The sequence below is a fragment of the Phaseolus vulgaris genome, chromosome 8 (assembly GCF_000499845.2).
Source record: "Phaseolus vulgaris cultivar G19833 chromosome 8, P. vulgaris v2.0, whole genome shotgun sequence".
Taxonomy (NCBI): Eukaryota; Viridiplantae; Streptophyta; class Magnoliopsida; order Fabales; family Fabaceae; genus Phaseolus; species Phaseolus vulgaris.
The window spans coordinates 43458392-43530480 of NC_023752.2; the positions used below are offsets into that span (position 1 = coordinate 43458392).

Genomic DNA, 72089 nt, shown 5'->3' on the forward strand with positions numbered 1-72089 from the left:
ACTTTTCCCATTTGGATCTCTATATTCCTGATTGTTGCCATGCTATTTTCTTCCATTATGACAAGCTTTGTTAGGGCTTCTTCAACTTTACTCATTCTTTCAAGCATGAATGGATCCTCAACTTCAGGTGAATTGTTCAGATAAGAACAGTGTCCATTAGGATGATCACCTCCACAAAAATCACACATGATTGAGTGACTCTGGCTTTGAGATGAATGCACAACATATAACTGTTGGGACAATTTAGCCATTTGTGCGGTTAGTTGCTCAATCTGTTGTGTCAGAATTTTATTTTGAGCCAAGAGTGCATCTTCTAACGAACCTTCCTTCTGAGTATTTTGTTTATCATGTTGGGATTGATAATCAGTTGACGCCAATGCAGCAATAATCCTTGTCGCTTGTTCTACATCAAGAGTCATCGTTGTGCCTCCAGCTGCAGCATCTAGGAGCATCTTTGTGTCAGATCTGAGACCGGAGAGAAATATGCTCAGTTGAGCAATATCTTCAAACCCATGATTTGGGCATTTTCTAAGTAACATTTTAAATCTTTCCCATGTCTCACAGAATGATTCATCTACTCCTTGTCTGAACACAGAAATTTCAGACTTTGCTTTGATGTAGCGAGAAATTGGAAAAAATCTTTGCAGGAATTTTTCCTCTACCTCCTTCCAACTAGTGAGACTCTGATTTGGAAGTGATCTGAGCCAATCCTTAGCCTTTCCTGCCAATGACAAAGAAAACAAACGCATATAAGCATTTTCAAGATCACTTGATTGAAAGCCCATTGTTCCCACCAATTCATAAAATGTAGACAAATGTGAACATGGATCCTCATGATCCATTGCTTTGAATTGATGAGTAATGATGATAGTGAGAAAATTAGGATTTATTTTCAAGGCCTTAGCGGTAGCAGGTATTGCGATACTAGAATAATGCCTTGGTCCTAGGTACATGACATAATCTCCAAGTGTCCTCTTAGGAGGTGGTGCTTGCTCTTCTGCCATGTTGCTTTCTTCCTAAAACATATTAGTGAGAAAAAAAAAAACAGAGTATTTTTTTTTAAAAAAAATAAAATAAAATAAAATAAAAACAAATCTGCAAAATAAAATAAAAATAAAAATAAAACACTAAAATGACGTTAAGAGAAAAATAACAAAAATATTAAAAACAATATATACAGATAAAACCAAAACTAAAAACAGAATAAAAGAAAACATAAAAACAAAAAATAACGTACATAAAAATAAAAAATAAATACTAGGAATAAATAATAAATAAAATAAAGCTAAACCAGAATAAAACTAAAAAATATAATTGTAAACAACTAACAAAATTTCTAACTAACTTACGTAAAAATAAAACTTAAGACTAGTAAAAATAATAATTAAAACAAATAAATAACAGTTACGTAAATCTAAATAAAACTACGTAAACTAATCCTAAAAAAAACTAAAATAAAATATAATAAAACAAAATCAAAAACAAAATAAAATAAAAATAAACTAAATTAAATAACGTAAAGAAAAGAAAAGAAAATAATATAAAATCAACAACTTTCTTTTTTTTAAAACAGCAAATCTATAATAAAATAAAATCAAATCTAATTTTAATAAAATAAACAAAATCAAAACAAACAAAAAAATAAAAATAAAAATAAAATATTTACAATATTTAGGAAATTATACTCAACAAATCAAATCTGTTCCCCGGCAACGGCGCCAAAAACTTGATGACTTTTTACGGCAAGTGCACCGCGTTTGTCAGAAGTAATAATTGTCCCTAAGGACGGATATCGATCCCACAAGGAACAGTGAATTATCAAGTACAATAATCGCTAAATATAGAACAAAACAATTAAAAGTGTATTGAGAGTGGTTGTGTTGGCGATGATCAATAAGAAAACAGACAAAGAATTAATTGTTTCAATTGGAAAAATAGGGATTAGGTTTCATCTCTCTCACTCTCATGTATTTTGATTAACATGTCAATATTAAGTTTTTTAATTGAAATTGATGCCCGTATAAAAATCATTTATATCGATTCCTCGCATATAAAATCCTTAAGAATGTTCCCTAACTATCGATCCCTCGCATAATTATAAGAACAACTTAGAACGAAGCTCGGACGTTTAATAGCAATTAACATTTCAAGTCTATTCCTAGCACTCAAATATGTTAAGTATTGTTGTTTAGGTCCGAACCCTAAAAATACCTCCCGGTCAGATTTAAGATTCTCAATTTGTCACGGAAAATTAAAAGTAAAACAACAATACCAATAATCAATCAAGAACTGAATATTAATATATAAAATATCACCTCAATACATAAGAGTTTGAGCACATTACTCCCAATCCCAAAGGGTAGAATTAGCCACGCATACTTCTATCACCTTCCATTCTCCCAATTGGGTTACAATTCACTCTATGGTGTTTTCCTCTCAATCTGCCACCCTAAGGTTGAGCCTCTAGCCCTCTATTTATCCTAGTTTTCTAGGGTTAGGTTGTTTCCTATGTCGCGCTAATGGGCTAAATGATAAAACATAAAAAAGGCCCAATCTTTCTTTGCATCTTTTCCATTCTGGGACCTTTTATCTTTATCTTTTTAGCTCAAATCATTCATCTTTAATCCAAATCTCCAATCTTCCTTAGAAATCTGCAATTAACACCAAATTTGGGAATAAAATACTCTTATTCAAATAAAGATCATAAAAAATGTAAAAAGGTATAAATTCATAAATTAGGGATTATTTTATATGTAAATTAGCAATAAATCCTCATAAGTGCCTATATTTTAATATGAAATATTACTGAAATTAGACACTTATCAGTTACGCAATAAATTTTGATTGAAGTATATTCTCAAATATTTTGTACAATGCAGTTACGAACTGTTCACTTGGGTTAGAAGTCTCGAGAGCGGGAAAGGTAGGTTTGCAGAGAACACCTCCCCCTCGAGTGAGAACGCCAAGGCTGAACAATATGGTTCGCCAGTAAAATCCTCTTTCGCCTTTGCGCAATGATGAGGTCAGTAACGAGTTGTTCGCTTGGGTTAGAAGTCTCGAGAGCGGGAAAGGTAGGTTCGCATAGAACACCTCCCCCTCGAGTGAAAACACCAAGGCTGAACAGTGTAGTTTCCCAGTAAAACCTTCCCTTGACTTTATATAGCAAGGACGAGGTCAGTTTAGAACCTTCCCTATGGGTTAGAGATCTCAAGGGTGGGCAGGATGGTTCGTAGAAAACGCCTCCCACTTTGAGTGAGAACACCAGGGGTAAGAAGTAAGGTTCACCAGTAAAATCCTTATCTGCCCCGGTGGGGTAAGGACGAGGTCAGTTATGAACCTTTCCGCCTGGGTTAGAAGTCTCAAGGGAAGGCAGGACGGTTCGTAGAAAACGCCTCCCCCTTTGAGTGAAAACACAAGGGCTGGGAAGCATGGTTCACCAGTTAAACCCTCCCTTGACTTCACATAGCAAGGACAAGGTCAGTTGCAAGTTTCTCCTTGGGCTAGAAGTCTTGAGACTGGGCACGATGGTTCGCAGAGAACGCCTCCTTCTCTTGAGTGAGAGCGTCATGATGGAGACAGTATGGTCTAACGGGTTAGAAGACTCGAAGCGGGATAGCGCAGAGTGCGCCTCCCTCTTGAGTGAGAACACCGAGATGAAGACAACACGGTTCACCAGCGGCATCAGCAAGGCATATCCTTACTCAGCAAAGTAGGAGTGAAGTTAGTTAGGGGGTCTCTCTCTCTCGACTTATAAGGCAGGTTTGGAGGGCTCCTATAAAGATTTCTCTTATCTTTGCGTGACGAAGGTGAGGCCAGTTAGGGGTTCGTGTGCACACCACCGCTACCTTAAGCCACAAAGAAGAAGGTAAGGTAGAGCGGGTGGTGGACAAGCGCGCTACCTAGAGTATGGGTGATCGTCAGACGCATTGTTAGCAAAGGTTAGCGCGAGGCATAGTAGTTAACCACCAAGACGTAGAAAGCAGCTTAAAGCAGATAAATTCATAAACGAAGTATATACACAACAAAGTGCTCACCAGACTGCAAGCATCTACAGAATGTTCTTAAAACGATAAAGTTATTACAAGTTAAGAGGAAGGGGCCTTGGGCACGAGCTACCCATCAACGACCCGTTTTAACACGGCGGAGGGGGAGATGTCCAACTCAGGGTGCACATAGGCAACCTGAGCAAGAGCATCTTCAAACCCTGCTTCGTAGGCATCAACGACGTCCTCCATGAGCTTTGCTTCAGTCTTGTTGAATTGCTCAACCTTTTCAGTAAGCTTGCCCTCTACGCGACCAAACTGGACTTCTTGCTGGGTGGCCCTTTCTTCCATCTTGGCTTTGGTCCCCTCAACTTCCTCTTCCAGCTCGATGACCCTGTTGCGCAGGGGCAGGATTTTCGCCTCCAGTTGAAGGTTCTCTTGACCCTTGTCGAAGAGCCGCTTATTGATATCCTTCTCTGATTGATGAAGGCAGCTCAACTCTTAGGTCAAGGCAGTTTCGCGATTGGCAAAGGTTTGGGCTTGGAGAGCGAGTTATTCCCTCATCCTCGCCTCTAGTTCTTCCCTCATCCTCACCTCTGCTTGGCTCACAAAGGTAAGGGAGTTGACGAGGAATTCCCCAAGGCCTTGGCCCATGCGCTCCTTCAGCTGGTCTCCTCCCAAGGCCTCCACTGCCTCCTTCTCTTGGAAGCTCTTGAGGGCATGCTGGAGAACAGGGGGTAGCTCAGGAGCGGGCGACACTTGGTCATCCCTAGGAGTGCTCTCCCCACCACGTTTGAGCACGAGGAGTGTGCGAGGAGAGGAGGCGCTGGGGGATTATCCCTAAACAATGGAGGGTGACCATCAGTGGCAGAGAGCGAGATCGCCACGACACCCACTCTAAGCCTCTTGAAGACGAGACCCTCCCCGGTGTCCTCGTCGCCGTCAGAATCAATCGCCACCACCCCCTTGTTCTTCTCAGTGAGGGCTGGAATGGGCGAGGCTTGGACAACAGCAAGAGGAACAGCGGGGGCTGAGCCACCTGCACCTTCAAGTGCCACTTGGCGGCGGGCGATCACATCCACCAACCTTCTCCTTTTTTCCTCATTGAGCACCATACCTGCATCAAGAAAAATATGAGAAGATAGTCATACGCAATACACAACCATCAACCAGAAAACACAAGAGCCACAATACAAAACGTGTAATGCGTAAGTTAAGCAAGCAATATGTAAAACGAGTTGGGGAAAGAGTAGAAACAAACCAATATAGCCCTTGAGGTATGAGGGACTATACTCGTGCTTGATCAGTTGGGCAGTGTTGAACACTGCTCCCAAACTTGCAAGGACTTGGCATAGTTCACGATCAGGGGGAGCCAACTCCTCGAGGCCCGTAGGCTTCCTGAATTTCAGCTTCCCCACCCAGTAAAGGGGAAATCCGTCCAGCAGGGTTCTCTTTGAAGCCTCATAAGATTGCTGAAACAGGGTAAGGAGGACTCTCCCTGCCACCCCGTTGAAGCTTACCCAAAGCTTCTTCCCGGGACTCTTAGCCTCGAAGAAGTGGAGGAAGACATCCACGGAGGGAGGGTGCCTAAAATGGTTGCACAAGATGCAAAAGGCCCTTACGAAGGCCCAGTTGGGCAGGGGCCACGTTGATCTCCGTCAGGAGTGCCCGCTCGAAACCCGAAAGCGGCAAACGGAGTTTGATTCGCTTGAAGATGGTGGCATAGAGAAAGAAGAAGGGTTCTCCGTCATTGGTGCGGTCATCAGCGCACACGGGCTCACCCTTCGCGTAGGGCCTAATGGATACATATGAATCACATTCTCTCCCAAACACGCGGCTCATACAGGCAACCTCGTCCTCCCTATGCTTTATCACATCCTCACTGGAAGTAAGCGTGGAGGTCTCAGCGAGAAGTTCGTCAAAGGCCCAAGGATATAGGGCTTTGTAGTCAATGCTGGGAGGAGCGTTGGGAGGAGCGTTAGGAGGAGGAGTGGATGTAGTTTTTGTTCGGGCCATCTCAAGGAGAAAGCTAAAAAGAGAAAAAAGAAGGAAGAAACGAGGGTTTAGAGGAAGACGATGGTGCGACTCGAGAAACCCAGAAAAAACAGAGACTTAGAAGAAAAACAGAGAAAACCTAAATGCAGAAACTTTAAACAATCCCAGGCAGTTATTGAGCAATGGAATCGCAAGATAAGAGCAATCAATGCATAAAGATCATACATTTTGATCGAAGTGGGTTGGAAGTTCTGAGTTTTGAAGAAGGAAAAGCAGGAGCGTTCAAAGAGAAGAGAGAACGATCGAAAAGAGTTTCAGAGAAGTAATGGAACAGTTACGAAGCGCGCGTTTTTGAAAAGGTTAATGTAAATGAAGGAGCGCAAGCGGCGATAAGTCTTGGTCGTTGATCTAGCCACTTGTGCGAAGATTAAAACAGGTATGGAGAAGTGTCACTTCGGTGCACTGTTCACGTCCCTTCACTCAGTGCAACGTAGGTCGCCAAGGGCAATGACTTAGTCTCTTCGTTGAACAAGTTAACAGCTCGAGACTGGGGGGCTTGGGTACCGACCAGTCCTCGGACATCGCTGACTACTAGTAATGGTGGGCCATGTAAGATGGGACCCACAAGTGGCATGGACCATTGTCTCACAAGTGCCATGCGCCAAGGTGCCGATGAGTGGTCAAACGTCGATCACCAGGATGTGCTGATGTGTCCTCGGCATCAGAGTGAAGGCGATGTGACATCGGGCATCAGTGACTCAAAAAGCAGAGCTGGACCACGAGAGGTGGATCCCAGACAACACACTAGTTATCAGTAGGGGGAAGCCTAGATCACGAGGGGTCCATGCGTGTGGTGTGAATAGCGCATTCAAGCATGGCACAAGTAAAGAACCACTGGAAGCGTTAAGGCCCATTAGGGTTGCGTTCCAGGGGTAGGCTACATGCATGGCACGTGAACAACTAGGGCACCCCTAGGACGGATGGCCCCAGAGATTAGGTGCACAAGTTGGTACCCAGGTGACCATTCCGTCAGAGGTTGCACTCCAGTAAGGGAGCCTTACACGCTAGATTGCCCTAAGATTTGGTGATAGTGGCGCTAAGGCATATCCTCAAAAACCCTAAATGCGGATAACGGAAACAACAGAAACCCTAGACTATATAAAGGGTAGTAAGAAACCTCATAAGGTACGCAAGTTTTAGGCAGTCTTTTACACAGTTCTTGAGACGGACTGAGAGATACACATTTCTGTTTCTTTTGCCCAGTATTTACTTGAGCGTCGAAGTGCAAACGGCCTCTAGGGCGCCCCTTTGTCTTTGCAGGTTCATGGTGTTTGATCGAAAGAATGCACGAACGAAGGCAGAAAGAACTGGGCGTGTGATCGTCGTTAGAAGTACGAGGGCAATCGAGTTAACCGACAGGAACAACCACTCTACTAAATTGACTATTGACCCTAAATGTAAGGACGAATAAGGTAATTATACCATTTGTTTTTAATACATTTTAATCTAAAAATAATCAATAGTTTATTTATTTTATTTTTATGTCATAATAGACTTATAAAATAAAATAAGTTAAATGATTTTTCGAAGTTTTGAAAGTATCTTTAAATTACGAGTAAGAGTGTTAAAGTAAAAAGTTGATAGTAAAACTTGTCTTTCACTTCGTGTGGATGACAATAACTAATAATTTTCATCATTTATTAATACATTGCATTAAGGACACGTGTGTTAAAGTATAATTATTGAACACAAGTCTATATAGTTAACAATAAATTTCTCTCAATTTTGAAAATAACAAATAATTTCAAGTTTTAGTATATATAACAAGTTTCTCAAGTTAATATAAAATTGTTTATAATATAAATAGGTGTAGCACTAAAAAAAAGATGTTTTTAGTGGAGGTTTTTTAACCGGGTTATTATAACCTCCGTAACTGAGTTTAATTACCGAGGTTATTTTAACCTCTCTTAAATTCCAGATATTTATTTTAAATCTCTCTAAAATAATCTATATTTATTTTAAATTTTATTTTTTCCTTTCTTTATCACTTTCCTCTTGTCTTTCGTGTAAACCCTAATTTTCTCTTTTCTCTCTTCACTTCCCTATCCCTCAAATCCTTCCACGTCTTTGCTCCTCCAACCTTAACGCCATCCTCCGCCTCCCGCTTCAGACGCCACCCTCCGCCTCCCGCTCCAACGTCACTACACTCTTTCGCTGCGCCGCTCCATTCCACAATGCTAACAAGTACGCCTCCAATTGGACCTCCATTCTCGAGAACACCAGTGTGTGCGATTCTTCCAAAGTTGTTCTAACACTCTGAAATTGGGAAATCAAATCTGCTCTTGCAAAAGATGTATTCCGGTAATACGAGTGGAATTTGCTTACCGAAACATCAAGGTTGGAGAAAAACTCATCAAAGCTCAAATATGGGACACTTCAGGCCAAGAGAGGTAAGGCTTTTCTGTTTCTTTTTCTTTTCTCCCTTCCAATGGATGACTCTCTGTTTTCTCTTCAATTGGTCATTGCTTTCAACTTTTTAGTTCTTTTAGGCTCTGTAAACTATAATAAAATTACAGTTTTGTTGTACAGAGTATGTTATTACAGATTTTTTTCTCTCTGTTGCAATAGCAGTACCTTTTTCTATCAATCACATAATTTAGTTATTCAATTAAATTTTGTGTTGAAAATATTTGCAGTTAAATAAATGTTGTTGAGTGTAGTGTAAAATCTGTATAACAAATATAAATTATTCTCATGTGGAGCTGAAGTTCTTATCTCCTGAAATTTGGTGTGATTTGAACGTTATAAAACTTGCGAAATCATAATTATGAAGACATGGTACTGGTATATAGGATAATAGAAATTTGTGTGTGATTTCATAGTTTACTTGGTTAACTTAAGGCTCTTGAGATGAATTGAATGCATTGGTTAACTTTAAGTGTTATTATCAGGACATTGCTTTAAGAAGTTAATAAATATAATTGTTTTCTTAAATTGTTAATTATGTTTGAAACTACAAGAGAGTGTATCTAACGTATTGAATGTTTTTATTCCTTTTATTTTCTTGATTTACTTTTTTATTTCTCTTTCTACAAATTCTGCATCATAGAAGGCCCCGAAACGGTGCAGGATTTTGTCAAGATGGAGCTTCAAGAGAAATTCTTTTGGCTTAATTATATTGAAGTTTTTCATAAATTAACATTATCTTTTGGCTTAATATATATATTAATGAAGCTTGGTTTCTTTTTGTTCTCTCTAGTTCTCTACCTGATACTAGAACGTGGGATCTTCAAAGTAGAAGTTGATGACCATGATGATGAGTTTGTGAAAGTAGGACGGGTGCAGCTTGTGTTGAATGAGAGACCCTATATGCTAATGGTTATAATGCCTATTCGCTCATGTACATGGCCTCTGATCCATCTCAGAGAAACAAGGTCTCATCTGCGTTTCAAGCAGCTGCAAACCATGGACTTAGCATAGCAAGAACATGGGCTTTCAGTGATGGTGAAGATAGGCCCCTTCAATACTCTCCTGGATCATACAATGAGGACATGTTCCTGGTCAATTTTCATCTCCATTTTGCAGTCTCTAATCTTTGAATTTTTTTAGAGATTGTTATATTGAATTAGAGTAAAGATGTTAATTAGTTGTTTAATCTTTTAAAGCACTTAATGATCATGTTGTTATATATATATATATATATATATATATATATATATATATATATATATATATATATTCTATTTTACACTGGTATTCCATCACAGATAATCATTGAATTAATAGTCAACACAAATATTGTAATAAAAGTGAAAAAAGTTTATGCATATATATGATGGTTTGTGATTAGATCGATGAACTATAAGCTATTTTTTCTTAATTTTTATAATTTGATGATGGTTAACATTAGTTCTTCTGCCTAATGCATGCTTGCTATAATTGGTGTTCAGTTTTTTGCAGCAATAATAATTATATTTTGGCTGTGTAAATAATGAAGGGACTGGAGTTTATAATAGCAGAAGCCAGAAGGTATGGGACCAAGTTGGTGTTGAGTTTGGTGAATAACTATGATAATTCGTTTGGATATTTACATGGGTGGTTGGTTTTTCTTCCTTCTATGTTTCGGATTGGGTTGTATCTTTTTGTAACAAGATAGTTTTAACAATTCCCGTATTTTATTAAACTATTCAACAAATATATTTTATTTTGTTTTAAAATTTCATTTATATTTATTTTTATTGTTAAAAATAATATTGTATTGTTAAAAGGGTTTGTCAGGGAGTTTTTAGATGTCAAGTGATGAATATATATCCTAAATAAAGTGATAGCACACATTATTACAAGATAGAAGTGAAGAGGGTTTTTTTTTTGCTCTACCAGGCAATCTAGGTTGTCAGAAGTACAGAAAATGTGAAAATCTTTTTCATTCACATATAGATACATATACAAAATAAAAGTAAAGTGCAGAAGAACAGCACATGTATTCTGTTATTTTGCAGAACAGGCCCTCAAATGTTAAAAACTTCATCACATCACATACCAAACTAAAAGCTTCTAATCTAAAATACAATCTTTACATTTAAATAAATATATTTTTACATTTTTCTATAATGATTGGAAAAATTACCCAATTCATAAAAATACTAATATCTTGGATATTTTGTTAATAACTATTTTTAAAATTTGAAATATAGAAGTTTATTTATTATCTACCTCGATCCTGATTTGGCTCTTGAAAAATCATACTTATATAATATTGTGAAATCTTGGAAAGTAAATAAAAAAATTAAAGAGTAGTAGTGTATTAGTGTTAGGTGGTAGAAGAAGAACATAGAGTATGAGAAAATAATGGGGCTATTTTGGTTCAACATTTTTATTATTTGTCACTTATTTTTTTATATATGCACTTCCTAGAAGTACTGGGGGTTTTCAAACCGCCGGAAATAGCAGGGGTTTCCAAACTGCCGGGAATAGCGGGGGTTTTCAAAACCGCCGGGAATAGCGGGGGTTTTCAAACCGCCGGTAACGCCAATAATCAATTAGCGACGCTGGATCTTCCAGGGGAAAAGCAAACCGCGGGTAACGCACTTAACGGAGGTTAAAACCGTCGGTAACGCCAAATATAACCCCCGATAAAAATAATTTTTTTTTTGTAGTGTAGTCTCCAATTTGTTGGAAGTCTTCTGAAGAATCAAAAGATGACAATCAAAGACTAGACAATAAGCAAACAGAGACAAAAGAGAAGTTTCACGAGTTGCATCAAACAACCAAAGTTCAAACATCATATAAAGAAACATAAAATGACTCATCAAGAAACATCTAAATATTGAAGTGTTTGACAATCAAGATTTTGATAGACAACTCCAGTAACATATTAAACATTCAAGAAGATCGTTAATAAGTTTTAAAGGAATATACTATAAAAGATGCAGCAAAACTAAAAAAAACATGATAAAATGAAAAATTATAGCAATAATGAGCCAACAAAACATAAACAAACAATATAAATGCAATGTTAAGCTGCCTAGTTTCCCCTATCATATTGAAACTCAACAAGTTGATCTTGAATGCTCAAATTTTAGTTGTTCAAGTGTTGAAATTGGGTTGCACAAAACTCATGATGTGATATTTTATCAATAACAAATATGTTCATTCCTGCTCAAATTGAGATAAGGAAGACATTGGTCTACTGGTTGAAGATATTCAATAATGTCAGTTATCATCGTGTAATCTCTTTGAGTGTTACTCGGTTCCAACCTTATGTGTAGACTCAAACTCTTGAGCATTATGTGTAACAACTCTATAAACATTTTTTTCTTCATCCTTTATAGTCCATGAATCATTAACCTTACAAAAACCTATTTTTGTGAAAAAGTAAAATTAGTCATTTCATTTGTACTTTTAACGATGTTAGAAAGTTTACCATCCACATTGAACTTGAAGAGGTTGAGAATTTTGGAGACACGAATATCACAAGGAAATCTATAATTAGGTAGTCTTTTTGACTACATCATATGGTCTTTTGATAACATATATCCAATTGATTTTGATCTTATTATGGGTGTTGTGCACCATAATAAGATCACATTCATTTAACAAAACATGATTACTTTCCCTAGGTGTGTGTTGCCAAGCAATGATGATTACAAGGAGTCTCTCTTCAAACTTTAGGCCTCCTCTATTGAATCTTTTGATGGATGTAGGTGGTTTTTTTAGACAACTTATGAAAAATTGAACTTTGTTGAAATTTTCAAGAGCGTTACTATTGCCCTTATTGACTTTTGTATACTTCCATATGTTAGCCCAATGAGTTTCTTCCAAATGCATGGAGTGATTTCAATATAAACTCACTGGACTTTGAATTTGAGTACAACTCTTTCAAACTTCAAAATTGTACAAAATACTTTCACAAGATTAGGGTAGATCATAACTATGAGTTCCATAAAGGTTTGAAGATTTTGGTGTTGAAGTAGTTTTCTCGTATTTCAAAATTTATCTTCTTTTAACAAAGAGAATTTAAGCACCTTTGGCACATTAACTAGTTTCCTCCTTACCACTTGAAGGAATACCTCTATTATGTCTTGATCACCAAAGAACTAGGTATTAATGTTTCCAACCTAAGTGTAAGGAAATGATAGAGTGAGAGGCTACCAAAAAGATTCACCAATATGTGAAGTTTTTTACCTTTAAAACCAAAAGATTTTGTTATCCTTCTTGTTGGAGCGTTGAAGGAGGACATTGTGCTGAGAGAACTTGGAAATTACAGTGTGTGGTTTGGCTAGTGTGGTTAGACAAATGGATATAAGTTTAATTGTCCAGTGAACTAATATAATTTTTTCGGTTGGTCCCTCTCTCTCTCACTCTCTTCTCCTCCATTACTCTCATATTTATTTTATTAATTGTTGATAAATTTTTTTAAAATTGTATTCATATTATTTTCCTCATAAATTTCATATTCAAGGATTAAGAAAAAAAAATCATTCTAAAATTGTGAAAATTTGTAAATGTTCAATTCACCATCACTCTTATGCATAGTTCCTTGAGTTTAACCATTTCAACAAGCTAACTATATTAGGTTAGTTCATCTAAAAACTTAGAAAAACTATTTGACTAATAAATTAAGAGTCTTTATAAGTAACTAAGGTATGCTCCTAATAATTGATTAAAAAGTAAAAAGAAAAAATGTATAAAAATCATTTAGAAGTATTTTAAAAAATTAATTCATTTTTTAGTTATTAATTTTTAGATTTGTTGACTAAAAGAGTTAATATTGTTTTAATTTTTTTACAGCAAAACAATTTCTGAAAAATCTAATCACGGGTCAATTTTCATAAAATATCCTTACTGTTTTTTTAATTTCTACAAATACATTATTAGATATTTAGCTATAGTAATATCAAGACATGAAATTAAGTATAAATTTATTAACAATTGGAGTATTAATACTCCACCTAAATGGATGAATATAAATTACTCTAATAAAAATATTTGGTTTTTAAGACAGAAAGAGAAGCATGGAAAGTTTTTACTTTTAACTAATCATAGTCTTAATTACATATGTTTTCACTAGGCTATCATTGTTTCACAAATTTTCGTGTATTTTACCATAAAATTTTATTTATTTATTTATTTTGATAATGTATTAAATTTCTAATGAAGTGATAAGAAAATAAATAAAAATAAAATAAGGTTAATACAATATTATTTTACAGAATTAGGTAATAAAATAATGCCGTCTTTTTTTTTTTTTATAAATTTTTTGGGACAAGTTTTGTTTTGTCAGAAATTTAACAGATAGATAACATGTGAAAAAATTAATAATAAAATGTTAAAAGAATTTAGGTAACAAAATTCGTCTAAAAAAATAAAATAAAATCAGGGAGAGATGAAACGTAAATTTAACACTAAGTTCTTCGAACATTTTTGCAGTTAAGCGCTTCACATTTTTCTATTCTAACGCGATTTTGCGGTGTATCCACGTGTATTCGATTCGAACGCTGTATATCATAGCCCTCCCATGGTTTGAAATCCAGTTCCGTAAATACCAAACCCTTCCTTCTTCCGTCTTCTTGTATTCCACCATTTCCCTCTTCACACAATGAACAGGTATGTATGCTTTTCTATGTTCGGATATTTTCAATTACTTTTTTGAGTTCAAATAATTTTTCTTTCCTCTTCTTTCTTCGTATGCCAGCATCAGAATATGGTTCGTAGTGTTTATAGTGGTTTTCTATCTCTTCCTCCTATTTGTGTTGTTTTGGGCTCTGACTCTGTAACTGATGTAATAGATTGATGAAGAAGACTATTTCAAATGTCCGTGCCCTCAAAATTCCAAGAAAGTATTTTTGTACCGAGGGTGTGAAAGTTGCTGGTTCCACTACTGGAGAGGCGTCCAATGTAAGCATACATCATATCATTACCTATAATTATATTTTTCTAGTTGTTTATAGTGTGTGTTTGTACAAAATTGAATTCATTTACATAGTGTTAAAGCAATATCGGGATAGTTATTTTTGCTATAGATTTTGGAAACTGCAAGTTTTATATAATTTGATCAAACGGGCTTCATTCTTGTGTTTCTAAATTGACCATTTTGTGTGGATATGCTTGTAGATTGTAACCCTGTCTTGTTGATGCAGCTCTCCAAGTTTCTTCTTTAGCAGATTAAGGAGTTCTACCTTTTAATATTCATTGAAAGATGCAACCTATTTCCTTTAATACTTCTAGGGAACAATCGCATACTGTAGGCTAGACTTACCTGAGACTTTCTGTAGTGATGCGATACTATAATGGCTTTTGGAAAAGTTTCGAGCAATATATTTGGTATTTTAGCTTTTGTTACAACAGAAAATTGAATATTTCCAGGAGAACCACTTTTGATCTTACTGGAAATTGAGATTTGAATTATATTAAAACTGCTGAGAAACAGTGGGGATGTCAAGGAGCATGTCTGGGACAACAGAGAAGGGGGCCTGCAATATTTATGATGTTTTATCAGTAATCAACGTCCAAAAACTTAATATAGAAGACTACCTTAGACCAGAATATTTATTTATTAAGTAGTCAATGGTGTGCTATAGTTGCAGTAGCACTGTGGAGGAGTAGTGCAGTGTAGCCGTTTTCAATTTTGCTCATAGTGGCTGAAATAATGGCCTTGTTCATGCTATAGTAGCGCTACTTTGATATGGTTCTTAAAATCCCATTTTCACCACTATAGTAATATTTGTTTAAGGGTTCTGGGGTTGAATTGTGATTTCTCCCCTATTTTCTAATGAAATTTTTGCTTCAGAAACAAAATTAGGATTTGAAATCCTCTTCCTTGGCCATTCCACGAAAAGGTTCCTTTACACTTCATAAATAATTTTTTTTCCTGTGTTATGATCTATCTTATTTCTTTAAACTTCCCAGATCACATTCTGCTCATTTTTATTTAATTTGTGGTGCTCTTTTTCGTTTGTCATCTTTCATTCTTTTGATTAAATTACGTGTTCCTAGATTGGTGGCGGTGATTGTCTCAGTAAACTGTGACTTATTTGTGTAGTCTAAATTTTAGTTTGTATTAAAATGTTTAAATAGAGGTCATCTCACTTTCCTCTATCCCAGTGTTGCCTGCTGCTGCATTGTTAATTATTAATAGCATAAAGACTCAATACCTTTTGGTTTGGGTGATCAAATAGAAAGGCAGCATACAACATTCATTTACAATCCTCTCATTCATGCTGCAAGCCCTTGGTTCAAGTAGCAAATTTACGAACAGAAAGGAAAAGCACCAAGATATGAAAACTCTACCCATCTCAACAAGCAATCTCAGGCAACTAGTACTCCACTTGACTAAAAACCTTTCAATGCTGACCATAAAAATTTCAAGCACTTGAGACGGATTCAGATGTCTTTGGCCTTTCTCATCACTGGTCACCTCAGCTCTCAAGCTGGTCTCCAGTTCACATCACTGTAATACCCAGAAACCCAACCAAAGATCCTTTACTAGTACTCTAAGTCTTCAAATGACAAATTCATAGATTGAAAAGCAAGATCTCTCAACCAAACTTCTTGGCACTGACCCCTTACCAACTCACTGAATGTTTAGGTATTGATAGAACTGATTTTGAAAGAATTGACATGGAAAGAATTGATTTTGAGATTATTGATTAGGCTAAACAAATTGATTTGCATTTGGGAATGATATTTTAGAAGTATGTTGTGAAAATTTAATTTTTTTGAATGCTAAACTGTTATCACTATTGATATATATAAATATATAGATTATTAGATATTTTTTGTGTGGATCGCACACCTAGAATAAATTCTTGTCAACATATAAGCTAAAAGAATTTGTTTATCTCAGAAATTCTAACTCACTGTAGAATAGATTTCGAGAATTCCTAAAGTTCTTCAAAATCTAGGCTGTCCCATTTTGTCTGAGGAAACAGCCGTTTTTTATTTTTCCACACAGGTTGAATCTTGCTATATTCACGACTCTTTGGTTACAACCTATGATGTTAATCAAGTATCTTGTTCAACCACCGTGTTTGCTCCGACTCTTAGAAACACCAAAGTTGAGCAACTTACCATCGCTCCCCCATGTGAGGAGCTCTCTGCATTAACACCGATCACTTTAATTATTAAGTTGGGCAACTATCCTCAATCATGTGATCAATAAACTCTATGAATTAATTAACACAGACTGGAATCATTTTTGTGTTGGGCAACTTGCCCTCACTTCCTTGAACAACAACCTCTCTGGCTAAATCAAGCACAGCAAAGGAGAAAATGTGACATGCTTCTTTTCTTTTATTAAGTTGAGGTGGATTGTAGATGAGAAGCATCATATTTTTAATTTATATTTCTTACCTTAATTTTTACTTTTTGTAGTTTATTCTTGTTACATTGATTAAAGTAATGACTGTGATTACTGAGTTCTCTACTTCTTTGTAATCTTTGCCAATTATCATCACTTATCCTGGACTTGCACCTTTGTGCGTTTTCACATTATTATATTAGTTTGTATTGAAAGATAATGATTCATGCTATGGAATATCAAATGAAAATTGCCCTATTCTATTCTTGAAAATTGGCAGGAGCATGAGAAGAAGCAGGCTATTAACAAAATTATTCCACAGTATGATATTGCTATTGTAGGAGGAGGGATGGTTGGCATGGCTCTTGCTTGCTTCTTGGGTAGGTATAATGTACATGGAGATGGGTGTGTCTAAGTCATTTTTTCTAGATGCAATTTCTGTAGATAGATAAGCTTTAGCAAAATTCCTCAGCTAGTCATGTCTTTACTGAGTTTAATTTTTTTGTCAATCTGCACCTATTTTACCCCTTATCTCAGTTCAATTAACTGAATAAAAGTTTCATATATTTTTCCTATCTAAATTTGTGGTGACTATTGAACTTATTCTGATCCGGATCCATAAAATATTTGACAATCTGTTACATTAGTAATATATGCTTTAATTTGAATTCTACCTACTTGGATCTATCCTTGGTCATTTGTTATAGCTTTCTAAATAACCGGTTTGGTTGTTCCAAACCATGTCAATGGATTACTAATCACCACCACTTTATCAATAAAATTATACTTAGCAATCACCTGTAGTCATTCATTATGATTAATTATTAAAGTATTTTTTTTTTTGCACAGCACTTTTAATCATAATTAGATTTTATTCTTGTAAGGTTCGAGTAGAAATTAAAAATGAATGGTTAGGCTTTTAGGATAGTATTTCATTGCATCTTAGTAGCCTTAAAGGTTTGGTATTTGGTAACTTCAGTTTTATCAAAGAGAGCATCATAGCATGTATTTATCCGATAGTCCAATTATTTGTGATCATTTACAAAGAATATGGCTCAACGTTGTTGACTTGTCCTGGCTTCCTATTAAATTTGAAGCTTGCATTTATAGTTTGAATATATTTGTGACAAATTGTGTTTTTGTTCTCACACTTCAATAATGTATCCTACTATTCTTGTTTTCAACTGTTTTTGTCTCTAATTTCTATTATTTTATTTGTCATGAAGTGGGTAAGACTGATAATGGCGATGAAGGGAAGTATTAAAAAATGAGAGAGTGAGATAGGGGCAGAGTGAGAGGTGGAAATAATAAAGTATAAGGTGATGTCAGGAACACTTAGAATTTTGTTTTTCCTTTTTAAAAGCTCTCTTTAGAAGCTGTCTTGAAAAGTGATTATTTCCTTAAAATAAGATTTTATCCAAACACTCTTTAAGACAAGAACGAAAACACATAGTTTTGTAATTGATGATGATGATACTGACTAATGTATTATAACTTCAAATCTGGTGAATATTTTGTTCTTCCAGCAAGTATGCCAATGACAAAGCAGTTGAACGTTGCAATTATTGATAGTAATCCAGCTCTGGCCAGTGGCTTGCACATCAAGAAGGAAGACGCCCCTGATCCAAGAGTCAGTACAGTAACTCCTGCTTCTATATCTTTTCTCCAAGGTATTATGTTGTTAGTCAATAATCACCATCATTGTGGTTTCAAAATCTAATTATTTCTTTTTCTCTTGTTTTTTTGTTTAGAAAAGGAAAAACTTATATTAGAGAAAAAGGAGAAAAATACATGTGAAAGATGAGTTATTTTTTACATATTTAAAAGCTTACATATGTGTGTGTATACATACACACACACACACATATATATATATATAAACCAATAATATAACATGCCTACTAAATCCTTCTATACAGTAATGCATTTCTTCCAAATGTACATTTTTCTTACGGGAATTAGATACTACTGAAATGCTGTTTAACTCCAAAGAAGAAGGTAAGATGACTGTAGGCAAGAAAGAATTGAACCTAAGGCTTGCCCTTGAAACATTTGGAAGAAATGCTGCTTTAGATCCCGCCCAGATCAGATCAAGGGCGGTCTATTTTTTCTCTTTCTAAAAGATTGAAAGTTTACTACGGATGCTCTTTAGGCTGTGTTGGGTTGTGAACTTCACATCAAGGTGACAGGATTCGAACCTGTGGTCCTATACCAGTTTGGTGCATATTTATCAATATGCTCTAGCTTAGAGGGGGTGTTGAAAATTAAGATAAAATATCCTCTATTTATTTGCAATAAATGAAATAAGAGTATGTAAACCATCATCTATTGTCTAGTAAAACACATGGTTTTAGTCTAATTACTACGCTGTTCTTTTTCTTTTAACAATTACTTTTTGTCTATTTTCAGATGCTGGTGCTTGGAAATATGTTGAGCAAAACCGACATGCTTATTTTAATGTAATGCAGGTAACTTTTTTTCTCTCTCCTATTCATTGTTATTTATTATTTTCTCTTTGTGACTAGCACAATAGTGGAAATGGATTCTCAAAGTGCATAGTTATTAGGAGCATATTTAGGAAATTAACACAAATGTTGTGCAAATACCTATAAAGCACAACTCTGCTGTAGCAAGTCGGCTACACACATTCATATACCAACACTCATATGACACTGGTATGGTACATGTCCAATTCAAAGTATCAAATGCCTTAGAAATATTAGTTGTAATTGCTAAATTACTACCGAAACGTGTGAATCATATTTATAGCCTCCCAAGCAATGCCAATACAAGTTCTCAAATCTGTGGTGTAATAAATTTGACAATTTTCTTTAGATCATATTTGATAACGCCATGAATGGTTATTCATTACTTATCGGAAGTTAGTTGGAAAGTTAAATTACCATGCTGTAACAAGACCAGATATCTCCCTTGCTGTGAGCAGAGAAAGCCAATTTCACAACTCTCAACGTGAATGTCACTAGGATGCTACTGTCAATATACTTCAATCACTAGGGAGGACATGGGAGATGAAGGCTTACAATACGAAGATACAGGGCATATGGAGATTGGTGGTTAAACAACTGCTGATATTGCAAGCACTCTCCTGGATAGACACTCTACTTCATGATCTTTTGTGGAGAAAAGTGAATTTGTGGAAAAGCAAGAAGCAGACTTGGTTGATGCAATTGCTCACAGATAACAACATTTGTGAATAACAGTCAATGAACTGACAGTCAGGCGGCACTGCACATATCTTCAAATCCTATCTTTCATGAAAGGACTAAAATCATTGAGATTGATTGTCATTTTGTTTGGGAGAATGTTGTCTGCAAAGATAGCAACAAAATTCATAAAGGGTATGTTTGAACAAGCTTCTCCATAAGGACTTCTAACAGAGAAAAATAAGAAGAAAAAATTAATGGGTTTTTCCATAAGTTAAAATTAGTTTATTCACAAGTTAAAAATAAAAAGATTTAGAGAAGTTACATCAGAGATCTTCTACAAAGTAACTTACGCAGAAGTTAATTTCAAATTTTTTTCCTATTTTTCTTTCCTGAAAGTCCTTATGAAAAAGTTTGTCTAAATAGGCCTAAACTCTAATTTTCAACTTGTATACAATAAAGGATGGAGTCCATAATACTTCTGACAAGCTTGGTGTGTATATCATGGGCTCCAACTTAATGGGAAATGTTAGAATGTGTTTGGTATTTCTGGTAGGATTTGAAGTATATATAGTGTAATCAGCTAGGGACCAATTTAGGATTTGTATCTGAGATTGAATCCTTGCAATCAATTCCAACGCTAATATATACAGACCATGTGTAGACTGTTACAGACACAATGCCAGCCTATCAGTTTTATTCTCTAAATTCAAGTATCAGTTGAGAGAAGTAACTAACTTCACATAGTAGGATAAGGCTTTGGTGGTGGTGATTATTAAATATAAAATTTTATTCACTTTCTTTATTTAAGCACCTAACTTTGTTTATACCTTATTTTTTGTGCTTGCCTCAAGACCGGTGATTCTCCTTGTCTTGAGGATGCATTTTGCTTTGTCTACACTTTTACTCTACTATTCAACATTTCATGAATTGTTTTGTATCTCTTCGCAGGTCTGGGATTATACTGGTTTGGGATATGCTAGATATAATGCAAGAGATGTAAACAAAGACTTTCTAGGGTAAGTGTAGACATGTCGTCATTAAGTAAACCCCTTTTGCAAAAAACAGCTATTCCATTTCTAATTGGAAAACTTGATCACTTAGGTGTGTGGCCGAGAATAAAGTGCTCCACAATGCCTTACTGTCATGCGTAAAGGTATAAATTTGCATTTTGCGTGTGATATGCAGTATGTAATTACTTGGTTAGTAATTTTATGATAAGCAAGCATTTAGCCACTTGGACAATGTTCCAAATTGGGGAGTCTGTTCATTATTCATAACTAAAAACCGATAGGATTTCTCAGTCATGCTCCTGTTCTTAAATTCTCCTCTCTCCTGACACGTTATTATATTGTACAAAAATGACATTGTTTTGGCTAAATGATGTTAAGATGTCCTAGACTGGCTAGGAACATACCAAAAATACTCCTAACAAGACTTGGAAAATCCTATTGATCTAGATTTTGGGGGTTGAAGTAAGACCAGTTCATTTATGAATGCTAGGAACTTCATGAACTAGAAAGTCTGAACTTTTCATATTTTTCTTTCACTTGTCTTTCAATTCAGAGTGCAAGAATACTCTCTGAATAGTAAGCTTATTAATACTAGTGTTAAATGTGAATGGGATGAAATACTGTCATTCTTGGATGTTTTGCTGGTTTAGACATGTTTTAATGTTAGGACTATCATCAAGTCAGTAAATCTAGTTATGTTTTGGCTGATTCCACTTTTCCCCCATTAAGAACATTGTGTATTTCATTATGTATGAGTAAAATTTGTCATTTTGGGGCATACATACATTACATTGAGAACGACAACCTTCTTGACAGGATTCTGATTTCAAGACAACAATCTATCCTTTGAGGTTAAGTTCAATGACTTTGAATACAAGCTCTATGTCTATAGTGGAGGAGAATACAAATTCCGTAGAACCGTCATCTGCTCAAGGGCATGGTGCAAAGCTGCAACTTAGTGATGGAAGTAGCTTATATGCAAAGTTGGTGGTAATTTAAATGTGTTATGTTGCATTAAACAGTAACAAAATTTTGCTTAACTGCATTCTGGATGACAATTAGCGACCCCCTTATTGTTACATGTTAATGTATGTATATTAATAAAGATGCTTGTTGTGAAGGTTGGCGCTGATGGTGGAAAATCACATGTTAGGGAATTGGCAGGAATCAAAACGACTGGATGGAATTACTCTCAGAATGCAATAATCTGCACAGTAGAGCATACCTCTGAAAATGTATGTGCATGGCAACGTTTTCTACCCAGCGGTCCAATTGCTCTGTTACCCATAGGTGATAAGTTTAGCAATATTGTTTGGACCATGAGCCCAGCAGAGTCAAACAGTCGCAAATCAACTACTGAGGAAGAATTTTTAAAGGATGTGAATTATGCTTTAGATTATGGTTATGGACCTCGTCCTACGTCAGGCTTATTAGGAACTCGAGACATGTTCTCTTGGTTTAAAATGGATGCAGCAATATCAACTAATGAATTCTTTGAAATTCCTCCAAAAGTGACCAAGTTGGCATCTGAAAGGATGGTGTTCCCTTTGTCTTTAAGGCATGCCAATTCCTATTCCTCAAAACGTGTGGTTCTTATTGGAGATGCAGCCCACACTGTCCATCCTCTTGCTGGTCAAGGAGTTAATTTGGGTTTTGGAGATGCATTTTCTCTTTCAAGAATTATTGCAGAGGGGATTGCTTTGGGCTCTGATATTGGAGAGGTATGTTATGTCATATGTGTGCATTGGTTTGTTCCTGGGTGGTATAATCATTTGCTGGTTGGAATCCGGAAGGCTTCGTAGATTATCTCATTCATATATAGCTTTTGCAAAATACATTTTTTTTACCTACACATCTAACTTTATCAACTTAAATTTCTTTTATCACAAAATTTAAAACTAAATTGAGACTTTGGCATACCATTTTATTTTAAAGTATTAGTAAATTTCTACTGTCTAATTATACATCTATCAGTGTCTAAACTACTTAAAAGTTGGCATACAGCATTTTTTAAGACAATAATACACTATTCAACAATTATATTAATAAAATTTAATATCTGTAAAAAGCCATTAAATATGTAAGTTTACAAAAATTTGAGTAACTTTGGAACTGCTAATATGTTTGTACATATAAATTTGGTATGGTTATTTCTGTGTACGGTTCTGCAGGTAAATTTATTAAAGAAGTATGAAGCAGAGAGAAGATCAGGCAATATTATGATGATGGCTATCCTTGATGGCTTCCAAAAAGCCTATTCTGTTGACTTTGGACCTTTTAATATTCTGCGAGCTGCTGCTTTCCATGGGGCAAACTATATATCACCACTCAAAAAAAGTATCATTTCCTATGCTTCAGGAGACCATAAATTGCCCATTTTCTTGTGAATACAGAAATGTCAATAATTTTGGCATACTTAGGAAACTAAGTTTTAGCAAATGGAACTAATCAGCTTTACATTTCTAAAGTTGTTCTGATCTTGCTTCTTAATGCTGTGGTAAATATATATTGTCATTGAAGATTCTGGATTCTTCTTCGGCTACAGTGAGTATTTTAATCGCCCTCTTATTTTTTGTGGTCAAACATTTTAGGTGAGATGGCAATACCCATTTAGAAATTGGTGGTGGGGCTTACATGAAATTAGGTTTAAATCATTTCCTAAATTCAAGGCTTGAACTTAGTATATTTGCAAAGAATTTTTTCTAAGGGGGTAAACTTATTTTGAAAACTCAATTAAAAGGTCTACTGCAATACAGTTTTAGGTTCACAAATGTATATAACTGTAAACGATTACACCAAAGTTTGATTGCTTTTTCTTTTTTTTGTTTGGGTTTTAAAAGATTTATTAAGCAATACGAGTTAAACTTATTTATAATTTTCTTATTCAATAATAGTATTTATAAAAGTAAAAGATATATAAAATTAATTCAACTAAATTTATGCTGTTGATATCAAAATTACATAAAATTGTTAACATATATTCTTTGGTAACTTTTACTTGTAAAAATCTTAAAAACCATTTTAATTTATAGCAAACAGTTTTAAAGATATTTTAAATAATTCATTATAGATAACAATAATAATAATAATAATAATAGTAATTAAAGGAATTTAATATTAAATGCTAAAAAAATTCCTTATTATTTTTTAATACATTTTTACAAGGTAAAAATATTTGTTTTAACTCAACTTATTACTTTCAAAATTTATTACAAATTATTTCGTAAATTTCATTTTAAATTTTAAAACTCAACCACAAGCTAAACATATTAAAAAAAATCTGAAGTTAGAGAATAGAATTTAAAATATTTCAAAATGTCAAAATTTTATTTAATGATATTATTTTCAGATAATTGATTTCATGAAGTAAAAAAAGGGACTAAATGACAGAGAAAAACAAATAATACATCATATCATATATCGTACAGATTAAATATTGATAAAAATAAAGTAAATAGATTCTTTGTAAGAGAATAAAATTCTAACAAACCACTATGAGTTTGGAAACTTTTTTAGTTGAGAAAGAAAACACGTATTTCGGCCACATACAACTCTCATCCCTGACCCTATCCATCCACTATTCGCTGCACAATCTACGATGAGTTTTTATTTTAAAACACCAATTCACACTATAAAAAGTGCTTCGGAATATGATTTTGCTTTTAATTTCTTTAAATAAAAAAGTTGTACTTATTTTCCAATTTTATAATTATTGATTTTTTATAAATATTAAAGAAAATTCAAGTATGATTTAGCAGTTTTCTTATTAAATGTGTAAAGTTATAAATTAATGCATAATTAGATGTAACGCTAATAATAATTTGAGAATTGAGTCGGCCCTTACTCGGCTCATGCCGCACCTAAACGATAAAGAGGTGATCGCGTTGCACACGTGGTCGACCAATCCATAACGTTCAAGTCAAAGGTCGACTAGATTAGCAAGACAAATCCACGGTTAAGGGTGGCTTAACACAACCCTAAGCGCAAACCAACTCCCCTGACCCAACAATAAAGACCCATTAAGATAATATAAATAGCACGTATTTCAAGAAGAAAGGTACGTCATTATCTACCGTACTCTGACAACCGAGTGCCGATACCCCACTGACTTGAGCGTTGAAGTGCCATCTGCAGGCACCATCCCCGCTTGAGGAGCAGGGCGGCCGGGAAGAAGGAAGCATAACAGGTAGTGTGAACGTATCAAGGATTTTCAAGAGTGTTGGACCGCCCGGACATAGGAGCAGGAGCAATCGTTCTCTAGGTCCCCAAACCCATTCGAGAACAATTGGCGCCCACCGTGGGGCCGAGAGAGCAGCGTGAAGAAACAACAGATGGTATCAACCCGCAGTATGGCAAGGGAGAAAATGTTCGAAGTAGATCAAGGGCAACGATGTTGGCGCTCCAGAAGGAGCTGGAGGAGATGAAGAAAGCCCATGAGAAGGCTACCAGGAAGAACGATGAGGAAATCAGAAACCTCCGAGAGGAAAACATAGAGATGAGGAAGCTGATGGACGGAGGACCGTCCATCGTCCCAACCAATCAGATTGGCAGGTCTTCTGCCACAGCTATCGACCCCCAGCCCAAGAGGGAGCCGAAGAACAAGAATCTCACCCTGGAGATGGATGGCGAGTCTTATCCTAATAAGACAATTAACATCGCATGCACCACCACAGCCGACCGACGCCATCCTTTCACTGATTTAATCATGGAAGCTCCCTTGCCAGACAAGTGGCGGGGGTTCAATAGGGACCGGTATGATGGAACGACCGACCCTGACGAACACATGGATGCGTACACAACTCACATGAGTCTGTATATAACGAACGACGAGGTCCTGTGTCGAGTCTTCCCAACCCCGCTGAAGGGAGGAGCCCTAAGCTGGTTCACCAAGCTCTTCCCAAATTCAGTGGATTATTTCGAAACCCTGATGGCCAAGTTCGACATTCAGTTCACAACGAGCCGCCCCCACCATCTGACGTCCATAACATTAGTGGAAAAGGGGGAGTCTCTGAGAACGTTCATCGATCGGTTTGGGAAAACTGCTATGAGCATTCGAAACCTCAGCCCTGAGGTGGCAATGCACCACATGCTGACCGCCTTCTGACCAGGGCCCTTCGTTGACAGTTTATGCATGCAGCCTGCGACAAGTTTGGACGAGCTTAGGCGCCGATCAGCCAAGTTCATGCAATTAGAAGAGCTGTGTGAGTTCAGGAACCAGGCTCGAGCCGAAGAGAGCGGGGAAATGAAGGATGAGAAAGAACGATAAGGAAGGTCTAGATCTGGACGAGGCGACCCCAAACGGGATAACCGTGGGCCTCGGTTCTCACGGTACACATGCCTCAACGTTGACAGAGGAAAAATATTGCAAGAGGCCCTTAGTACAGAGCTGATCCCGCCACTGAGAAGGTCTTTGAGCCCCAAGAACGTCGACCGTAGGAAGAAGTGTTAGTACCACAAAAATACCGGTCATTCGATCGAGGAATGTCAAGCCTTGAAGGATAAGATAGAAGATCTTATCCAAGCAGGGCACCTACGCCACTTTGTGCGAAGCAGTCGCACGACCAGACGTTCCCCATGCAAGGAGGAAACGCCAAGGAGGAGAGACCACACACCCCTGGGACCCCGGGAAGACGACCATCGTTGAGAGCGGCACGAGAGGAGAGATGATCCCCCAGAGACGATACCAGAAGAGGTCGCGAGGTCATAAACACCATCGCCGACGGGTTTGCTAGAGGCAGAAGTTCCAACAGCGCAAGTGAACTTGGTGTCCATCCGACCGAGGATGCCACCCATAACATTTACAGACAAAGACTTCAAAGGGATAGACCCTTCCCAGGACGACCCAATGGTAATATCAGTCGACATTGACAATTTCACCATTAAGAAGGCCCTTGTGGACCAAGGGAGCTCGGTCGACATCCTCTACTGGAATACCTTTATAGCCATGCGGATCCCAATAGAGGAAATGATGGCTTCAACGACCATGTGGTCGGCTTTTCTGGGGAGCGGGTAGGCACAAAGGGGTACATTGAGTTATATACCATCTTCGGCCTAGATGAGGCAAGAAAAACCTTGAAGATCAGGTATTTAGTTATTGACGCAAATTCCTCCTACAACATCCTCTAAGGGCGGTCGTCTCTCAACAAGCTCGGGGCGATCGTTTCCACCCCTCAATAAAGCCTGTGAGTGGAGCCCACCCGGCAGAAGGTTGCCAACAGCCACTCGCCAAAACGCAATATCCCCGGCTGAGGGAGATCCCCATGAAGGTACGCACCACCGGCCGAACACGCGGTCGCCATGGTAGACCTCGACCCAAGAGAGGTTGACCAAGACTAGAAGCGATGAGCTACGCCACGCCACCCTCATCGATGAGGAGCGGTAGACAAGCATTGGCACGACCATGGCAGCCGCTGACGCCGAACTCATCCACCGAACTTTAAAGAAAAATGTGGATCCCTTTGCCTGGACGACCGCCGACATCAATCCTGAAATAATCTCTCACCGTCTCTCGGTGTACAAAGAAGTACGCCCGGTCGCGCAAAAGAAAAGAAACCACGGAGAAGACAAGAGGCTCGTGGCCAGAGCCGAGGCTGAAAAACTTCTCAAAGTCGGGTTCATCCGCGAAGCCTGATACTCAACCTGGTTGGCCAATGTAGTGATTGTCACGAAGTCGAACGAAAAATGACGGATGTTTGTCGACTATAAAGATCTGAACAAAGCGTACCCCAAGGACTCGTACCCCGTCTCCAACATCGACCGACTCGTTGACGGAGCGGTCGATCACAAAATATTGAGCTTCCTGGATGCCTACTCTGGCTACAACCAGATAAGCATGCACCCCAAGGACAAGGAAAAAACAACCTTCACAACCGACGGCGCAAACTACTTCTATGAGGTAATGTCGTTCAGTCTAAAGAATGTAGGGGCCACTTACCAGAGGTTGATGGACAAGATTTTCAAGGGGATGATAAGCAGGAGTGTAGAGGTCTACGTGGGTGACATTGTGGTGAAATCTGACTCGTGCGGTCAGCACGTCAAAGATTTGCAAGAAGTCTTTGACGCCCTAAGGAAGGTCAACATGCGCCTCAACCTCGAGAAATGTGCGTTCGACGTCGAGGGCGGTAAGTTCCTCGGTTTCATGTTGACTCACAGAGGAATCGAAGTCAATCCCGACAAGTGCAAGGCCATAACTGAAATGAGAAGCCCAAAAAACCTTAAAGAAATCCAACAACTACTCGGTCGTTTGACGACACTGTCCAGGTTCGTCCCTCGGCTTGCCGAACGAATCAGACCAATGGCACAAATGCTCCGCAAAACGTCAAAGTTCATATGGAACGAAACGTGTGAAGACATTTTCGGCCAACTCAAAGAATTCTTGTCATCACCGACCGTCATTCAGAAGCCAAGACTCGATCTCCCGATCATGGTATACTTGACTGTCTCCAAGGAAGCGGTCAGCTCCGCCCTGGTCCAAGAAGTCAACAACGAAGAACACCCATTGTACTTTGTTAGTCAGACGCTCCACGTGGCCGAAACAAGGTACCAGATGATCGAAAAAGTCGCACTGGCATTGGTGTTAACTGCAAGGAGGATGCGGCCATACTTCCAGAATCACGCCATTACGGTAAGAACCAATTATCCCATATATAAAATACTGTCTAAAACCGACCTCGTGGGACGAATGATAGGATGGTCGGTCGAGCTATCCGAATTCGACATTCGGTATGAGCCAAGAGGTGCCATCAAATCTCAATGTCAGGCGGATTTCTCAGCGGAGCTAGCACCGCATCCCAACACCCCTGACCGAGTGGGTACTCTTTGTGGATGGTTCGTCCAACAAAACCGCTTGCGGCGCGGGGGTCGTCCTGGAGGGCCCAGGGGACCTCCTAATTGAACAAGCGCTCCATTTAGCCTTCAAAGCAACCAATAACCAGGCCGAATACGAGGCCATATTGGCCGGCCTAAACCTCGCACACGACCTGGGAGCACGCGAAGTCATATACAAGAGTGACTCGCAGCTGGTCGTCGGTCAGATAAAAGGCGATTTTGAAGTCAAAAAACCCCTCCTCCAACGCTATTATCACACGGTCAGCAACTCCATCGCCAAGTTTGATAAAGTCACCATCATGCATATAGCACGACAAGAGAACGAACGAGCAGACAGATTCTCTCGTCTCGTCTCCTCTAAAAGGCAAAGCCACCATCGCTCGGTTGTCCAGATGCGTCTGCAACAACCAAGTGTAGGCGACACCGAATGCCTGGCAGACACCGAGTCCAATACTTGGATGAACCCAATCATCCAGTACTTAGAGCATGGAACGTGCCAGCTGGGTGAAGAAAAGAATATCAGATGGCAATGCGCTCGATACACCATGATCGGTCAAGATCTGTATAGGAGGGGATATTCAACACCGCTCCTAAAATGCCTTACCAAAGAACAATCCAAGTACGTCCTACAAGAGATCCACGACGGGGCGTGTGGTAACCACTCCGGGGCTCGAACTATGGCGACAAAAGTCATTCGAGCAGGATACTACTGACCGACCGTTCACGAAGATTGCATGGAATACGTTAAAAGGTGTCAAAAGTGCCAAGTGTTCGGCCCACTCCACCACCTGAAACCAGAGGAACTCCATAGCATGACATCACCATGGCCGTTCGCCACATGGGGAATGGACATTATCGGCCCATTCTCACCCGATAAGGGCCAAACGAAACACCTGCTACTCGTTGTAGACTATTTCACAAAGTGGATAGAGGCCGAGCCACTAGCCACCATATCCGCCAAGAACGTCCAGAATTTTGTATGGAAGAACATAGTGTGTCGGTTCGAAGTGCCGAACACAATCGTCTCCGATAACGGCCGATAGTTTATTGACCAGGGCCTCCAATCCTTCTACGACGACCTCGACATCAAATTCGTCACAAGCTCGGACGACTCACTGAGTTGGCCACAACTAGGCCCATGCCGCTACTTAAACGATAAAGAGGCGACCGCGTTGCACACGTGTCCGACTGGTCCATAACGTTCAAGTTAAAGGTTGACCAGATTGGCGAGACTAATCCACGGTTAAGGGTGGCTTAACACAACCCTAAGCGCAAACCAACTTCCCTAACCTGGCCCAACAGTAAAGGTCTATTAAGGTAATATAAATAGCACGCATTTCAAGGAAAAAGGTACGTCATTATCTATAGTACTCTGACAACCGAGTGCCGATACCCCACTGACTTGAGCGTTGGAGTGCCATCTACAGGTACCATCCCCATCTGAGGAGCAGAGTGGCCAGGAAGAAGGAAGCATAACAAGTAGTGCGAACGTATCAAAGAGTTTCGAGAGCGTTGGACCGACCGGACATAGGAGCAGGAGCAATCGTTCTCTAGGTCCCCAAACCCGTTCGAGAACAAAATACTTTTCCTCTATCTGAAAATTATAACACATTTCATTCTGCACACATTTATTAAGAAAAACACTAATAATGTACAATATCTTCATTATTCATAAGAAAATAATTCAAAAGTAAATCTAAAATACACATCTTTATTTCAAAATATTACAATAAAACAGATGATGTCTTAAAACATAAGTTTTTGAAGAAAAATGTTATTTTAAAAATAAGTAGAGTAATTAAATGCCCGTAATCAATTCAAAATTTATTTATGTAATTTTTTTTAACCAAATTTACTGTGTGGTGTGTAAAAAATAAGAAATTTAAATTTTCATATATATAAAAATGTAATCAAATCAAATTAATATATAACTACGTAAACTTTATCAAATTAAAGATAAACAAGGTAGACAATTAACATACATCTTATGTTATATAATCATTTTAAGTTCATAACATCCTATACTAACTTAATATATATATATATATATATATATATATAACTTCATATATCTATTTCAAAACCGTTTTATGTACTGCAATGTCATTTACCAAGGTATCATGTGCAATAGAAAAACCATATAGAAAATAGGAGAATGATAAGCTATTAAGAAATCATCATAACATATTAAGCTATTAAGAAATCATTATAACATATATGTATAAGGTAGTCATTATTCAAAGATATATTGATCTACAAACTTTGCTCTAATAAATATAAAACAATGAACAAATATTTTTTTAGAAAAATTGTATTAATTATATTTTAGAAAAACTAACACCTAATCTATTTTAAGTATTTTAGAACTAATATGAACTTCAACTTTATAAATTAGTTAAGTTTATTGTACAAACTTTTGTACAACAAACACATTTAATAATGGTTTAATAACTCTTCATCAACTCTTTATCATTTTAAATATCTAAACCATTAGTAAAACATGTATTATATTTTAATAATAGGTTGATGTACTTTACAAATCATAGACTGACTCAACATATTATTCTATGTGTGATCTAAATTCATCAAAATTCAACATAACACACATCAATTCAATAAAATTTTTAAATTTCATCTCAATACTGTTGGGTATGAAGTCAAGACCAAATGGGTTGGGCTGACAAGACACCAAGTAGACAGTTGAAGCGCAGGTGGACATTGTTCCGTGACATCAAGTGGGAGATTGTTGGGTATGAAGCCAGGACCAATTGGGTTGGGCTGAGTAGACACCATGTTTTAGTGAGTGGGCTTAAGCATTGTGTCCCTTTATTATATCTATTTATCTCTATTTAAAGAGATCATTGTACTTGTAATTGGTGTGCAACAGGATATAATGTAAACCTAATAGTTGCCCGTGTGGATGTAGGTTGCAGTTGGCGACCGAACCACGTTAAATCTTGTGTTGTTTATTTTTCTGCAGTTGATTCGTGATTGTGTGTATTGCTTCCGCGTGCATTTTTTCCATCAAGTGGTATCAAGAGCTTTGGTTCGTTTACACACTAGAGATCCAATCAGCAGAAATTAATCGACGAGACGTGAAAATTGCGGCTGCAGTAGCGTCCCAAAGTTAGGGTTTCGCAGAGGCGGCAACAGTGTTCCAAAGCTAAAGTTTCGCAGAGGCGGCAGCAGCATCCCAAAGCCAGGGTTTCGCAGGGGCTGCAGCAGCGTCCCAAGGCTTAGGATTTCACAGCGGTGCAAGGAGAGGCTCCCATATCTGCTTCACAACAGCGGTGACCAGCGACGGTGGTGGTGCGGAGCGCTAGTGCAGTGGGGACTGCGACCAGGTCTATTGGTAATTGATTTTGGGTGGTGCAATTTTTGTGGTCTTGATTTAAAAAAAAAAGGATTGCCAAGATCGGAAATTAGTTGTACCGAGTATTTCGTCTAGTCATTTGAGATGGCAGAAGAAGGGAAGTTTCGAATTGAAAATTCGATGGTACAAATTTCAGTTGGTGGAAAATGCAAATTGAGGATTTGCGAGTTCAGTTACTGAGCACATCAATAAAACGAATTTGATCTTAGCCAGACTTATGTCAGTGGGTATTAAGTTCGATGATGAAGTTCAAGCTTTACTACTGCTATTGTCTTTGCCTGACAGTTGGTCTGGAATGGTTACAATAGTTACCAGTTCAGCGGGATCCGATGGATTCACTTTTGAGAAAATTCGTGCTCTCATTCTTGGCGAGGATGTCCGAAGAAGGAGTTCTGGGGAATTATCTAGTGAATCGCTATATGTCATTAGAGGTAAGAAAAATATCAGAGATAGTGGGAGCAAGAACAAAAGAAGGAGTCAGTCAAAGACTCTGGATTGCTCAAGTGTAACATGTTGGAACTGCAAGGAGGTGGGGCATTTCAGGAATCAATATCCAAATGATAAATAAGTCAACATTGCAGAAGACTTCGCGGACGAGGACTTTTTAGTCTGTTGCGCGGATAGCAGTGTGGATTCCTGGGTCATGGATTCTGAAGCATTGCATAATCTAGTTATTGGAGACTTTGGAAAGGTAAGACTAGTGGACAACAAAACTCTTGATGTTACGGGCATGGGTGACATAGTGTTGAAGACACCAGTTGGTTTCTGGACTTCGAAGGATGTCAGAGTTGTTCCAAGCTTAAGGAAAGTTTGATTTCTGTTAGGCAGTTGGACGGACAGGGACATGAAGTGAAGTTCAGAAATTAGTAGTGGAAGGTCGTCAAGGGAAATCTTGTCACAGCCTACGAAAGAAAGAGATGTTCGTTGTATATAGTCGGATTACCGTGTCTGAGGGAGTGACCATCCCAGTTCAGAAGATAAACAAAGTCCAGTTCACGAAATCTCGTGGGCAAAAGAGGGTTTTCTTTACAAGAGAGAAACTCAGAGCCACAGGTCAGATTCAGGATGAACGAGCATGGAAAGGTTCAGGTAGACCAGTCAAAGGTACTTATGGCAATGGGAGCACGGGTTGTGCTTCAGTTGAGGTTCCTAGACGACAGTGGGTTAGGAGAACCAGTATTCCAACGGTTGAAACTTCTTCAGAAAATTTCTTGTTGAATATGGAGAGTGTTTGTTCTCAGGTTGTTCCAGGATCCGACAGTTCCTGTAAGTGGGAGTCAGTAGGAACAGAGAACGGGTCAGTGACTGACGTGTTGAAACTCAGGGGAGTTTTAACGAAGTCTTCAAAATGATTAAGAAGGCTGGTGGCAACTAGAGGTGGAACATTGAGTTTCGTCGACAGATTACAGAAGTACATGTACACAGTTGAAGCGCAGGTGAACATTGTTCTGTGACTTCAAGTGGAAGATTGTTGGGTATGAAGTCAAGACCAAATGGGTTGGGCTGACAATACACCATGTACACAGTTGAAGCGCATGTGGACATTGATCCGTGACTTCAAGTGGGAGATTGTTGGGTGTGAAGCCAGGACCAATTGGGTTGGGCTGAGTAGACACCATATTTTAGTGAGTGGGCTTAATCATTGTGTCCCTTTATTATCTCTATTTATCTCTATTTAAAGAGATCATTGTACTTGTAATTGGTGTGCAACATGATATAATGTAAACCTAATAGTTGCCCGTGTGGATGTAGGTTGCAGTTGACGACCGAACCACGTTAAATCTTGTGTTGTTTATTTTTCTGCAGTTTATTCGTGATTGTGTGTATTGCTTCCGCGTGCATTTTTCCCATCAAATACTTATGTCCAATTATTTTACATAAATATTTCTAATAATTTTAAAATGATATAAGTCAAATGAAACATACCATTTAAAACATAGTATATTCACTCAATGAATTAAAATATAGATAAATTTTTAAAATTTGTTAGATGAATCAAAATTCACTAGGTGAATTAGGTCTAAAACTAATCTTCACTTTCTGAATGAGATTCAGAAAATAAATTCTCCTTTATTTAGTACTAATACCTATGCAAAATTTACAAAAACAAGTTCTAAATCCACAATACTCATTTTAGGTGTTTCATGAAGTTTACAATGCATATTTGCACACATTTAATACACAATTTGCATACTATAATTATAACTTAAATTGACTATCCAAACCAAAAGTCATTTTAAAATCAATGAAAAATAATCACAACTAATTCAATTCAAACACCTCAAAACACAACATCAATTATTCATGTATTAACAACATTCCATAACTCAATCAATTTTAAAATACTTTCTTTTATCTAATAGTTGATTGCATTCTAAGTAATAACGAAAAGGGAGTTGAAAACACTAAAATTTAAGAAACTAATGGAATATCACCAAACCAAAAAAAAAAAACATTCATAAAAATATGAACTAGTTGAAAAAATAAAATAGGTGATTGTGTTCCAAGTAATAACAAAAAAGGAGTTGAAAAACACTAAAGTTTAAGAAACTAATGGAACATGACCAAAACAAACACAAAGACAATCATTCATAAAAACATGAACTAGTTGATAAAATAACATTTTTCGAACTGAATGATCAGTTAAACCTTGAAATACTCATATAGAGTCAAAAATTAAAAATACATAAATTTTAGAAGAAAAACTTATTCCAAACTAATGATGAAGTATATATGTTTTAGAATTAACTATCTTCTAATTTTTATTATTTACTTGTGAAAAATATGAGAAATAACTAGATAGATAGAAGAGAAAATAAGTAGACATGAAAAGGGGTAGACAATGAGATTATATATTATGAAAATTAGATGTAGGATTATTTTTGACAGAATGGTTAGTGACCAAATGGATAACCTTTAGAGAAGTAATCTTCTCTTAAATGTTAATGTCTACAAGAAAACTTATTAGGAAAAGAAATAGTGTGATGATAGGTTGACACAAATAGTGAAAAACACTGGCTTAACAACTCAAAAAATTAATATTTAATTATATTAATTTATTTTTAATTTAAAATATTATTATATTATTATAATAGGTTGTGAAGTAGACATGATTTACCTTTGAATGTCAAAGTAATTTTTCCAAAACAATATAGAAAATTGGATGTGGAAGGAGTGTGATAAGTGGGTGCAAATAGCTACAACATGGAATAACACGAAAGTAGTTACATGGGTGTTAGTAAAACTAAGATATGTAAATAAGAATTAGGAAAACACAATGACCATGAATGGAACTGAAACATTAAAAGGACAAAAAGGTGAAAAAAAGAAGAAGAAAGAATTAAAATTTATTTATTTGTGTGTGAATCAACAAAGCAGTGTAAAAGAGGCGAAGTGAAATTCCGGCACTATCCCTAAAACCCCGCCACCAATCACGCCTCAAAATCCAAAATAAAATCCCCAAAACATAACCCCATTTCGCTACATTACTCTCTTCACGTTCTTCTCCTTTTCTCTTCCTTTCACACGCCAACAACGTGACACCCACTCACTCCTCCCTTCACTTCATTACAACCTTCACGCATTCCCCTTCTCGCCCATGGCGGAGAACGGCGACGGCACCGAGGAGTACCTCTTCAAGGTGGTGCTCATCGGGGACTCTGCAGTCGGCAAGTCCAACCTCCTGTCGCGGTTCGCGCGGAACGAGTTCGACAGCAACTCAAAGGCCACCATTGGGGTGGAGTTCCAGACGCAGGTGGTGGAGATCGACGGCAAGGAGGTCAAGGCGCAGATCTGGGACACTGCGGGCCAGGAGCGCTTCCGAGCTGTCACTTCCGCTTACTACCGAGGCGCCGTTGGAGCTCTCATCGTCTACGATATCAGCAGAAGAGGCACCTTCGACAGCAGCAAGCGCTGGCTCGAAGAGCTCACTAGTGAGTACTTTTTGCTTCCTTTTTTGGAATTTGAAATTCAAAATGCCGGATTTTGTTTTTGTTGATGCATTTTTCTCTCCTAAACGATTCCCTAAACAACATTATTACACGAGTGATATTCAAGTAATAGAAATCATGCTGCATGATCCTCCAAATATTGAAAAATTGGACAATTTCGTTTCTAAATGTTTGTTTTTCCTTAGAAATGTCGATGTCCAAGTATATGTTTGTTTTTCCTTAGAAATCCTATTCATCTCAATCCGTTGAATTTCTTCTGTCACCTACAGGAGTATGAAGCATTGTGCGAATGATAATTCTAACACAAACATAAGAGAAGATAAAGTGTTGAATAGATTAAGTGATTTGTTGATTACTTTTTTCATTGCAGTGAAATCAGTTGGTTCATTAAAATTTAAGTGAGATGTATGGAGTATTGAAGATCTTCTTCAGATAATAATATAATATTTAAAATGAGTATAGTATGAGAATAAAAAATTATAGCTTATCTCGTTTTATTGTTTTTTCAAATAGTTAACATCTTTGATCCGTTTCATTGTAAAACTCCCAAACAATGGAACAACATTTTTTGTCCCATTCATTTCATTCCATTATATTTCAATCCATTTTTTAATTTTTTTATCACTAATTTAAAAAGCTTCAGCGATACTTGTATAGTTTTATAACTTTAAAACTATTTAGGATAAAGTAGTATTTGAGAGTTCATGTTGACGGTTTATTAGTTTTTCTAATTTTTAGTAAACCCTAATTGATTTCGAATAAATATACAGGATGGGTCTTGGTAGTTTCTATATATGGAAATTACTTTTAACGTCCCTGAAAGTTTGAAGATTCGTGTCATGGCCTAATTTGACTGAAAAATGCATTTTGGGGACTGATTTCACGGTTAATTTAAATATTTGAGAACTACGATTGTAATTTCTATGCATTGGGGACTGATATGATCAATGGTATATAGGAGAAGTGTTGGAATATATTGTTTAATACATTAAAATTTATTAAAAATGATAACATTACGAGTTTAGCTTATTAAATTTTTAATAAATTTATAATAATACATAGTGTTTCCAGAAGAATGTAGTAAAAAATATGTTAGCGTGTCTTTTTTACCTTTCTTTGTAGTATTTGATTGTGCATGTGATGATTAAAAGCTGCTACGCATCATGTCTGTTGTCGGACTTCTGACTGTATTTTAATTTAAGGATGATGAATCAGATTCTAAGCAGTTGAAATTTCAACTGCACAAATCTTCATCTTCCAAAATATACTTTACTCATCTAATTATAAAACTAAAATGCTAGTTTATAAATTTTAAACGGAATAAATTGGAACTGACCCTACATTTAAATCAGAACTGCAGAGGATCATATTCCGTAAAGGTGGAATGCTACCTTTGCATATTCTTTACTCTGTACTGTATAAATTACTAAAATAAACAGCTATTTTCGTGATCTAATGTTTATTTCTGACACTTTTCGGCGATATTTTGCACTTTGTCACAATCTCACATTGTCAGAACAAACCTATCTTATGATATCATATGGATATTGTTATACCCCAGGCGAGAGGAAAATTTTAAGATGAAGTCTGTGTTTCTAAGATAGTATATGTGCTTTATTTATATAGAGAAAAAGAAATTAATACAGTAGAAGCGATTTGATATCCTCTAATAATACAAATATGATAGATAATAAATAAAATATGCATAACAATAATAAATATATAATCTAGATTTTTATTATATAATATCAATTTCTTATTTCTATAATTATAACATTGTACACTTTGTCACATTGTCACATTGTCCGAACAAAACTTATCTTATGGTATCATATGGATATATTATAGTGAAATATGAAATATCAGAGCATCAAATTAGTATATTTTTTTCTTTCTGTATCTGTTCAACTTCAGTATAATATAGAGTCCGAGAAGAGTTCACCCTCCAAATATCAGAGTGTCATCATCAGCTTAATTCTAAAAAATATTGTCATTAAGTTTGTGCCCCTAATTATGCAAACAAAAAGTGTAAGAAATTTGGTCCATTGTCTAAGATAAAGAGTGTAATGAAACCCTTATTTAGAGACTAATTTAATATTTTGCATAATTGATGACATTTATTAGTAAGGCCTTAAACTGAAGAAAAAATTCTTGAGTGCCAAAATGATGGCTCTCGTATTTTTGGAAGACAAAAGCGTGCTTTTTTTTATTGCATAGATTAGTCCTGCTGGTCCTTTTGGGGTCAGTCAAAAGCATAGTGAAAAGATATACTTTTAGAACCTGCATTGTGATCTTGGCTATATATTATCTTCCATCAACCACAGTCTTGAAGCACTTGAATTCTTTCTAGAGTTTTCGTTTTGGTGATATTTTGTAACGGAGAGTTTGATCCTTGCAAAAATTAACCTGCAGCTCAAAATGACAGCACCGTAGCAAGAATGTTGGTGGGAAATAAAAGCGACTTGGAGAATATTAGAGAGGTGAGCACAGAAGAGGGCAAAAGTCTTGCAGAAGAAGAGGGCTTGTTCTTTATGGAGACATCTGCACTCGATTCTACCAATGTCCAAACAGCTTTCGAGATTGTTATCCGCGAAATTTACAACAATATCAGCCGTAAAACATTGAACTCTGATTCTTACAAGGCTGAGTTGACTGTGAATCGAGTAAGCTTGGTTAATGGTGCAGGATCAAAGGAAGGTGTTTCTTGTTGTTCTCGATGAGCTTTTACCTTAACTCGGATTCGGTGCTTCTTTGGATCTTGCAAGAGTAGATTCTTGTTCTTTACCCTCTTTTTTTGGCTATCTTCCCATGTTATGATGGCTGCCATATTTTTGTTTTCTTTTTTATTTCAACCTGCAAGTTGTAAGTGTTTGACCCTTATCCCCCACAAGAAAAAAATAAAAAAGAGGGGGAATGGTCTACACTCTTACATGAATGATCTTAAAGGATATTTTGTATTTGTTAAGAATGATAGTATATGATGCCAACTGAGTTTGGATGGCTAAGATATCTAAGGTGTGTTATGTTCATCAAGATTACCTATTTCTTTTTTATATAAAAGTTCCCATTTTAGGATCCAAAAATCCAGAATCCATCAAGATTTTTAAATGGTTCCTTTAGATTTAACATATTTAAGGTCCTATAGAAAAATAGATAAATTATTTAAGATGTAAAATTAACAAAAAAATGTTTATAAAATTAAATATTACACTAAAATTATGATTTATTTTATAACTTTTTGGAGATTAAAATTACAGAAAAAAAGAATTAAAATACATGTACAAGTTAAACATTTACAAAGAAATCCAAGGCAGTTGTGAAGCAAGGGGAAGAAGACATCAGAATAATGAAAGGCAAGATCGAGAAAGAAATCCAAGGCAGGAAGAAAGGAGAAGCCCGATAAGAGGAGTGATTAGCACCATATTGAAAGGGTTTACGAGAGGAAAGTAGGAAGCGAAGCTGTGAAGCAAGGGGAAGAAGACATCAGAATAATGAAAGGCAAGATCGAGAAAGAAGTCCAAGGCGGGGAGAAAAGAGAAGCTCGATAAGAGGAGTGATTAGCACCATATCAAAAGGGTTTACGGGAGGAAAAGTGTCATCATCAGCAAGAAAGAAACATGTAAGATCATCCAAAGCGACACATTTAATTCAGAAAAGAAGTATGCCACCAATAACATTTACTAATGAGGATTTTCAAAAACATTGATCCTAATCAAGATGACCCAATGGTAACTACAATTGTAAGTAGCAAATTTTGTAGTAATGAAGACATTAGTTGATTAGGAGAGCTCGGTTGATATTCTATACTAGGATACCTTCTTAAAGTTGAAGTTATTAGAAGACGATATTCGGCCACACTATGAACAAATCATTGGTTTTTTTGGAGAAAGGGTAAACACCAAGGGGTATGTTGATTTGAATACGAGGTTTGGAACTAGAAGGTTGACTGGTCATTGATGTTCAGTATTTGGTGGTGGAGGCTAAGACATCTTACAATATATTATTGGGTAGGCCTTCATCAAACAAACTTGGGGCAATTGTGTCAATGCCTCATCTAGGAATGAAGTTTCCAACCAACAAAAGAGAAGTGACAACGATTTATGTAGATCAGCACAATAATAAAGAATGTTAGTGCTGGAACTTTGAAGTAGATATAAGAGGAATGTCGAGAATGGAATGATGGTGGCGATGACAGATCTTGATCCCAGAACTAATGAGGAAAGGATGGAGCCGAAAGAGAAGATTATGGTGTGTTAGTTGGATAAGAAAATCATTATACTTATAGGGAAAGTTCGGTTATGGAAGCAGATATGGGAGTTTTATTAGAAGTCTTACAAAGTAAAGCAAAGAATTTTTTGCATGGAGTGTGACCGACATGTCTGGTATTCATCCAGATGTAATCACACATAAGTTATTAACATGTCGGCTACCAAAACCTGTTGCACAAAAGAGGAGAAGGTTGGGGGAGGAGAAAAGGTTGGCGGCAATAGAAGAAACGCAGAAGTTTTACGTGCATGCTTCATTGAAAATATAAAATACACAACATGGTTGGCTAATGTGGTGTTGGTTAGAAAACCGAATGGAAAGTGGAGAATGTGTACAAACTATATAGATTTGAATAAGGCATGTCCAAAAGATTCTTACCCTTTGTCGAGCCTAGACTGTTTGGTTGATGGAGCTTTAGGACAAGCTAAGTTGAGCATTCTTGATGCATACTTTGACTACATTCAAATACTGATGAATAATGTTTGTTGAATTAATGAAGGCTAAGTTTAAGAGAGGGGGTGAATTGTACATAGTTAGATTTTCGCATTAAGTGGTTTACAACAATCTTGACAAAATTTTAATTGATTCTTTTTCAAAACAATAGGTTGATATTTTTAAAAGAACTCTAATTCAGAAAAATGAATATATTTTTATCAAAAAAATAATTGATTAAAAAAAATATGAGCACACAATTCTTAAAGCACAAACTTGCCAATCTAAAACACACTAAGGAAAGATTTAAATATGTTTTAAGAAATAAATTTAAGAATTAATTTTAACAGATTATATTTGGAAACAACAGATTGTTTTTCTGGTTATAGTAACACAAAAGAAATATTCACAAATTATATTTGAAAACATGTTTTTCTGGGTTTAGTAACACAAAAGAGATATTGTAGCTTTCAAGAACCAATGCAAAATTCAACAGATTCAAACACAGTTTTAACAAAACTTTTTATTCAAATAACTTGTAAGCCCACTAATGAATGCAAGTGTATACAAACATAATAAATACACAGTGTTACACACAAAATGTCTTAGCACATAAATTTTTTTCAATTCAGAAAACCAAATAGATCTGCAGATAACAAAAACAACTAATTGATTTTAAAACCAATCGATTGATTTTAAACTAGTATAGACAATTATTCAAAAAAATAAAGTGCAATCATAAAGAAAGCTTAAAGGACACCAATATTTTATACTGGTTCACTCGCAACAGAGCTACATCCAGTCCCACCTCACACCAAGATAGAATTCACTAGATCACCAAAATTCTCTTACAAAAAGAACAACAAAACAGTTCTTTAACACTACATGAACCAACCACTTACTGCAACACCATGTTACAGTTGTGATTCTCACCAAGAAACCCTATCTTGGCACTTACACACACAAAATTACAGAACATTAATGAAAATGAACTAATTCACCTTAAGTATGAACCAAGAAATACAAAGGGATCTCCCAATTCACAACAACACTTGAATGAATCTTTGACCTCTAGTTGGATGATGAAAATTAGGCACCAAGAACTCTCAAAGATCAACAAAGACTAATTCTTCTAAAAACAACTCACTATTTCATTCTCACAAATTGTAAAAGTATATTTTGTATAAGCAATATTCAGAACCTTTTTCAGAAAAGAAATTCACCCTTTTATAGAAGTTAAAACAAACACAATTTCCAAATAGAAAAGGGTATTGCCAGTAAAATCAACCGGTTAATAATTAAAACAATATGTTGATTTTACTAAAAACCAGTAGTTTGTATGTAAACTTATTTTTCTTGAATGGAATGTACTTAAGCTGAAAGCATTTATGATCGTACATATAAAATATGATTTTCGGTATATAAAATACATTACAGAAAAAATCTAAACACAATTCAGTATTTTCAGTCAATTGATTTGAAAGATAACAAATTGAAAAACAAAAAACTTTCTAGACAACAAAATTAAAACTAGTTGAAAACATTTTTAGTTAGTTGAAAACATTTTTAACCAATTAAAAACAGTTTAACCAGTTGAAAACCATTTATTCTTGGACCCTTCATCATTGCTAAAGGTAAAAGGTAAATCAAGGAAACCAAAATAAAACCTAACCTACCTAGAAACATTAGGCATGAGGTCTTCACTCAAGACTTCAACCATAGCTTCATCAAACATTTTAAGTTGGGATCCTTTAGATGTCCAACAGTCTCCTCCTGTTTGATGAAGACAAACAGTCTAACAAATCTTAGAACCTTGTGTTGAATCTTTAAAAAGTTTTATCTTTGAAGGAAATTATCAGAGGTGAAAAGAACATATTACACATCTTCAGCTTTGCTCCCTTTGACTTGCAAATACTTGTAAAACACATGTTTACCTATTTCTCCCCCTCTTACGTTCATCAAATAGAAAATGTAAACAAATACTATTTGATTCGATATACCAGTCCATCAAACAACTCTAAGCATATAGAAAATAACATTAATAACAATAATAAGCATGATTAGGGAGGATAGAAAATGGTCAAGGTGCAAAACCAACACCAATACAACACAAAATAAAAACAAAAAGTGAAATAGTTCTACAAATATGACAGTTATAATTGATTACAAACCAAAACTCAATTATGTCTCACAATGGTCGAGCTCAGCTAGTTGCTCTTGGGCAACTTCAATTTGATGATTAAGATGTTGAAATCTTAATGAAGTCATCTCATAATATGCTTTTTGCTTTGTAGAAATCGTGTCTAACCTATTGAGCATATCTCTCTCAAAGCTTGATAAAGGTTCACCCCTCTCCATGGTTGGCACATAAGCAACCAAAGCATTCATCTCATTTGCTTGTGACTCATATGCAACAATGATTGACTCTGGAACATTTGAACTTGAAGCTTCATTATTTTTGTTTATCCACAAATTATTGCTCTTCTAAAATCCCATTTTCAGTAAAGTGGAGCAATCTATTTCACTCATAGCTTTGATAGTTTCATTCAACCCATTTTCACGGTAATCCATAAACTTTGTGAAACCATAATAGCATAGTGAAATTTGTAGTTTACAAGTCTCTTGGACTTGATATGTGTTCCTTCATTACATTAACCCAATATACTCTTATCTTGTTCATTAGACAGTACATTAAGACCAAGTCTTCTTCATTTAGCATAGCATGGTTGCTCCACCTAGGTGTTAGCTGTCATCCAGTGATATAGGCTAAAAATATAGAAGTTAGATTGATATTATCTACATGAAACCGATTGAATGAAGTGTTTTGATCCCTCAAGAAAGAGCGGTAGAACTGCATCTTGTTGAACTCACTAATTTCAGAGGTATTGTCTTTGCCCACTTTGAATCTATTATGTTTTAGCCTAGTAATATTACTCCACATGGAAGAAGTTATAAGAATTTTGACACCTTTAACAATTGACACTAAATTCGTTCCATCAAGACTGAGGTTAGTGTAAAATACTTTGATTAAATCGGGGTATACATTGTCTGTCATTTCCAGAAATGGTTTTAGCCTTTGAAGTTTTAAAAGTTTCCTTGTTTCATCCAGTTTTTGCTTCTTCATCCAGGAAAACTGCAACACCTTGGGAATATTAATATGCTTCATACTCATTTCGTACAGAAAGGTTGTCATAACTTCTTCATCTTCAACAAACCATGTTGCCAATATCCTGATCTAGAAGTGGAGGATGATCCTCTGGATCTCTTCTTCTTTTGTGAGGGTGATGACATATGATAAAGTTGTGATATAATGAATACAAGCAAAGATAAGAAAAGAAAACAAATGCTTTGATTTTGTGCAGTGTTGGATTTTATAAAGGTTAGAACAAACAAAAAACAATCAGTGTTTAAAAATATTCAACACATTGTTATTGGAAAGAGAGAAAATAATCAATGCATTTGGCTGTTTTGATTGACCATATATGAAAATTTGTTGTGGAATCTTTTAGTTAACACCAAATCCCAACAATAAGTCACGTGAATGTATATTGATTCAGTCCAAACAAATAAAAATCTCATTCTGTCTCCACATCACATAGATATGCATAGGGTACAAAAATTTAATTGACTAAAAACAGAAACAGTCACTTAAAAATAAGCATCAGATTAAAAAGAATAAACTAATATACAATTTAATCAATTAAAATTTTATTAAGAGTTATTACTTAAAATGATTTTGCCTAATTAAGTTCTAAGGTAATTAAATCTATCTCTAACAAGTGGTTTGGTAAACAAATCAGCCAATTGTTTTTCAGTTCCAATGAATTTTATTTCACAGTTTCAATTTGCAATATGCTCACGAAGAAAATGATGTCTAATCTTTATATGCTTTGAGCGTGAATGCATGATAGGATTCTTTGTCAAATTTATGGCACTTGTATTATCACAGAATACAGGAATGTTATTCAATATAATCCCAAAATCACTTAGTTGTTGGTTCAACCAAAGTGTTTGAGCACAACAACTCCCTGCAACTATGTATTCAACTTCAGCTATTGACAAAGCCACAAAATCTTGCTTCTTGCCATGCCATGAGATTAAGCTTGAACCTAACAAATGACAAGTTCCACTTGTGCTTTTTCTGTCTATTTTACATCAGCGTCATATTAGTCAATTAAGTTTAAAGAAACACGACAAGGATACCACAAACCAACTTCCTTAATTCCTTGCAAGTACTTCAAAATCCTTTTGGTAGCATTGTAATAACTTGCACACATGCAAACAACAAACACTATATCTAGTCTACTTGTAGTAAGATACAATAGTGAACCAATCAAACCCCTATACTTTTTTTGATCCACTCATTTCCCAGCAATATCTTAATCCAGATGACAACTTGTAGATATAGAAGTGCTAACAACTTTGCATTTGTCCATTTCAAATTTCCTTAGCAAATTCGTACAGTATTTTGTTTGACAAATGAAAATACCATCCTTTAATTGTTTCACTTAAAGTCCTAGGAAGTAGTTAAGCTCACCCATCATAGACATTTCAAATTCACTTTTCATGGCTTATACAAAGGCTTCACGCAAGGCTTCATTAGTTGAACTAAAGATAATATCATCTACATACACTTGTACCAAAATGATGTCATCTTTCTTTTTCTTAATAAAAAAAGTCTTGTCTTTCATGCCTATTTCATATACTTGAGATAGCAAGAAATTACTTAACCTTTTATACCACTGCCTTGGTGCTTGCTTCAATCCATACAAGGCTTTCTTGAATTTGTACACATGATCTAGAAATTTATGATCTTCAAACCCAAGTGGTTGTGATACATATACCTCTTCATTTATATAACCATTCAGAATTGCACACTTCACCATCCATTTGAAATAGCTTCAATCCACTCATACAAGAAAAAGCTAGGAGGAGTCTATCAGATTCCAACCTTACTACTGGATCATAGGTCTCATCATATTCAATGCCATCCTCTTGATTGTAGCCTTTTGCCACCAGTCTTGCCTTATTTCTAGTGATGATGCCTTGTTCATTTATCTTGTTTCTACCCATTTTGCGCCTATTACATTCATCTCATTTATTCTTGGAATCAGAGACCACACTTCATTCCTAGTGAACTGATTCAAATCCTACAAAGTTAAAATCCAAGTTTCATCTTGCAATGCTTCAACAAATTTTTTTGGCTCCACTTGAGATACGAATGTCTCACAAAACTTATTTAGGGAGTTTCTGATTGACACACCTTTCTCAATATTTGCAATGACATTGTCCAGGGTTAGATCTCTAAGACTCCTCCATTCTCTAGGCAAATATGGATTTACAACTTGTCCTTTAACAAAAATAGAATCTAATGTTTCTCAATCAATCAATTGATTTTTCTGAAGTGTAGTTCTTAAATCACCTTATTCAAGTTCATCTTCAACAGACTTAAGCATATAACTCCCTTCAATAGTCTCATAAAAAACCACATGGACAAATTCTTCAATAGTTAAAAGCCTCCTATTATAGATTTTGTATGCATGTCCATTCAAAGCATAACCAATAAGAATACCTTCATTAGATTTTGCATCAAATTTTTCAAGATTATCCTTACCATTATTTAGAAAAAAAACATTTACAACCAAACACTTTAAGATAGCTTATATTAGGCTTTCTACCCTTATACAACTCATAGGATGTTTTCTTTAAAATTGGCCTAATTAAAATTCTATTTAAAACATATGCAAACAATGTATACAACATCAACCCAAAAGTATTTAGGAAGATCAAATTCATTTAACATAGTCCTAGAAATCTCTTCTAGTGATCTATTCTTCTTGTCAATTTGATGTGAATGCAATAACAAGAATACATGATTCTTTGACATTCTTAGGAGCAACTTGAGTTGGTCATGAAATGACACTTTACTTAGAATTGGATCAATGTTCTAATTCAAGAACTCACCAAGACTTTGCACCAAACCAAAGCTCATTTGGAAGTCCATATATTGTCAAATGGAATCAACAACAAAGAAAGAAGAACAGAATTAAAACAACCGAACAAAAATGAAAGGAATACTACTGCACCGAACAAAAATGGAAACTAAGCTAGAAAACACAACTTTAATCGGTGAAAACGAAAGGAAACACTAAGCATTAAGCATCTACCGAATGAAAATGACAAGGAATGAAGAAAGAACACTTATGGAGTGAAGCTTGTTGGATTTGAGACTTGGAAGATGCAGTCACGCCACTTGGAGCCTTGTTCCAAGATAAGTGAAGGAATGCCGCCACTTGAAGCTCACCATTGGCACACAAGATAAGGCAAAGGAAGAAGAAGACACAAGACTCACAATTTCTCTCTAAATTTGAGTATAGTCTCTCTACTTCTAAATTCCAAATCTGATTTGTACAAGGGCAGCACCTTTATTTATAGCCTATAAGGTGCTGAAATGCAAAGCCAAATGTGCCTCAAATGAGACTCAAATTCGGCGCCAACTAGTACATGGAGGAAGTGTGACTTTCCTTCCTAGTTTGACACCTCCTAACTCCTATCTACACTCTTTTGATACTCTTGTCCCAAAGCTCTTGCCATGCTCCTAGTGATTCGTTGGGCTTGGGCCCCTTGTTGGGCTTGGGCTTCATGGGCTTGAGCATCCTCTACTTGGTTTCCATCATACTCCCCGGGTTGGAGAGAATTCGTCCACGAATTTGGGAAACCTGCAGCAAAAGGAGTGAGATCAGTAATATTGAAAGAATTACTTCCAAGATAAGTAGTAGGCATATCTAACTCATAGGCATTATCATTAATCCTCTTGATGACTTGGAAAGGGCCATCACCACGAGGCATAAGTTTGGACTTCCTTAGAGAAGGAAATCTATCCTTTCTCAAATGAAGCCAAACCCAATCGTCGGGCTCAAAGATTAATGCCTTTCTCCTTTGGTTGGCAGTGTCAGCATACTTACCAACTTTCTTCTCAATTTGTAACTTGATGCAGTTATGCAAATCCTTAATAAAAGAAGCCTTTTCAAAACCGTCCTTGCATAGAACCTCATCAAGTACAGGAATGGGAAGAAGATCTAGAGGTGTGAGGGGATTAAACCCATAAACAACCTCAAAAGGAGAATGGTTAGTGGTGGAATTTACTACCCTATTATAAGCAAACTCAACATGAGGTAGTAAATCCTCCCAAGCCCTTGGATTCCCGGAAATAAAGCATCACAATAATTGACCCAAAGTTCTATTAACCACTTCAGTTTGACCATCAGTTTGAGGGTGGCAAGTAGTAGAAAACAGAAGTTTTGTGCCAAGTTTCCCCCATAAGGTCCTCCAAAAGTGACTTAAGAACTTAGAATCCCTATCGGATACTATACTTCTAGGAAGTCCATGTAAACGAATAACTTCCTTGGAGAAGAGATTTGCAATATAGCATGCATCATCCACTTTGTGGCATGGAATAAAATGAGCCATTTTAGAAAAACGGTCCACTACCACAAAGATGGAATCCTTACCCTTCGATGTCTTGGGTAGTCCTAAGATAAAATCCATAGAAATATCAACCCAAGGCATTGTAGGGATAGGAAGAGGGGTATATAAACCATGGGGTTGGACCTTAGATTTAGCCTTCCTACATGCTATACATTTATCACAGAAGGTATGTACGGATTTGCGCATGTGAGGCCAAAAGAAATGTTCATGCAAAGTTTCTAAAGTCTTAGCTACCCCAAAATGTCCCATAAGCCCACCCTCATGAGCCTCTCTAACAAGAGATTGTCTTATGGATCCTTGGGGAACACAAAGTCTTTTTCCTTTGAAAAGAAAACCATTATGTAAGAAAAAGTCTTTGTGACCTCCCTTGGAACACTCTTGATAGATTAGAGAGAAATCTAAGTCATCATGATAAAGTCCCTTTATGTGATCAAATCCTAAATATTGAACATTCAAAACATTTAACAAGGTATATCTTCTTGAAAGAGCATCGGCAACCACATTAATTTTACCTTGTTTATGTTTGATCACATAAGGAAATTGCTCAATAAACTCCACCCACTTAGCATGTCTCTTATTAAGCTTGCTTTGGCTTTTCAAATATTTAAGGGACTCATGATCACTATGGATCACAAATTCCTTTGGAAAAAGATAGTGTTGCCAATTTTGCAAAGCTCTAACAAGAGCATAAAGTTCTTTATCATAAGTGGAGTAATTGAGATGACTCCCTTTGAGTTTCTCACTAAAATAAGCTATGGGGTGTCCTTCTTGAAGGAGAACGACCCCAATGCCTATATTAGAGGCATCACACTCTATTTCAAATGTCTTAGCAAAGTTAGAAAGGGCTAAAATGGGGGCTTTAGTTAATTTATCCTTCAAAGTTTGAAAAGCGTTTTCTTGTTCTTGTCCCCACTTAAAAACCACATCCTTCTTTACTATGGCATTTAAAGGTGCGGCAATTGTACTAAAGTCTTTCACAAACCGCCTATAAAAACTAGCAAGTCCATGAAAACTTCGTACTTCATTGACATTGGTGGGTGTAGGCCAATGTTGAATTGCTGCAACTTTTGTTTGATCTACATGCACCCCTTTATGACTTACCACAAACCCTAGGAAGTCTATATGATCTAATGCAAAGAAACATTTAGCATGATTAGCATACAATTTCTCCTTCCTAAGGGTTTCTAATACTTGTCTAACATGTGACTCATGATCATCTAAGGACAAGCTATATATAAGAATATCATCAAAGTAAACCACAACAAACTTGCCAAGAAATGCTCTTAATACATGATGCATGAGTCGCATGAAGGTACTAGGAACATTAGTCAAGCCAAAAGGCATGACCAACCACTCATATAAACCAAATTTGGTCTTAAAAGCGGTTTTCCATTCATCACCATGTTTAATTCGAATTTGATTGTAACCACTCTTAAGATCAATTTTGGAAAATATTTTAGACCCATGTAATTCATCCAACAAGTTATCTAACCTAGGAATGGGATGCCTATATTTGATGGTAATGTTATTTATAGCGCGACAATCCGTACACATCCTCCATGTCCCATCTTTTTTTGGAACAAGTATGACAGGCATAGCACATGGGCTCATGCTATCTTGTACCCACCCCTTAGCTAATAAATCCTCAACTTGTGTTTGAATTTCTTTGGTCTCTTGGGGATTGGTCCTATATGCAGGGCGATTTGGTAAAGAAACCCCGGGCATGAAGTCTATTTGGTGTTCAATCCCTCTTAGAGGTGGTAAACCTTTAGGAGGATCTTGAAACACATCTTCATATTCCTTTACCAAATGGTCCAAACATGTAGGACTATCCTTAGCCGACTCACAGTCAATAGGTCTAGGAATAGCTAAAAAAATAGGCTTGTGAGTAACTATTACCTTTTTGACTTGTTGGGTAGATATGAGAAGGCTTCTCTTGGAACTTTGTTTATCATTTTCTTTCTCTCTCTTTTCTCTCATTTTGACTTGGTCCTCATGCACTTCCTTTGGAGAGAGAGACTTAAGAATGACTTTGTGCCCATGGAAGTTAAAAGAAATTTTGTTGGTAAAGCTATCATGAAATTTTTTTTCTACCAAATTGCCATGGCCTACCTAAAAGTATATGAGTAGCTTCCATTGGAACAACATCACACAAGACCTCATCTTTATATTTGCCAATGGAAAATGTAATGAGGACTTGCTTGTTCACCACTAACTCACCCACCTCACTCAACCATTGTAACTTGTAGGGCTTGGCATGAGAGATGGTAGGCAATCCAAGTTTGTCTACCACTCTTGTGCTTGCCACATTAGCACAACTCCCCCCATCCACAATTAAAGAGCATACCCTATCATTAATAAGACACCTTGAATGAAAAATATTTTCTCTTTGAGTTTCATCAAAAGGTTTTAAAACTTGGCCAAGCATGCGTCTTATTACTAATATGTCACCCTCATGTGGGCTTTCACTCTCACTCTCACTTGGGGATCTAGAAGGTGAGGAATGTCTAGAAGATTCGGACTCATGCTCACTACCACCTACCCCATCATGCATATACATAGTTCGTTTAGTAGGGCAATTAGAAGCAATATGTCCATAGCTTAAGCATTTAAAACACTTCTTACTAGACGATTTAGGTGGTGATTTAGGCCTAGAATTGGAAGTGGAAGGCTTAGATTCTCTAGGTTTGAAAGTAGAGTCCTTATAAGGGATATTTGAAAAAGAGTTATTTTTATTTTTCCAAGAAGAGTGGTAGTAGTTATCCTTAGAAGAATTTTTGAAAGCATTTTTCCTTGCAAGTTGATTTTCAATTTTACTAGCAAGGTGCACCACATTTTCCAAAGAAGAATATTCTTGTAACTCTACCACGTCTTGAATGTCCCTTCGAAGGCCACTCACAAACCTAGCTATCTTAGCTTCCTCACTCTCATCCATATTAATTCGAATTAAAAGCGTGTCTAGTTGTTTAAAGTAATCATCCACACTTAGCGTGCCTTGATGAAACCTTTGGAGTTTCAACATTAGGTCTTTCCTAAAGTGTGGGGGTACGAATCTAGCGCGTAAACATTCTTTCAAATCGTTCCAAGAGACCACGGGCGGCCTTTTGTGTAGGTCAATGTCCATGAGATATTGATGCCACCATTGCATGGCATAGTCCAAAAATTCTAAAGAAGCTAATATAACCTTATGCTCATCTCTAACCCCATTTACATCAAAGATTTGGTCATCCTTAGCCTCCCATCCTAAGTATACATTGGGATCACTTTCACCACTAAAACTAGGAAGTTTTACATTAGGAGAACAAGGGCCAGCCACATGTTGGCGCCTCTCTTCATGGTGATGATGCCTTGGTCGTGCATTGTCTTCATAATAACCATGAGAAGAATGGGAATGCCTTGAAGAATGCCGAAGAGGAGGAGGAGGTCTTCTCTCCCGGTTTTGATGGATTTCTTCACGGCTTAACTCCAAACTTTGGAGCCTTGCCTCCATTTGTCTTATCACATCACGATAGTGAGCATTGGATTGCTTGGCATTCTTTAAGTCTTCAAAAAGGGCTGCCTTTTGAGGTGAGCAAGGTTTGGAGGATTCTCCACTAGAAAAATGAGCCATGATAAAAAAATACAAAAAACAGAAACAAAACAGTGAAAGAAACTTGTTAGACAAATAAAGTGAGATAGAGGTTGCTGGAAAAAAAATGCCCAAGAAAGTACTCAAGCCACTCCAAGAAAGTATTCTGTCCTCAACCAAGCCTTTCTTGTGGAATGGAGGAGCTTCAAATGAAACAATGTCACACAAACCAACTTACTTAAGAACAAGTCTCCACAAAACTTTTAGAAGAACAAAAAGACAAGCAAGAAAAGGTATAAACAAGAAAAGCTAAACCAAAAACAGAAAGCAATGTATGACAAACTGGAAAAGAATATGAATGAAAGACAAGCAAGAAAATAAAGAACTCAATGAATAAAGAAGGCACACCAAAAGAGTCCTAAAGAAAAGTGCTAGAGTAGATTGAAGAAAACAGAAAACAGCTACTGGAAAAAAAAAATTTAAATGCAAACTGTGCTATGTTTACAGATTTAACTGGAATGATTGAAAGCGAACTGGAATGTGAAAAATTAACCACAGAAACTTCAATGTCTTAACTCAATAATGGAACTGGAATGAGGTAAAAACAGTAAGCCAATTGAGAGAAATAAATTTTTCAAAATTGCTGCCCAATTACCGTATTCTTTGCGGCAGTATTGTACACTTTCCGTATTTTATTTATCATTTTTTTTGTACTTGGAATTTTTGAGTAATTCTTTTTTCTATGCTTTTGTAACACTTTGAATAATGTAAATCCAAATTTTCACAAATTTCCCATGAGCCAATTAATTGCAGTAAATTGAAAACAGTAGCACGTTTGTAAGAAAACAGAGGAGCCTATTTAGGAATGAAAAACAGTATGATGAACTAACAAAGACATAATGGAAAGTATGTAAAGGAACTTGTATAGAATGAGAATACAAGCATGAACTCAAATCTAAAAATGAAAATGCACAAAGGATCAAGCAATAAACTAAAAAACAGAAAGTAAACCAAAGCAAGAAACAAGCAAAGCAATAAAAGTACTACAAGAAGTAATGACATTTATGGAATAACATGACTAAGACAAAACTTGACATGATTACAAAATTAAAAGACATATCACAAGATATAACAACAAGTGAAAGGAAGCTTAAGGTCAGCTCTAGGAAGGAGAGTGCCATTCCAAAAGAGCAGCCATACTCATATGAACAATGAGTACCATAATCCTTTTCACAAACACTTGGTGTAACAAAAGAAAAACAACAATAAAACTCAAAATAAATCCTAAAACAGAATGGTAAACAACTTGAATTAAAGAGCTCTTGAAAGTAAAGTGCAATACAACTCAAAAGTTAAGCAAGAAACAAGCCTAGACTCTTGATACCACATGATGTGAATGCAATAACAAGAATACATGATTCTTTGACATTCTTAGGAGCAACTTGAGTTGGTCATGAAATGGCACTTTCCTTAGAATTGGATCAATGTTCTAATTCAAGAACTCACCAAGACTTTGCACCAAACCAAAGCTCATTTGGAAGTCCATATATTGTCAAATGGAATCAACAACAAAGAAAGAAGAACAGAATTAAAACAACCTAACAAAAATGAAAGGAATACTACTGCACCGAACAAAAATGGAAACTAAGCTAGAAAACACAACTTTAATCGGTGAAAACGAAAGGAAACACTAAGCATTAAGCATCTACCGAATGAAAATGACAAGGAATGAAGAAAGAACACTTATGGAGTGAAGCTTGCTGGATTTGAGACTTGGAAGATGCAGTCACGCCACTTGGAGCCTTGTTCCAAGATAAGTGAAGGAATGCCGCCACTTGAAGCTCACCATTGGAACACAAGATAAGGCAAAGGAAGAAGAAGACACAAGACTCACAATTTCTCTCTAAATTTGAGTATAGTCTCTCTACTTCTAAATTCCAAATCTGATTTGTACAAGGGCAACACCTTTATTTATAGCCTATAAGGTGCTGAAATGCAAAGCCAAATGTGCCTCAAATGAGACTCAATTTCGGCACCAACTAGTGCATGGAGGAAGTGTGACTTTCCTTCCTAGTTTGGCACCTCCTAACTCCTATCTACACTCCCCCTAGCATCCCTTACTACTTACACACCTATTTATTACATCCGCACCCCTACTCTACAAAAGAAATAAGAAGAGCCATCTTTTGATACTCTTATCCCAAAGCTCTTGCCATGCTCCTAGTGATTCGTTGGGCTTGGGCCCCTTGTTGGGCTTGGGCTTCATGAGCTTGAGCATCCTCTACTTGGTTTCCATCACAATTACACCATTCTATTGTGGGGTTTTAGGAGCAGAAAACTATGTATAATTCCATATTTTTTACAAAAGCTATTAAATCTTTCATTATGAAACTCTCCCTCGTGAACACTTTTAATAAATGTAATACTGCAATTGTTTTAATTTTGTAACACCTTATCCAATTATTTAAACACATCAAATGCATAGTTCTTAAAAGCAATGAATAAAGTCCAAGTATATCTTAAGAAATCATCAACAATAACAAATGCATAATAATTTTCAGCAAGACTAGCAGTTCTACATGGTACAAACAAGTCCATATGTAGAATGTGTTAGAATATATGGCCTTAAATGAGAGGGGGGTGAATTGTTTAAGAAAGATTTTAGCAAACTTTTAACCTTAGAATGAAAATTCTTCAAAAGAACCTTGATTAAGGATTCAGTTTTTCAAAACAAAACAGCAAAAGCACAAAGCTGGAAAAACAATCGGTTGTTTTAGCGAAACAATCGGTTGTTTATACCAGTTTCAAAATAACAAAACTAAATTTAAAGAGATAGGGATAGAGAAAATGTACACAGTTGTTTATACTGGTTCACTCCAAACAAGAGCTACATCCAGTCTTCTCAGAAACCCTGAGGATAACCACTAAGCAATCACCACTTGATCACTTACACCACAACCAAGAGAATGACCTTGAACACCTCAAGAAACACACTCTCCTTGGCCAACACTAAGATTGCTGATCTTGAACACCTCAAGAACACACAGCCAATCGCAGCAAACATAGAAACGAATTTTTCAACATATTACAAAGATTACACTTGTTACAGATGAATATCTGAAATCAATACAAGTAGAATCCTATTCCAGCACCTTGATCAATCACAAAACTCTTAAGCAATCTCAGCACTTTGAAAAACTCTTAGAAAAACTTTGTCAAAAGATTCTTAATTCTTAAAACTGTTTTTCTGAATATATTCAAAGATATAGTTTGTTATCAAATCTTAACAAACTCTTAAATTGCATTAAAAGATTGGTCAAAGCATTTAATGACTAGAGCGTATACAGTTAAAGCATTTAAAGCTCAGTCAAAGAAAACAGTTTTTCTGTTATGGTCCCAAAACAACCAATTGGTTGTTTCCTCGAATCAATCGGTTGTTTTGGTACTTAACAGTTTCAACCATTCAAAAACAGTTTTCAATCTTTCTCAAAACACCTAAGTATAAACAATCGGTTGTTTCGACAAAACAATCGGTTGTTTCAACTTAGTTTGAAAAACATTTTACTTTGATAAGAATTGAGATGCTAATTGCTTGAGATTTAATACAAGGGTGGATTACAACATATAAACTACCCCAGAACAAAGCTTAAACCAGCACAACAACATCAAGCAAAGCAGAGGCTTCAACATCCTTCAAAGGATTTGGATTCTTCAAAACATTGAACACCACTTGGTTCAACAGAATGTCTAAAGGTCTTTTAGAGGAAATTACATCTTTGAGTTTAAAAAAAGATCTAGTTTGTTTTCCTTTTTAAACATGCATCACATATTCTATTATTTTCAAAATTTATTTTAGGCAAACCAGAAACTAAATCTTTTGCATTTAATCTATTAAAATTATTCGTATGAATATGTGCAAGTCTCCTATGCCACAACCATGATTCATCATTTTTTGAAATGAGACACTCATTCACAGAGATATTATGATGAATATTGAGGAGATAAATGTTATTGAACCTCTTACCTGTGAAGACCACCTTACCAGTGTCTTCATTGCAAATTTGAAAATTTTAAAATTCAAAGTTAACCTTGTATCCCTTGTCACAAAGTTGACTAATGTGAGAAGATTATGTTTCAACCCTGTAACATAAAGAACATGTTTTATGATTGTTGAAGCTTCAACCCCAATATCTCCTTTTCCAAGCATCCTGCCACGGTTGTTGTCACCATAGGTAACATATCCTTCAGATTTCAGCTTTAACACAACAAACTAAGATAGATCACCTGTCATGTGCTAAGAACACCCACTATTAAGGTACCATTGATTTAATCCTCTTCCTTCTTTTGTTTTTTGCAAAACAAATGTAATTTTAATTGATTGTTTTTCAAAACAATAGGTTGATATTTTTAAAAGAACACTGATTCAGAAAAATGAATTTGTTTTTATCAAAAAACAATTGATTTAAAAAAATCTGAGCAAACAATTCTTAAAGCACAAAACTTTGAATAAAAAACACACTTAAAAAAGATGTAAAAATGTTTTAAGAAATAAATTTCATAGTTAATTTTAATAGATTATATTTCAAAACAACAAATTATTTTTTTGGTTACACTAATAGGAAAGAAATATTAATAAAATATATTTTAAAATAAAAAATTATTTTTTCTAGTTACAGTAACAGAAAAAAGAGATTGCAGCTTCGAGGAACCAATGTAGAATTCAACAAATTCAAACACGGTCTTAAAGAAACTTTTTTATTCAAATAACTTGTAATCAATACACAGTGTTACACACAAAATTTCTTAGCACATCGGTTTTGTTCAATTCAGAAAACCAAACAAATCTGCAAATAAAAAAACAAGTGACTGATTTAAAAACAATCGACCGATTTTAAACAAGTATAGACAATTATGCAGAAAAATAAAGTGTAGTGATAAAGAAAGCTTAAAGGAAACCAAGATTTTATACTGTTTTACTCACAACAGAGCTACATCCAGTCCCACCTCAAACTAAGATGGAGTTCATTAGATCACCAAAATTCTCATACAAAAAGAACAATAAAACATTTCTTGAACACTATATGAACCAACCATTACTGCAACACCCTGTTACAGTTGTAATCCCCACCAAGAAACCCTATAACATTAATGAAAAGAACAAATTCACCTTGACTATGAACCAAGAAATACAAAGGGATCTCTCAATTGACAACAACACTTTGAGAACCTTTGACCTCTAGTTGTATGATGAAAATTAGGCACTAAGAACTCTCAAATATCAACAAAACTAACGCTCCTAAAACAACTTACTCTTTCATTCTCACAAATGGTAAAATTATATTTTGTGTAAGCAATATTCGAAACCTTTTTCAAAAAATAAACTCACCCTTTTATAAAAGTTAAAACATAAACAATTTTAAAATAGAAAAGGGTATTGTCAATAAAATCAACCGGTTAAAAATTAAAACAACTTGTTGATTCTACTTAAAACCAGTAGTTTGTATGAAAAATTATTGTTCTTGAATGGAATGTACTTAAACTAAAAGCATTTGTGATCTTACTTATCAAAATATGATTTTCAGTACATAAAATACATTACAAAAAAAAAAATCTAATCACATTTCAGTATTTTCAATCAATTGATTTATAAGATAACAAATTGAAAAACTATAACTTTCCAGAAAACAAAATTAAAACTAGTTGAAAACATTTTTAATCAGTTGAAAACATTTTTAACCAATTAAAAAACAGTTTAACTAGTTGAAAACCATTTTGTTCTCGGGCCTTTCATCATTCCTAAAGGTAAAAGATAAATAAAATAAAATAAAAATCTAAGCTACCTAGACACAAAAGGCAATCGGTCTTCACTCAAGACTTCAATCTTGGCTTCATCAAACACTTTAAGTTGAGATCCTTGAGATGTCCAACAATGTTGACATCTCGAAGACAACATTTAACATTAATATTGCAAACATTTGTTATTGAGTAATGCATTTCGGGTTAAAAAATGTAGAAGCAAACTACGAGGTTGATGGATGAAATATTTCTATCAAGTTGGAAAGAATATGGAGGTGTATGTGGATGATATGGTGGTGAAGTCTATAACAGTGTGTTTTTGGGTTTAAAGGAGGGAAGTGCAAAGGGTTATCAGAAAGCTCACAAACTTGTCCAAATTTTTGCCTGCATTAGCCGAGAAGGCTAGGCTGATAATCAAACTTTAATGAAAGACCAGGTCTTTCACTTGAAGTGATCAGTGCGAGCAAGGTTTTCCGGAGATAAAAGTTTATTAATATGCTACCCATACTCACAAAGGTAGTGAAAGAAAAAGATATGATTATATACTTAGTCGTGTCACCAAAAGAAATAGGTGAAGCCTTAATGCAAGAATTTTTGTAGCAAAGACCAGTATACTTTGTAAGCATGGCTTTACAAAATGCAGAGATGAGATATCAGCTAGTAGAAAAAGTGGTGTTAAAGTTTGTGTATGCAGTAAGAGACTTCGACCATATTTCCAAAGTCGCCAAGTTGTTGTTGGATCAGATTGCCCAATATCAAAGTTTCATGAAAGTCGGAGTTGGCTGGAAGAATGGTTTAATAGTCAATAGAGTTGTCAGAATTTGGAATAAGGTATGAATCACGAGGGCCGATAAGAGCCCAGTGTTTATCATATTTTGTGGTAGAACTCTTAGAGCCAAAGTTACCGGAAGAACAAATGTGGATCTTATATGTCGATGGGTCTTCAAATAAGAAAGGTAGTGGTGCTAGAATTGTGTTGGAGGGACCAAGAGGACTTAGAGTGGAGCAAACATTGATATTTGAATGCAAACCGTCAAATAATCAAACCGAATATGGGAGCAATAAGGTTGTCAGGAAAGACTGATTCAAAGTTGACGGTGGGACATATTAAAGGAGAATATCAGGTGAAAGATCATTTGTTAATGCAATATTACCATAAAGTAAAAAATATCTTGTAACAATTTAGTGTGGCCGAGATAGAGCACATCTTGAGATAACAAAATATTAAGGTTGATTCATTATCTAAGTTAGCAAGTTGCAAGAAGCAAGCACATCACAATTATGTCATTCAACAAACTTTACATTTTCCAACAATAATCGCTAATGAATGCTTGACCTTGTCTGTGAATGAAGAAGGCTGGATGGAACCAATCAAAAAGTTCATATTGGCACAAGAAAAAGGAGAAGTAGGAGAGATGAGTTTAGCCAAGAAAGCTACCAAATATACCATTATTGGCCAATATTTATATCAACAAGGATATTCAATACCAGTGTTGAAGTGTCTAACGCAAAAGCAAGGTGATTATGTTCTTCGAGAATTACATGAAGGTGTATGTGGATATCATTCAAGTGTTCAGGCCATCATAACATGAATTTTAAGAGCAGAGTATTATTGGCTGATAGTCCGAGAAGACTATTTTTAAAAATGCAAAAAATGTTAAAAACTCAGAAACTTGAAGCATCTTCCCCCGGAATGAACTAGGAATACATGCACCATGGTCGTTTGCTAAATGGGGCATGGATATTGTAGGGTCATTTTCGCCAAGCCGAGGACAAAATAAATTTCTCATTGTTGTTATTGATTATTTTACTAAGTGGATAGAAGCAGAGTCGTTATCAAAGATCACTACACAACAAGTTAAGAATTTTGTATGGAAAAATATAATTTTTCGATTTGGAATACCAAATACTATAATGACTGAAAATGAAAAACAATTTGTTGACAAAACACTAGCAGAATTTTATTCTAACTTGGGAATCAAGCATACACTAGTTCAGTTGAGCATCCACAAACAAATGGACAGGCAAAATCCGCCAACAAAGTCATCTTGATACAATTGAAGGCATAGTAGGCTGATAACTTGCTAGAAACATCATGGGCATATAGATGTACACCTCAAACAACAATTGGTGAGACATCTTTCAACCTCACCTATGTGATGGATGTCATTATACCGATAGAAATTGGAGAGTCCACAATCCGCCACCAACTACAAGATTTAGTAGTAAATGAAGAATGTCTTAAAACCGAGTTTGACTTGCTCGAGGAGTTGAGAGATAAAGAAAGGATAAGGGAGGAACCGGTTAAATGAAGGGTGACTAAGAGATATAACACTACAAGAAAATCATGAAATAGAAACCAATTTGTAGAAACCAAAATAATTAGTTGCAATAGTAACTAAATTAGATACCATTTTAGAAACTAAAAAGAAATTTGGTTTCTAAATTAGTTTCTATTATTTTCTATTATTGTTAAATAGTTTCTAAATTGGTATCTAATTAGCAACCAAGGTTTTTGCTACCAAATTTAGAAACTAAATAATTGGTAGTTAAAACCTTAGTTGCTAATTAGATACCAATTTAGAAACTATTTAACAATAATAGAAAATAATATAAACTAATTTAGAAACCTTTTTTTTTTAATTTCTAAAATGGTCTCTATTTTAGTTCCTATTGTAACTAATTATTTTGGTATCTAAAAATTAGTTTCTATTTCATGATTTTCTTGTAGTGTAATGTTAAGTGGAGAGCTTTTAATAAAAATGATTTAGTATTGAGAATGAGGACAAAAACACGAAAAGATGCGGACCATTCCAAGTTACTGAAAGCTTGGGAAATGAAGCATATTAACTTGAGCAGCGAAATAGAAAAAAAGATACGCATACTTGGAATGCTAGTCATTTGAAACATTACTTTACATGAAAATATATTGTACAAAGTTAATCAATTAAGCATTTCCTTTCAAGTTTCAGAAATAACACTTATTTCAAGCAATTAAATTTATTCTCGATTGACGAAGTTTTCACGTTAAGTGAATCCCTACCGAATACCAAATCTTTCATTGGTTTAGAAAGTTTTCACGTTAAGTGAGTACATATCAAACACTAAAGTTCTTCTTGGTTAAGGAAGTTTTTATGTTAAATGAATCCCTACATAATACTAAAGTTTTTTTCGATTAAGGAAGTTTTCACGTTAAGTGTTAAGTGAATCCCTACCTAGTAGCAGTAAAAGTTCTTCTCAATTAAGAAAGTTTTCATGCCTAAGTAAATACCTCTGTTCTCGGTTTAAGAAGTTTTCTTATCAACAAAATGCTTATCGGAATTGAATTTTGTTAATTTTACTAAGAACTTTAAAGTAAGTTCTTATCGAGTATTAGAATATACACTTGGTAAAAAAAATACAAGCTAATCCATCTCAACAACTTCAATCTCTTCACGGTTCTTCTCGACAGAGTTTTCTTCATCATCCGGAATGTCCCTCATGGGCACAAGCTGTCCCTTATAAAAATATTTCACAACAACATTGGCCAAATCAGTTGGAGATGAATTCTTAAAAAGCGCTCCGCCAACAACATGTCAGCCACTCCTTGGAGAACGATTTGAAGAATGAGATCGACGATTCGAACGATCTCTCTTCTTATGTTTTCGAGAAGCATTGCCTTCAGAAGCAGCTTCCCGTTGAACTTGTGTGATAGGAGTCACAGCTGATATCACATTCGGTTGTTCAACCTTTTGGTATCAGGAACTGTGTCGGCTTGCTCATCCCTTAAGCTAATATTACGAAAGTAATTTTTGCACTTCTTGTTAGCAGCATACATGATGCCTCAAAAGTATTAAAAAAATTAGCAAAGTTAAAGAAGGCATCAATAATAAATGGCATAATCGAAAAGAATATATATCGTAGAAGTCATCCACGGGTCGAGGAGAAAGATATATACGCGGAGAAGGCTTTGTGTAGGGAGTTTGCCCTTTTCCCAGACGATCATGGACACGGTAATACCAACTAGCTTCATGGTTCCAAAAATCACCTTCACAGGTGTCGGAGACCCGGAGGTTCACATTACAGCCTTCCACATCCAGATGATGATTTCGGGAGGAACTGATGCTATGCATTGCAAACTGTTCATGGGGACGTTCTTAGGCACAACGTTGGACTGGTTCATCAGTCTCCTCGATGGCCACATCACTTCATTTGATCATCGATGGCCACATCACTTCATTTGATCAATTTTCAGCATTGTTCAGGGAGCAGTTCATCGTCAATCAGGCTCCCCCCGGTCTCTTTCAACCTCTTTGACGTGAAGCAATACCAGGGAGAGCCCTTGAAAGACTTTCTGAACAGGTTCGGGGCCCTAGTGGTAAAGCTGCACACTAAAGATGAGGCCATGATGGTGCACGCGTTTAGATGAGGAGTATTATCGGGACCTTTCAATGATTCTCTGATAAGGTGTTGCCCGAAGACGTTTTGTGAAATCCGCCGCCGAGTTGTGGCTCACATCGGCGTAGAAGAGGAGGTGACAGAGAAATGTGGAAGTGTTGGTCCGGCTAGACCTTGGGGAACTGGTCTTCCTCAATCCATGAGGGTGCACGAGGCCACGACGGAGAAGAAAACCCCAGGGAAGCAACCGTCGTACGAGCCAAGGAAGCATCATATCAGGGCACGAACAAGGGAAGGCGCTCCCACCAGGCACAACTTTCGTATAGACCTTAAGGAGCTTATTTCTATTCCCAACGTGGCGGATAAGCTAAAGTCACCCCCGAAGACCGACAAAAGTCTAGGTGTGAATTCCACCAAGCCTTTGGCCACAACTTGCGTAACTGCTTGGGGCTAGGACACCAGTTAGATAAACTGGTCAGGAATGGTTTTCTGGAGGAATACCTACAAGAGAAACAGGGGCCCCGACGTCAGCAGCCGCCGCGCCTGATCAGGGGCATGAGATACCAGTCCATGGAGAGGTCAACACCATCTCCGGAGGTTTCACAGAACGAAGAAAGTATGCTAGAGAAGTGATGGTCGTAGAAGCAGGAGAGCCCGAACAGTCCCCGAAACCCGACCTCTTCTTCACGAAGGCTGACCTACGAGACGTGATCCCACATGACAACGACCCGGTGGTGATCTCAGTGGTGATGGCAGGAAGGAGAGTGCATCGAGTCCTCATCAGGGGAGTTCGGCATATCTGATGTTCTGGTCAACTTTCAATAAGCCTATACGGTTTCGATGGGGACTAGGTGGAGGTGCGAGGGCACATATAGCCAAGGAAAACTTTCACAGTGCTTGTGAACGCCCCTTCAGCTTATAACATTCTTTTGGGCAGACCTGCCCTAAACAGAGCAAGGGCAGTGGCCTCAACGAGGCATATGAAGATGAAGCTACCCTCCCTTGAGGGAGTCGTGATTACCATCAAGTCTGGCCAGAAGGCGACAAAAAAGTTCTATGAGAATAGCCTGAAGACAAAGAGAAGGGTGAGCACTGATAAGTGTCTATATTTCAGTAATATTTCATATTAAAATATAGGCACTTGTGAGGATTTATTGCTAATTTAAATATAAAATAATCCCTAATTTATGAATTTATAATTTTTTACAATTTTTATGAGCTTTATTTGAATAAGAGCATTTTATTCCCAAGTTTGGTGTTAATTGCATATATCTAGGGAGGATTGAAGATTTGGAGAATAATTTGAGCTAAAAAGAGAAAGTTGGAAGGTCCCAAAATGGAAGAAAATGTATAGAAAGGTTGGGCCTTTTTTATGTTTTATCACTTAGCTCATTAGCGCAACACAAGAAGCAACCTAACCCTAGAAAACTAGGATAAATAGGGGGCTAGAGGCTCAACCCTAGTGTGAGAAATTGAGAGGAAAACACCATAGAGTGAATTGTAACCCAATTGGGAGAATGGAAGGTGCTAGAAGTATGTGTGGCTAATTCTACCCTTTGGGATTGGGAGTAATTTGCTCAAACTCTTATGTATTGAGGTGATATCTTATATATTAATATTCAGTTCTTGATTGATTATTGGTATTGTTGTTTTACTTTTAATTTTTTGTAACAAATTAGGAATCTTAAATCTGACCGGGAGGTTTTTTAGGGTTCGGACCTAAACAACAATACTTAACATATTTTAGTGTTAGGGATAGACTTGAAATGTTAATTGTCATTAACGTCTGAGCTTCGTTCTAAGTTGTTCTTATAATTATGCGAGGGATCGATAGTTACGGAACATTCTTAAGGATTTTATATGCGAGGAATCGATATAAATGCTTTTTATACGGGCATCAATTTCAATCAAAGAACTTAATATTGACATGCTAATCAAAATACATAAGAGTGAGAAAGATGAAACCTAATCCCTATTTTTCCAACTTTAAACAATCAATTCTTTGTATTTTTCTTATTGATAAGTGCCAACACAATTAATTCACAACCCTTTTTATTGTTCTGTTTTTATATTTAGCGATTAGTGTACTCGATAATTCATTGTTCCTTGTATTCCTTGGAGGCGCCTAAGCCCACCAGCGCTAGGGTTTCCAGGGAAAGTTGCATGCATGGCACGTGAAGAATTAGGGTACCTACAGGATAGATGAGCGCACAACGTTGGTGTTAGAATATATGGCCTTAAACAAGAGGGGGGTGAATTGTTTATGAAAGATTTTCGCAAACTTTGAATGTATAATGAAGAATCACAGATAAAGAAACTAAGGAAAGCAATGCACAAAGTTGTTTTAATTTATTTCCAGAAAATCAACCAGTTGTTTTTGCGATTCAACCGGTTGTTTTTATCAACAGTTAATAAAAACAACTTAAAACAGATATATGTGTGATCAGGGAAAGAGAGAATCACACAAACAGATTTATACTAGTTCACTCTTACACCAAGAGCTACATCCAGTCCCCAGAAACCACTAGGTAATCCACTATGCAATGAAAATCAGATTACAAACACCACACATCAAAGTAGTGACCTTGAACCCATCAAGAAAACACTACCTTTGGTAAACCACACCAAGAATGTTGATCTTGAACACCTCAAGAACACTCAACACTCCTTGGCAACACAAATACAGAAATACAGTAATCAAGGAAGAAGGGAATGGAATACACCTGGGTATTACAAAGCTTAAAGTTCAGAATTACAACCCAATCCTATTCTACACACTTAAGAATGATCCAAAGCTCTTTCAAATCTTGGAAAAACTGTTTTTGATAAACTCTTTTTCTTACTCCAAGATTAGGAGCGTAAAACCACCTTTATATAGACCAACCAAGTGGTCAAAAACATTTAATAAAGGAGCCAAGGTAGTTAGGATCATTTAGAACATATTAAAACCACTTAACATAATTTTGTTAAGGTTTTCAGGAAAACAATCGGTTGTTTTGTCGAAACAATCAGTTGAATTGACTTGACAGCAAAGTCAAGCTTTTTCAAAAGTTTTTCAAAAACTACTAAGGTAAAAAACCTATTGTTTCGAAATTTCAACCTGTTGAAATTTCAACAACATTTTAGAAAACTCATCTTTTCAAAAGGTTAAAGATTTAAATGAACTTGGATCATCTTAAGGAGTGAATTAACAAGTTTCAAACAACTAGACAACACACACACCCAGCAGCAAGATCTTCAAGCTTTCCTCTTGGATTTGGAGACATCAAAGCATCTTGTTCAACAGTTGGTACATGAATTGGTACCCTAACAGCCATATTGTTAGTCTTTGCACTCTAGAAAAGGAAGGTTTTGCGCCGCTGTTGTGTTAAGATTACATAACAACGCGACGAAATGTCTTCCTATTAACCCTAATTCCACTAGAAGAGAAGTTCTTGTTGGAAAGGGAAGTTGACCTAAAAACAACCTATAAAAGGGAGTTGAGATCCCTGGTAAAGATACGTCGTTTCTAAGACTGAAACTGTTTTACTTACTCATTGTTTCTTAGCCCAGTACTGACTTGATCGTCGGAGTGCAATATGAGCCACTCTCTATCACCTGAAGGGAGCACAGAAACCACCAGAAATAGGAGGAGTCACCTCCTGCCTCTGAAGTCAACGACGGCTGAGTCAACTGGCAAGAACATTAACAAACATGAGTAGAAATAGAAGAAATCCTCAACAGAATCCTCTCAACCATGGCAAACGTTGTTGATAGCCCAACATCTTCGAAAAGAAATTATCTCTTTGTTAAGATGAGGCTCGTAGAAGTTTGTACTTCAGACAAAATAAAGAAGTGATGCCGACCATCGATATTGAGAAAAAAACTCTCTTACATGGTAATCAACCCATCTGTAACCCCTTTCGCAAACTCCAGTTTTCTTCTGCCCTTTCGGCTCTTTCTTCAACAACCCAATATGGAGTTTCATCCTTAGAACCAACACTCCCTTGATCTAATGGCGATGAACTATCGATTGACCTCGTATGAAAATAGTTTCTAGAATCCATTATCGGTTCCTTATTAACCTATCGGTCGCTCTTGCTCGAAAACCTCTCTGATGTAGAGACAGAGCTAGAGGAAGAAATTACCTAAAAATTTGAAAATAAATCCTGAAGCTTTCGAAAGATATAAGAATAAGTGTGACGTCGGCTTACCATAGATGAAAAGGTCAAACCTGTGGTTCAGAGGGGAAGAAAATTCAATGTAAATAAGCATCTCGTCATCCGAGAAGAGACTCAAAAGCTCTTGGATGCTAGCCACATAAGGAAGATCCAGTACCTTAAGTGGGTGGCAAATGTTGTGTTGGTTAAGAAGGCTAATGGGAAGTGGAGGATGTGTGTCGACTTTGTTAATTTGAACAAGGCTTGTCCCAAGGATTCCTACCCACTCTCGAGCGTAGATTCCTTGGTTGACAATTCCTAAACGCGTTCTCGGGGTATAATCAAATTCGTATGCACCCGAAGGACGAGAGTAAAACAGCCGTTGTGGCCAAGGTTGCCAGTTACTGCTACAAAATCATGCTCTTTGGCCTGAAAAATGTTGGCGCAACTTATCAAAGGTTGATGGATCGGATCTTTGCCCCAATCCTCGAGCGAAATGTTCAAGCATATGTAGACGACATGTTCATCACTTCGGAAAGGAAAGATCAGCATATTGTCGACCTGGAAGAACTATTTGCAACAATAGCGAAGTACAACCTGAAGCATAATCCAGACAAGTGTGTGTTCAGGGTGGAAGCAGGGAAGTTTTTGTTAGAATTAATGGCTTAAACAAGAGGGAGGGTGAATTGTTTATCAAAGATTTCGCAAAGATTGAATAAGAATGAAGCTTTAACACATTTCACAGAATAAACAATCAAGGAAAGTAATAAAACAATGATTAAGAAACTGTTTGCAGAATTTCAATCGGTTGAAACTTCGTTTTAACCGGTTGTTTATAGCAGCAGCAAAAGCATAATTAAAACAAACAGTTTATAAGGAGTGTGTGAGAGAGAGAGATTTACTCAGCCAATTTCATACTGGTTCACTCAACCTTGAGCTACATCCAATTCCCAAAACAACCACTTGGTTCCATTAGTAATCACTCACAGATTACACCTTACACAACCACAAAGAGGTGATCTTGAAACCACAAGAACCACTCATCCTCTTTGCAAGCACACACCTTTAGCCAGAACAACCTCTGACTTTATAGGATTTCCATACAATTACAAGTTTATGAAAGAACAATTACAAGAATCATGAAAGGAACAGATTACACCTGAGTTTACAAGAATCAGAAAGCTCCTATGATCAAACCTGGAACTAGTGCACAACTATTCAACAATCTTGTAAAACTTTTGAAAAACTTCTTTCAAAACCAATCTCAATCTCACTGTGTTTGATTTCAAACTTCTATTTTTTTTAAAAGAAAAGCTATATTTATAGCACTCAAAGTTAGTCGTTCTAGGCAGCATTAATGAGCCAAAACAGTTATGATTCACATCCAAAACAAATTAATAGGTTTTCAAAAAGCTGTTATGAAATGTCACAATCAACCGGTTGAAAAGTCGTTTTAACTGGTTGAATTGGTTAGGCAGTTATTTAACCAAGTCAAAAACAGTTTTAAAACCTTCAAACAAGCCAAGTGACAAACAACCGACTATTTCGAGGTTTCAACTGGTTGCTTTTTTTCTCTTTACTTAGAAAAACACTTTTCTCTTTTAAAACAAATTGAGCAAGCTTGTGCAAGGGACTGGGAAAGATCTTTACAAAGATTCTAAACACCCTAGACTAAACCCAAACCAAAAGCAGCATAGCTTCAACCTTCATCATGGATTTGAAACATCAAAGCTCCCATGTTCTACAGTTTATTGGCTTCTTGTTGACCGAAAGGAGCATAGAGGCAAACCCAACAAGTGTGCGACGATCATAAGGATGAGAGGCCCGACCAATGTGAAGGAAGTACAGCAGCTAACAAGGCGTATGACCGCCCTGTCTCGTTTCTTGTCGGCCAGTGGAGATAAGGGGTACCCTTACTTCTAGTATTCAAGAAGAACAATTGTTTTGTGTGGACCAGTGAATGCGAATAAGTTTTCACCAAGTTGAAGAGTACTTGGCCAGTCCCCCTGTTCTTAGTAATCCAGCCCTGGGTATTAATTTTAATATTAATAATAATATAAATAATAATAAAAATTTTAATATTAATAATAATTACAATAATATTAATAACAATAATCATAATAGTAGTAGTAATTATTATTATAATAATAATTAATACAATAACAATAATAATAATAATATTATTAATAATAGTAATGTTAATATTAATAATATAATAGTAATTACAATAATATTTTTCCAACTTAGTTAGTGCTATCTATCTATCTTCATATTCTTACAATATTAATTTAGCCTAATCAAATATATTATTGAATAAAATAAATATTTATCACAAACATACTTTTGAATTGAATTTTCTTGACATCATTGCTATAATTTGATTCAAAATGATTTTTTTATGCTAAATGTAGATTGTGATTAGCTTTAGTATGAAAAAAAGGCTTTCATTTATTGAAGTACTAACCAATTGGACTCGAGTATGGTTGAAGTAAGTGCGTTGGTCATTCACAAAAAATGGTTTAAAATGTGGTGACTTAGTCTAAATTTTTACAGTGGTCAAAGAGGATGATGAATAAGGTGAACTGAGTTTATTACACGTGAAATTTATTTATCGCATGAAAAATGAAATCGATTACTTTAAACATTTTGAACAATGTAACATTGGTAACATAGACCCACTGACTAATAAAATTGTCCAACCTAAAACATAAATTATAAATATTGTACACAATTATAGGTTCGACTACTCCACTACGACAACTATACACCGATAACAATAACATTAGAGAAATTCACCTTGGTGTCCTCCATTGGGGTCACTTCACACATACCTCATGCACTAACCCACCGAAATACAACAGTAAGTTCAAAATGTCGAAAAAATTTTCAATGTGCAAAAAGTTCCTTGTTTTAGGGTGTTCTTATTTTCAACGGTCTCATTAGGAAGGTAAAACCTTATACAAGGGCTACCACTTGTGTAAAAAAAGTGAGATTTGTGTTGTTCCTGTGTGGGGTGGTGCATGAGGTGTGTGTAAAATAATCTACCAAGATACAATTATCTAATCTCAGTGTAATTAGTCAGAATAAGTGGTAACCTATGTAGAAATAAATGGTGATCGACTATCAACTTTCTGCACAACGAGGTAATTTTAGAAATTTTGAGCTTTGTCTTGTTCTTGTGTGGGGCGTTGCAATGCATGAGATGTGTAAAGTCATTATAGAGGAGGACACGATGGTTAAGTTCTCTAATGTCATTATTAATGTAGTTAATCACAATCACATTAAGTGGTGACTTGTGTAGGAATAAGTGGTGACCTACTACCAAGTTTTTGTACATTTAAATAATTTTAGAAATTTTAAACTATTTTGTTCTTGGGTAGTGCATGACGTGTGTGTAAAGTAACCTCAAAGGAGGAAACCAAGGTCAAGTTCTCTAATCTCAACATTAATGTAGTTCGTCACAATAAGTGGTGACATGTGTAGGAATAAACGATGACCTGCTACCATTTTTCTATACAATGATGTAATTTTAGAAATTTTGAACTTACTGTTGTTCTTAGGTGGGTGGTGCATGAGGTGTGTGTAAAATGACCTCAATGTAAGAAACCAAGGTCAAGTTCTCTAATCTTGGTGTCAATGTAGTTAATCATAGTAAGTGGTGACCTGTATAGAAATAAGTTGTGACATGTATAGGAATAAGTTGTGACCTGCTAAAAGTTTTTGCACACTGCTCAAATTTTTTATACTTTGAACTTATTGTTATTATTGGGCGAGGTGGTACATGAGGTGTGTGTAAAATGACCTCAGTCGAGGACACCGAGGTCAAGTTTTGTAATCTCAGTGTCAATGTATTTAGTGAGACAATGAGTGGTGACCTAGGTAGAAATAAGTTGTGGCCTGATACCAAGTTTTTGCATAGTGAAGTAATTTTAGAAATTTTGTGCTTTGTATTGTTATTGGGGATGCATGAGATGTGTATAAAGTGACCTCAGTGGAAGACACCAAGGAAGTTGTTGTTCGGTGGGGTGGTGCATGAGATATGTGTGAAGTGACCCCAGTAAACAACACCAAAGTGAATTTCTCTAATGTTATTGTTATTAGTGTACAATTATCATAGGACCAGGTCGAATCTATAGTTGTCTATAATATTTATAATTTATGTTTTAGGTTGGACAATTTTATTAGTCAGTGGAATGCTATATATTTTTTTTTTCAAAATGTTTAAAGTAATCGATTTTTTTTTCATGTGTTAATAAATTTCACGTGTGATAAACAAACCTAGTTCCCCTCATTCATCATCCTCCTACTAGGTCACTACTTCTTAAACCGTTCATACTAAAGTTATTCACAATATGCATTTAAGCATACAAAAATGCATTTTGAATAAAATTATAGTAATGATGTCAAAAAAGTTCAAATCAAAAGTATACTTCCGATAAATATTTGTTCTCGTCAGTTATAGGTTCCTCCTCTAATTTGTCTCCAATTAGGGCTTTGAGGTACTTGTGCTCCATTTGGACAAATGAGACTCTACCTGTTGATCAGACTCCAAAGATCATTCAATATATATTGCTTACGTGCACCTTTATTCTCGGATGCTTAACAACAATAAAACATTTTGTTCATATAGACCTTTATTCTCTGGTGCTAATATGAGGTATTGATTTGGCTCGACACTCTACTCAAGAATATATAGGTTATTAATGTCCATTTTTTGTTTACTTTACCTTTATTTTATTTAATGGGTATGAATTTGTTATCAATGTGTTTTTTTTCAAATAATGAATTAATGCTCTACAAAAATATCATTATTTGAATAAAATCCATACAATAACAAACATACAACACTCAATCGTAAACAAAAAATATAACAAGAAATAATTGGAACATCAAAAAAAAAAATCAATAGTTTTTAAAACAAAAGCACAAACAATGAAGAATGTAACAACAACCAACATACACTTACACAATTCTTAAAAAGTGGTTCAATTATTTTTCAATATCCTCCCATTTGTTGAAAGTAATTGGATTCCTTAAATCATAATGTTGCTAAATAAATGTTCATCTTGCATGAGGTTCATATCTTTTTTCTAAAAGAAACAACACATTGTTCATCATCATCTTGAACACATCAACATGAATTTCTAATTTCATTCATGTAACATAACATAAATCAACATCATATAACTTGCCATCATATAAGAATAATCATAAACATCCAACAATTGATTTGATATTTCATTAAAGATGCAATGACCTACATTTATAGTTGATATATGACATCAACGGTCAAAGCAAGAAATTTATGATTTTGCATTTGATTCCTTTGTACAGAAGGAGAATGATGTCCAAACCATAGAATTCTGTAGACCCCTTTTGTATTAGGTTTATTCTTTCCCTTAATAATTTATTTATGAATTGATAAAAAAATATTCGATGACGTAATTGTATTTCTATTAAGTCCAAATCGTGCATTAAAAACACTTTTAATTAGTTTTTTTTTAAAGTAATCAAGCATAATACCAAGTTAGTCAATCATAATACCAACTTTTTTTTATTGATCTCTTTTCCTTAATATTTTTATTATGAATTAATGAAAAAATATCATGACCTTTATCTAAAATGGCCAAACAGTGTCTAAAAAAATCCCCAATTATACTTTTTATCTTTTATTTCTTAAATTTATTTTATATTTCTTTCCTTCCTTTTTCATTCACTCGAGACAAGAAATAAAAAATTCCAAAACACCAATCTCAAATGATTAACACATAATTAATAGAACATTAATAGGAAAAAAAATACTTTAAAAATTTAACTCCAAATAAACAAAAGTCTCAGTGAAGGAAAAATTTATTGAAGGAAAGTGCAAATGGTAATATTGAGGAAAATAATAATAACAGTGGCACAAATCAGTGTTATT

The 72089-nt window shown here is 35.9% G+C and overlaps 2 protein-coding genes, 1 long non-coding RNA gene and 1 pseudogene across 4 annotated transcripts; all 4 read left to right on the forward strand.

Annotated features, from left to right (window-relative positions):
* The first annotated feature begins 507 nt into the window (after positions 1-507).
* LOC137827367 (small nucleolar RNA R71) lies at positions 508-613 on the forward strand (annotated as a pseudogene).
* Positions 614-7969: 7356 nt separating this feature from the next.
* LOC137826570 (uncharacterized) lies at positions 7970-9827 on the forward strand. The gene is made up of 2 exons (XR_011083535.1): positions 7970-8428; positions 9238-9827. It is a non-coding gene; the product is annotated as an uncharacterized lncRNA (long non-coding RNA).
* A 4039-nt stretch (positions 9828-13866) lies between these two features.
* On the forward strand, positions 13867-23483 carry LOC137824249 (uncharacterized). Of its 2 annotated transcripts, XM_068629804.1 has the most exons (10): positions 13867-14084; positions 14267-14375; positions 17057-17156; positions 18303-18446; positions 19186-19244; positions 20892-20959; positions 21045-21096; positions 21770-21943; positions 22075-22674; positions 23125-23483. In XM_068629804.1, exons 1-10 carry the CDS (start codon positions 14077-14079, stop codon positions 23338-23340), a joined length of 1530 nt encoding a protein of 509 aa, XP_068485905.1. In that variant the 5' UTR covers positions 13867-14076; the 3' UTR covers positions 23341-23483. The 2 variants fall into 2 exon arrangements, with proteins under 2 accessions (XP_068485905.1, XP_068485906.1); XM_068629805.1 differs by lacking the exons at positions 13867-14084; positions 14267-14375; positions 17057-17156 and adding an exon at positions 18003-18095.
* A 12096-nt stretch (positions 23484-35579) lies between these two features.
* On the forward strand, positions 35580-39136 carry LOC137825699 (ras-related protein RABA5e-like). Its single transcript, XM_068631436.1, has 2 exons — positions 35580-36085; positions 38516-39136. Exons 1-2 carry the CDS (start codon positions 35752-35754, stop codon positions 38821-38823), a joined length of 642 nt encoding a protein of 213 aa, XP_068487537.1. The 5' UTR covers positions 35580-35751; the 3' UTR covers positions 38824-39136.
* The last annotated feature ends 32953 nt before the right edge of the window (positions 39137-72089 follow it).

Coding starts and splice junctions, on each gene's coding strand:
- LOC137824249 (XM_068629804.1), top strand. Junction 18,447..19,185: donor TTCTATATCTTTTCTCCAAG/GTATTATGTTGT, acceptor GTCTATTTTCAG/ATGCTGGTGCTTGGAAATAT. Junction 21,944..22,074: donor GCTTATATGCAAAGTTGGTG/GTAATTTAAATG, acceptor CTTGTTGTGAAG/GTTGGCGCTGATGGTGGAAA.
- LOC137825699 (XM_068631436.1), top strand. CDS start 35,752: ATGGCGGAGAACGGCGACGGCACCGAGGAGTACCTCTTCAAGGTGGTG. Junction 36,086..38,515: donor CTGGCTCGAAGAGCTCACTA/GTGAGTACTTTT, acceptor ATTAACCTGCAG/CTCAAAATGACAGCACCGTA.